The sequence below is a fragment of the Triticum aestivum genome, chromosome 2D (genome assembly GCF_018294505.1).
Source record: "Triticum aestivum cultivar Chinese Spring chromosome 2D, IWGSC CS RefSeq v2.1, whole genome shotgun sequence".
Lineage (NCBI taxonomy): Eukaryota > Viridiplantae > Streptophyta > Magnoliopsida > Poales > Poaceae > Triticum > Triticum aestivum.
Genome location: NC_057799.1, coordinates 197879539 through 197951627, shown reverse-complemented (window position 1 = coordinate 197951627; position 72089 = coordinate 197879539). Strand labels below are relative to the sequence as shown.

Sequence of the window (72089 nt, the reverse complement as noted above, 5' to 3'; positions counted from 1 at the left end):
AAACAACCACCATACCTACCTATCATGGCATTTCCGTAGCCATTCCGAGATATATTGCCATGCAACTTTCCACCGTTCCGTTTATTATGACACGCTCCATCATTGTCATATTTCTTTGCATGATCATGTAGTTGACATCGTATTTGTGGCAAAGCCACCTCTTATAATTTTTCATGCATGTCACTCTTGATTCATTGCATATCCCGGCACACCGCCGGAGACATTCACATAGAGTCATATTTTGTTCTAAGTATTGAGTTGTAAATAATAGAAGTGTGATGATCATCATTATTAGAGCATTGCCCCATGTGAGGAAAGGATGATGGATACTATGATTCCCCCACAAGTCGGGATGAGATTCCGGACTAAATAAATAAAAAAGAGGCCAAAGAAAAAAAAAGGCCCAACAAAAAAAGAGAGAAAGAAAAAAAAAGAAAAAATGAGAGAAAAAGAGAGAAGGGACAATGTTACTATCCTTTTTCCACACTTGTGCTTCAAAGTAGCACTGTGATCTTCATGATAGAGAGTCTCCTATGTTGTCACTTTCATATACTAGTGGGAATTTTTCATTATAGAACTTGGCTTGTATATTCCAATGATGGGCTTCCTCAAAATGCCTTAGGTCTTCGTGAGCAAGCAAGTTGGATGCACACCCACTTAGTTTCTTTTATTGAGCTTTCATACATTTATAGCTCAAGTGCATCCGTTGCATGGCAATCCCTACTCCTCTCATTGACATCAATCGATGGGCATCTCCATAGCCTATTGATTAGCCGCGTCAATGTGAGACCTTCTACCTTTTTGTCTTCTCTCATAATCCCCATCATTATACTTTATTCCACCCATAGTGCTATATCCATGGCTTGCGCTCATGTATTGCGTAAGGGTTGAAAAGGCTGAAGCGCGTTAAAAAGTATGAACCAATTGCTCGGCTTGTCATCGAGGTTATGCATGATGAGAACGTTTTGTGTGACGAAATTGAAACATGGCCTAACTATATGATTTTGTAGGGATAAGCTTTCTTTGGCTATGTTATTTTGATAGGACATAGTTGCTTGGTTAGCATGTTTGAAGTATTATTGTTTTTATGTCAACATTAAACTTTTATCTTGAATCTTTCGGATCTAAATATTCATGCCACAATAAAAAGAATTACATTGAAAATTATGCTAAGAAGCATTCCACATCAAAAATTTTGTTTTTATCATTTACCTACTCGAGGACGAGCAGGAATTAAGCTTGGGGATGCTTGATACGTCTCCAACGTATCTATAATTTTTTATTGTTCCATGCTATAATATATTCTGTTTTGGATGTTTAATATACAAAGTTCTCCTCCATTCTCTTGGAGATCTATTCGATGTAATCTTCTTTTGCGGTGTGTTTGTCGAGATCCGATGAATTGTGGGTTTATGATCCAGATTATCTATGAACAATATTTGAATATCCTCTGAATTCTTTTATGTATGATTGGTTACCTTTGCAAGTCTCTTCGAATTATCAGTTTGGTTTGGCCTACTAGATTGATCTTTCTTGCAATGGGAGAAGTGCTTAGCTTTGGGTTCAATCTTCCGGTGCTCGATCCTAGTGACAGTAGGGGAAACGACACGTATTGTATTGTTGCCATCGAGGATAAAAAGATGGGGTTTATATCATATTGCATGAGTTTATCCCTCTACATCATGTCATCTTGCTTAAAGCGTTACTCCGTTCTTATGAACATAATACTCTAGATGCATGCTGGATAGCGGTCGATGTGTGGAGTAATAGTAGTAGATGCAGGCAGGAGTCGGTCTACTTGTCACGGACGTGATGCCTATATACATGATCATACCTACATATTCTCATAACTATGCTCAATTCTATCAATTGCTCGACAGTAATTTGTTTACCCACCGTAATACTTATGCTATCTTGAGAGAAGCCACTAGTGAAACCTATGGCCCCCGGGTCTATTTTACATCATATTAATCTACCGTTATTTCTATCTTTGTTTACTTTGCAATCTTTACTTTTAATCTTTATCATAAAAATACCAAAAATATTATCTTATCATCTCTATCAGATCTCACTTTTGCAAGTGGCCGTGAAGGGATTGACAACCCCTTTATCGCGTTGGTTGCAAGGTTCTTATTTGTTTGTCTAGGTGTGAGGGACTTGAGCGTGGCCTCCTACTAGATTGATACCTTGGTTCTCAAAAACTGAGGGAAATACTTATGCTACTTTGCTACATCAAGAACCAAGCACATCAAGATACGCTTCAATTCCATCCATGATCAAGTCAAGGAGGGAGACATAGAGATTTGCAAAATACATACGGATCTGAATGTTGCAAACCCGTTGACTAAGCTTCTCTCACGAGCAAAACATGATCAGTACCAAGACTCCATGGGTGTTAGAATCATTACAATGTAATCTAGATTATTGACTCTAGTGCAAGTGGGAGACTGAAGGAAATATGCCCTAGAGGCAATAATAAAGTTGTTATTTATATTTCCTTACATCATGATAAATGTTTATTATTCATGCTAGAATTGTATTAACCGGAAACTTAGTACATGTGTGAATACATAGACAAACAGAGTGTCACTAGTATGCCTCTACTTGACTAGCTCATTAATAAAAGATGGTTAAGTTTCCTAGCCATAGACATGAGTTGTCATTTGATGAACGGGATCACATCATTAGAGAATGATGTGATTGACTTGACCCATCCGTTAGCTTAGCACTATGATCATTTAGTTTATTGCTATTGCTTTCTTCATAACTTATACATGTTCCTATGACTATGAGATTATGCAACTCCCGAATACCGGAGGAACACTTAGTGTGCTATCAAACGTCACAACGTAACTGGGTGATTATAAAGATGCTCTACATGTGTCTCCGATGGTGTTTGTTGAGTTGGCATAGATCGAGATTAGGATTTGTCACTCCGATTGTCAGAGAGGTATCTCTGGGCCATCTCGGTAATGCACATCACTATAAGCCTTGCAAGCAATGTGACTAATGAGTTAGTTACGGGATGATGCATTACGGAACGAGTAAAGAGACTTGCCGGTAACGAGATTGAACTAGGTATGATGATAGCGACGATCGAATCTCGGGCAAGTAACATACCGATGACAAAGGGAACAACGTATGTTGTTATGCGGTTTGACCGCTAAAGATCTTCGTAGAATATGTAGAACCAATATGAGCATCCAGGTTCCGCTATTGGTTATTGACCAGAGATGAGTCTCGGTCATGTCTACATAGTTATCGAACCCGTAGGGTCCACACGTTTAATGTTCGATGATGATCGGTATTATGAGTTTAGGTGTTTTGATGTACCGAAGGTAGTTCGGAGTCCCAGATGTGATCACGGACATGACGAGGAGTCTCGAAATGGTCGAGACATGAAGATTCATATATTGGAAGGTTATGTTTGGACACCGGAATGGTTTCGAATGAGTTCGGGCATTTACCGGAGTACCGGGGGGTTACCGGAACCCCCCGGGGGCTTAATGGGCCTACATGGGCTTTAGTGGAAGAGAGAGGAGGCAGCCAAGGGGTTCCCCCCAAGCCCAATCCGAATTGGGAGGGGGGCCGGCCCCCCCTTTCCTTCTTCTCCTCTTCCCCTTCCTTCCCCCTCCTAGTTGGACTAGGAAAGGGGGGAAACCTACTCCTAGTAGGAGTAGGAATCCCCCCCCTTGGGGCGCGCCCTAGGAGGCCGGCTGGCCCCCTCCTCCACTCCTTTATATACGGGGGAGGGGGCACCCCATAGACACACAAGTTGATTCTTAGCCGTGTCTAGTGCCCCCCTCCACATATTTCCACCTTGGTCATATTGTCGTAGTGCTTAGGCGAAGCCCTACGTCGGTAACTTCATCATCACCGTCAACATGCCGTCGTGCTGACGAAACTCTCCCTCGACCTCAGCTGGATCTAGAAGTTCGAGGGACGTCACCGAGCTGAACGTGTGCAGATCGCGGAGGTGCCGTGTGTTCGGTACTTGATCGGTTGGATCGCAAAGACGTTCGACTACATCAACCGCGTTATTAAACACTTCCGCTTTCGGCCTACGAGGGTACGTGGACACACTCTCCCCGCTCGTTGCTATGCTTCTCCTAGATAGATCTTGCGTGATCGTAGGAATTTTTTGAAATACTACGTTCCCCAACATAAAGTACACACATACCTTGCGCCTCATCGAACCGCTTGTTAACGCGGTCCATCTCATCATCAACCAGCTTCAATTCATGATTGAGTTCGGAAACTTCAGCGGCCTGGGCGGTTGCCGCCAACAGGGAAGCCTGTCATACAAATAGAAAGTACGTCACCTCTTTTGAATACTATGTGATCCTCTGTTCGGCTTTTCTCAAAACCAAACAGAGTTTCAGGGGCTACTATCTACATACAGGTATATTTCCTTCATATGGAAAGCGTCTAGAGCATTACGTCGCATACCTCGAAGCCTATTAGTAGGCTGGTGAAGGCTTCGTTCAGCCTGCTCTTGGCGGACTCAACCTTCTCAACCACCACACCCATCAGGGTGCGGTGCTCCTCCATGATGGAAGCACGTTGTAGTGCTTCCACCAGAGCATTCGGCGCCTCCAGATTAGTGGAGGTCGCCGTCGGAGCTGATGCTCCCCCCTCCTTCAAAGGGGGCTGCTTGCCCGATTCCGGAGCCACATGGGTCTTCGGAATGATGTCCGGCTGGGGGCCGGACTGGTCAGGGCCCCCGTCGTCAGTCACCATGGGGATCGCACCCCCCGTGTCTTCGGCAGCCGAGGTATTACCCTCGGGCGCCGTTTCGGCTGCCTCGCCCACCCCTCCGCGGCCTAGAGAGGTCCTTCGGGACAACACCTTGGTGTCATTCGTGATGATTGGCGGAGAGGCTCGCGGAGGCGTCTCGCTCTCTGCCATCTCGGGCGGCAGAGAACTCCCCTCAGATAGTGAAGGGTTGGGGAGGTCACGAGCAGGGATGAAAGGTGATACGTCTCCAATGTATCTATAATTTTTGATTGTTCCATGCTATAATATATTCTGTTTTGGACATTATTGGGCTTTATTATACACTTCTATATTATTTTTGGGACTAACCTATTAACCGGAGGCCCAGCCCAGAATTGCTATTTTTTACCTATTTCAGAGTTTCGCAGAAAAAGAATATCTAACGGAGTCCAAACGGAATGAAACCTTCGGGAACGTGATTTTCGAAACGAACGTGATCCAGAGGACTTGGACCCTACGTCAAGACATCAACTAGGAGGCCACGAGGTAGGGGGCGGGCCTACCCCGCCTGGGCGCGCCCTCCACCCTCGTGGGCCCCATGTTGCTCCACCGACGTACTTCTTCCTCCTATATATACCTACGTACCCCCAAACTACCAAACACGGAGCCAAAAACCTAATTCCACCACCGCAACCTTCTGTAACCGTGAGATCCCATCTTGGGGCCTGTTCCGGAGCTCCGCCGGAGGGGGCATCGGTCACGGAGGGCTTCTACATCAACACCATAGCCTCTCCGATGATGTGTGAGTAGTTTACCTCAAACCTTCGGGCCCATAGTTATTAGCTAGATGGCTTCTTCTCTCTTTTTGGATCTCAATACAATGTTCCCCCCTCTCTCGTGGAGATCTATTCGATGTAATCTTCTTTTGTGGTGTTTTTGGTGAGACCGATGAATTGTGGGTTTATGATCAAGTTTATCTATGAACAGTATTTGAATCTTCTCTGAATTCTTTTATGTATGATTGGTTATCTTTGCAAGTCTCTTCGAATTATCAGTTTGGTTTGGCCTACTAGATTGATCTTTCTTGCAATGGGAGAAGTGCTTAGCTTTGGGTTCAATCTTGCGGTGTCCTTTCCCAGTGACAGTAGGGGCAGCAAGGCACGTATTGTATTGTTGCCATCGAGGTTAACAAGATGGGGTTTATATCACATTGCATGAATTTATCCCTCTACATCATGTCATCTTGCTTAAAGCATTACTCTGTTCTTATGAACTTAATACTCTAGATGCATGATGGATAGCGGTCGATGTGTGGAGTAATAGTAGTAGATGCAGGCAGCAGTCGGTCTACTTGTCTCGGACGTGATGCCTATATACATGATCATACCTAGATATTCTCATAACTATGCTCAATTCTGTCAATTGCTCAACAATAATTTGTTCACCCACCGTAATACTTATGCTCTTGAGAGAAGCCACTAGTGAAACCTATGGCCCCCGAGTCTATTTTTCATCATATTAATCTCCCATCAACAAGCTATTTCCGTTGCCTTTTATTTTGCTTCTATTTTACTTTGCATCTTTATCATAAAAATACCAAAAATATTATCTTATCATATCTATCAGATCTCGCTCTCGTAAGTGACCGTGAAGGGATTGACAACCCCTTATCGCGTTGGTTGCGAGGATTTATTTGTTTGTGTAGGTGCGAGGGACTCGTGCGTGGCCTCCTACTGGATTGATACCTTGGTTCTCAAAACTGAGGGAAATACTTACACTACTTTGCTGCATCACCCTTTCATCTTCAAGGGAAAACCAATGCAGTGCTCAAGAGGTAGCAAGAAGGATTTCTGGCGCCGTTGCCGGGGAGGTCTACGCAAAAGTCAACATACCAAGTACCCATCACAAACCCTTATCTCCCGCATTACATTATTTGCCATTTGCCTCTCGTTTTCCTCTCCCCCACTTCACCCTTGCCGTTTTATTCGCCCTATCTTTTCCATTCGCCTCTTTTTCGTTTGCTTGTCGTTATGGCTTGCCCCCTATCTTCTCCGTTATCTCCCGAGAATGAAGTTCTTAATTTTAAACAAAGGGAAGGAGAAATTTTAAAAGATGCTTGGTATAGGATTTGCAATGCTCAAAATAGATCTACCAGGAAGCAATCCACTTCCGTTCTTCTCCGCAATTTTTACGTAGGCACTACTCCTTGGTACAGATATATCCTTGATACCATTACTGGAGGGAATTTCTTGGGTAGCCATACTTTTGATTCTTATAATGCTATGATAGATTTGTTTGGCTCACCCCCTCTTATGATTAATGGAACTATGTTAACTTTGGAGCATGTAATGCAAAGACTTGAAATAATTGAAAATAAAGTTGCTACCGTAGAGCTAATTGAAAATTTGGATAAAAAGATCCACAACCGAATCACTCAATATGGATCTAAAGTAGGAGTCACGTTGAAAAATATTAAGGAGAAGGAACCCATAGTTAATGAGAAAATAAATCAGGATTCCACTAGAATCGATAAACTTGAGAATATCATTACCAACTTGGGAACCGCTTTTTCCTCCATAAAGAATACTCCAAGTCCTTCAACTAAAATTTCCAAGCTTATGTATGTTCCTAAAAATAAGGGTGAATCCTCTAGTAAGGAAACTGCGGATCTCAAATCTATAAGTATTCATCCCAATCTTTTTGCTATCATTAAGGAACCAATTGTTAAAATGAATTTTTCGATCTTGTGCCTAAAAGTTTGATAATTAATAAAAATAAAGAAACTTTTCTGGATGATAGATGCCTCATTGAAGAATTGCCTACCAAAGATGGCAATACCTAGATCTATCCTTGATATTATGCCTAGCTAAGGGCGTTAAACGATAACGCTTGTTGGGAGGCAACCCAATTTTATTTTTAGTTTTTTGCTTTTTGCTTCTGTTTAGGAATAAATCTTTGATCTAGCCTCTGGTTAAATGTCTTCTTATGTTTTAATTAGTGTTTGTGCCAAGTTAAACCTATAGGATCTTCTTGGATGATAGTTATTTGATCTTGCTGAAAATTCCAGAAACTTTCTGTTCACGAAAATAATTGTTAAACATCACCAGAACGTGATAAAATATTGATTCAAATTGCTGCTGATCAATAAACAAATTTTCTAGGTCTTCCTATTTTAGCTGAATTTTTGGAGTTCCAGAAGTTTGCGTTAGTTACAGATTACTACAGACTGTTCTGTTTTTGACAGATTCTGTTTTTCGTGTGTTGTTTGCTTATTTTGATGAATCTATGGCTAGTAAAATAGTTTATAAACCATAGAGAAGTTGGAATACAGTAGGTTTGGCACCAATATAAATAAATAATTAGTTCATTACAGTACCTTGAAGTGGTGCTTTGTTTTCTTTCGCTAACGGAGCTCACGAGATTTTCTGTTAAGTTTTGTGTTCTGAAGTTTTCAAGTTTTGGGTGAAAGATTTGATGGATTATGGAACAAGGAGTGGCAAGAGCCTAAGCTTGAGGATTACCATGGCACCCCAAGATAATCTAAGGACACCTAAAAGACAAAGCTTGGGGATGCCCCGGAAGGCATCCCCTCTTTCGTCTACTTCCATCGGTAACTTTACTTGGAGCTATATTTTTATTCACCACATGATATGTGTTTTGCTTGGAGCGTCTTGTATTATTTGAGTCTTTATTTGTTAGTTTACCACAATCATCCTTGATGTACACACCTTTTTAGAGAGACACACATGATTCGGAAATTATTAGAATACTCTATGTGCTTCACTTATATCTTTTGAGTTATATAGTTTTTGCTCTTGTACTTCACTTATATCTTTTAGAGCACGGTGGTAACTTTTGTTTTATAGAAACTATTATTCTCTCATGCTTCACTTAGATTATTTTGAGAGTCTTAAATAGCATGGTAATTTGCTTAAATAATCCTAATATGCTAGGTATTCAAGACTAGTAAAAACTTTCTTATGAGTGTGTTGAATACTAAGAAAAGTTTGATGCTTGATGATTGTTTTGAGACATGGAGGTAGTGATATCAAAGTTGTGCTAGTTGAGTAGTTGGGAATTTGAAAAATACTTGTGTTGAAGTTTGCAAGTCCCGTAGCATGCACGTATGGTAAACATTATGTAACAAATTTCAAACATGAGGTGTTCTTTGATTGTCCTCCTTATGAGTGGCGGTCGGGGACGAGCGATGGTCTTTTCCTACAATTCTATCCCCCTAGGAGCATGCGCGTAGTGCTTGGTTTTTGATGACTTATAGATTTTTGCAATAAGTATGTGAGTTCTTTATGACTAATGTTGAGTCCATGGATTATACGCACTCTCACCTTTCCATCATTGCTAGCCTCTTCGGTACCGTGCATTGCCCTTTCTCACATTGAGAGTTGGTGCAAACTTCACCGGTGCATCCAAACCCCGTGATATGATACACTCTTTCACACATAAACCTCCTTATATCTTCCTCAAAACAGCCACCATACCTACCTATTATGGCGTTTCCATAGCCATTCCGAGATATATTGCCATGCAACTTTCCACCGTTCCGTTTATCATGACACGTTCATCATTGTCATATTGCTTTGCATGACCATGTAGTTGACATAGTATTTGTGGCAAAGCCATCGTTCATAATTCTTTCATACATGTCACTCTTGGTTCATTGCATATCCCGGTACACCGCCGGAGGCATTCATATAGAGTCATACTTTGTTCTAGTATCGAGTTGTAATCATTGAGTTGTAAATAAATAGAAGTGTGATGATCATCATTTTCTAGAGCATTGTCCCAAGTGAGGTAAAAAAGAGAAAGGCCATAAAAAAGAGAGAAGGCCATAAAAAAAGAGAGAAGGCCCAAAAAAGGAGAGAAAAAGAGAGAAGGGACAATGTTACTATCCTTTTTACCACACTTGTGCTTCAAAGTAGCACCATAATCTTCATGATAGAGAGTCTCTTGTTTTGTCACTTTCATATACTAGTGGGAACTTTTTCATTATAGAACTTGGCTTGTATATTCCAACGATGGGCTTCCTCAAATGCCCTAGGTCTTCGTGAGCAAGCAAGTTGGATGCACACCCACTTAGTTTCTTTTGTTGAGCTTTCATATATTTATAGCTCTAGTGCATCAGTTGCATGGCAATCCCTACTCCTTGCAATAACATCAATTGATGGGCATCTCCATAGCTCATTGATTAGCCTCGTTGATGTGAGACTTTCTCCTTTTTTGTCTTCTCCACATAACCCCCATCATTATATTCTTTTCCACCCATAGTGCTATATCCATGGCTCACGCTCATGTATTGCGTGAAGGTTGAAAAAGTCTGAGATTACTAAATTATGAAAATTTTCTTGGCTTGTCATCGGGGTTGTGCATTATGAGAGCATTCTTGTGTGACGAAAATGGAGCATGACTAAACTATATGATTTTGTAGGGATGAACTTTCTTTGGCCATGTTATTTTGAGAGGACATAATTGCTTAGTTAGTATGCTTGAAGTATTTTTATTTTTTATGTCAATATTGAACTTTTATCTTGAATCTTTCGGATCTGAATATTCATACCACAATTAAGAAGAATTACATTGAAATTATGCCAAGTAGCATTCCACATCAAAAATTCTGTTTTTATCATTTACCTACTCGAGGACGAGCAGGAATTAAGCTTTGGGATGCTTGATATGTCTCCAACGTATGTATAATTTTTGATTGTTCCATGCTATAATATATTCTGTTTTGGACATTATTGGGCTTTATTATACACTTTTATATTATTTTTGGGACTAACCAATTAACCGGAGGCCCAGCCCAGAATTGCTGTTTTTTGCCTATTTCAGAGTTTCGCAGAAAAAGAATATCAAACGGAGTTCAAACGGAATGAAACCTTCGGGAACGTGATTTTCGGAACGAACGTGATCCAGAGGACTTGGACCCTACGTCAAGACATCAACCAGGAGGCCACGAGGTAGGGGAGCACGCCTACCCCCCTGGGCGCGCCCTCCACCCTCGTGGGACCCCTGTTGCTCCACCGACGTACTTCTTCCTCCTATATATACCTATGTACCCCCAAACTACCAGACACGGAGCCAAAAACCTAATTCCACCACCGCAACCTTCTGTACCCGTGAGATCCCATCTCGGGGCCTGTTCCGGAGCTCCGCCGGAGGGGGCATCGATCACGGAGGGCTTCTACATCAACACCATAGCCTCTCCGATGATGTGTGAGTAGTTTACCTCAGACCTTCGGGCCCATAGTTATTAGCTAGATGGCTTCTTCTCTCTTTTTGGATCTCAATACAATGTTCTCCCCCTCTCTCGTGAAGATCTATTCGATGTAATCTTCTTTTGCGGTGTGTTTGTTGAGACCGATGAATTGTGGGTTTATGATCAAGTTTATCTATGAACAATATTTGAATCTTCTCTGAATTATTTTATGTATGATTGGTTATCTTTGCAAGTCTCTTCGAATTATCAGTTTTGTTTGGCCTACTAGATTGATCTTTCTTGCAATGGGAGAAGTGCTTAGCTTTGGGTTCAATCTTGCGGTGTCCTTTCCCAGTGACAGTAGGGGCAGCAAGGCACGTATTGTATTGTTGCCATCGAGGATAACAAGATGGGGTTTATATCATATTGCATGAATTTATCCCTCTACATCATGTCATCTTTCTTAAAGCGTTACTCTGTTCTTATGAACTTAATACTCTAGATGCATGCTGGATAGCGGTCGATGTGTGGAGTAATAGTAGTAGATACAGGTAGCAGTCGGTCTACTTGTCTCGGACGTGATGCCTATATACATGATCATACCTAGATATTCTCATAACTATGCTCAATTCTGTCAATTGCTCAATAGTAATTTGTTCACCCACCGTAATACTTATGCTCTTGAGAGAAGCCACTAGTGAAACCTATGGCCCCCGAGTCTATTTTCCATCATATTAATCTCCCATCAACAAGTTATTTCCGTTGCCTTTTATTTTGCTTCTATTTTACTTTGCATCTTTATCATAAAAATACCAAAAATATTATCTTATCATATCTATCAGATCTCACTCTCGTAAGTGACCGTGAAGGGATTGACAACCCCTTATCGCGTTGGTTGCGAGGATTTATTTGTTTGTGTAGGTGCGAGGGACTCGTGTGTGGCCTCCTACTGGATTGATACCTTGGTTCTCAAAACTGAGGGAAATACTTACGCTACTTTTCTGCATCACCCTTTCCTCTTCAAGGGAAAACCAACGCAGTGCTCAAGAGGTAGCAAAAGGCATACGGTGTAATATGTTATACTATAAAAACATAAAGGAGCAAAGACATACAATAAATCCTTTGTTACTTACGATTCGGCCAGGGGCATCACCGTGGGGAGTCTCTCGGGGATGGGTTCGGTTCTGAATCTGAACCATCCGAGAGGGCTATCTTCCCCCTCTTGGGCGCCTCCTCCTCCGGGTCTCTAGATGCTGCCCTCTTCTTCTTCCTCCCCTTAAGAGGGGAGTCGATTTCCGCCTCCTCCTCCTCCTCGTCTTCATCTTCCTCGTGGGAGGAGGGGATTTCGGTCTCTCCGGACACTGCGTCCGAAGGACCCTTGCGGCGGAGGTCGCCCTTGGCCTCCTTGCCCTTCTTCTTCTTGGCCTTCTTCTTTGGCGCCTGATAGGGCGCCGAGACCAGCATCTTCGTCAACTGGGGTTTGGCTGGATCTTCAGGCAGCGGTGCCGGACACTTGATCCGCTCCGCCTTTGCTATCCAGCCCTGTACGAAGGACGAAAAACTCATTATGCTTAAAGAATTTTTTGACCAAATATATATTCGGGAAAATCATAATTACCGGAGTGGCCGGATTCTTGCTATCGAGACCGATGTCTTCGGTCTTCTTCGGCCACGCTTTTTGGGCCTTGAACAGCAGCTTCCATATATCTTCGTGCGTCGTGCCAAAGAAGTGCTTCAGGGTCCGTGGGTCTTCCGGATTGAACTTCCACATCTGAGAGGGCCGGAGTTGGCAGGGAAGGATCCGGCGGAAGAGCATCACCTGAATCATGTTAGTGAGACTGGTGTTTTGCCTATCATGTTGATGATGTGGCACGCAGTATAAATTGCCTCAATCCAGAAGTGACGAGGCGTCTTGTACTCATCAAGCATAGTGTGAGCCATTTCAACAAGAGTTCTGTTTTTGCGCTCCACGATGCCATTTTGCCGAGGAGTGTAAGGAGCAGATAACTCATGAGTAATACCAAGTTCATCAAGATAGTCATCAAGACCAGAATTCTTGAACTCAGTTCCATTGTCACTTCTGATGTGCTTGATCTTCACACCAAAGTTGGTTGAAGCCCTCGAGGAAAATCGTTTGAAGACTTCCTGCACTTCATGTTTGTAAGTAACAATGTGTACCCATGTGTAACGAGAGTAATCATCAACAATAACAAGCCCATAGAGAGATGTGTCATTTGTGACAGCTGAGTAATGGTTTGGACCAAAGAGGTCCATGTGAAGCAATTCAAATGGTCGAGTAGTGGTCATGATAGTCTTCGCTGGATGCTTAGCCTTGGTCATCTTTCCAGCTTCACAAGCTCCACATAGGTGATCCTTGAGGAATTTGACATTCTCAATGCCAATGACATGCTTCTTCTTCGCAAGCGTGTGCAAATTCCTCATGCTTGCATGACCAAGTCGTCGATGCCATAGCCATCCTTCTGAAACTTTTGCAAGTAGGCACACGGCTGGTTGCGGTCCTGTAGAGAAATCAACAATATACAAGTCTCCTCTCCTAAAGCGTTCGAAGACTTTGGAATTGTCAGCTTCCATAACCACAACACAACAATACTTGCCAAAGAAAACTACCATATCAAGATCACAAAGCATTGAGACAGACATGAGGTTGTATCCTAAGGACTCGACAAGCATGACTTTGTCCATGTGTCGATCCTTTGTGATCGCAACCTTACCTAGACCCAATACCTGACTTTTGCCTTTATCAGCGAAGATGATATGCTTCAGATGCGATGGTGATAAGGGAGCATCAATCAATAGATTCTTGTCACCAGTCATGTGATTTGTACATCCACTATCGAGGACCCACTCAGTGGCTTTGGGTTGATCATCCTGCAGATGAATTAGTGCAGCTTACGAACTTCATATACTTCATCAGTGAAGAATATGACATCAATTCATCAGATCAATTTCATCAAGCAATAACAGATAAAGCAGTATGAGGACGTTAGAAATGAAAGTTCATTTCTTCATATTAGCCTGCGTCCTTTCAGGCACACTTCAGGTCTCCAGCAAATTCTTCAGACGTTCACGCACGTCTGGAGACCTGACCCTGCATAAGAGATTAGTTCTTTTTCTTCACCACCCACATCTGAAGGGGTGGCAAAGAGTTCATCACTCTGCGAGCTCCATATGAGAAAGGTGGCATAGAAGCCAATCTGTTTCGTTTCACATAAGAGAAGTTAGGGTAAGCATATGAATAAGCAGAGAAATTCTTCGAGGACTTATGAACATAATGATTAGAAGAATAATGCTCATATTCATAGCCCTTGGCTCTTCCCTACGAAACAGAGTTGTTAGCACAATGATGTTCATATGAGGACTTTGATCCTTTTGAGGAATTTGATCCATGTGAGGAATTTGGTCCGTATGAGGACTTGGATCCATATGAAGAATTTGGTCCATATGAAGAATTTGATCTGGGGTTCCTATTCCTCACAGGTGGTGTCATGAGGACATTCACCTGAAGACTTTCAAGGCACTTTTTGGGAACCCAGATTTTCTTCATAGGGGAACCGTTCCTGCAGTTAGTGCCAACATATCTAGCAAATACTTCACCATTCTGATTTTTGAACAGTTTATAGTTGGAGTCAAATGACTCATCAGAAGAATGAGAAGATTCACATGTAAAGCCAGATAAATTAGATGGATCAACTGGAGGTCCCTTTGCAGCAACCCATGAGGTTTTGGGGTACTGCTCAGGCTTCCAATATGTACCATCGGCATAGAGTTTCCTCTCAAAGGCAATACCCTCTTTTCTAGGGTTCCTGTTGAGGATCTGCTTTTTAAGCACATCACAAAGAGTCTGATGCCCTTTGAGGCTTTTGTACATGCCTGTCATGTACAATTCCTTCAGCCCTGCATCGTTAGTGATACTAGCAATGTCCTCAAATGAGGAATTAGTGATAGCAAAGACAGTTGAAGAATTTGTAGCATTAGAGGCATTTGAACATTCAGGTGAAGAATTAGCAGATTCACGTTCAATGCATTTCAAACATGGAGGAACAAATTCTTCCTGAGCAGCGCTGATTTGTTGAGCAAGTAATGAATCGCGCTCCTTCTGAAGATCTTCATAACTCACTCTTAGCTTCTCAAGATCTTGCTTTCTTTGAAGAAATTCATAAGAAAGCTTCTCATGATCAGATAAGAGAGTGTTATGATGACCTTGAAGGTTGTCATACCTAGTCTGAAGTCTTTGAAGATTTTCAGTCAAGGTTTTAGTGCGATCCATTTCTTCACCCAACATATCATCACTCTTGTCTAGCATGTTTTGAACCTTTTCAAGTGCCCTTTGTTGTTTCACAGCAATCTTAGCAAGTTTAGAATAGCTAGGCTTAAGGTTTTCATCAGATTCATTTTCACTTGATTCAGATGAGGCATATTTGAGTACCTTGGCACCCTTTGCCATGAAGCAATAGGTGGGAGCGTAGTCATCATTGCCTTCATCAGCCTTGTTGGTGACGTCATTTTCTTCAGAGTTGAAGATAGACTTGCTGACGAATGCAGTAGCGAGGGCTAGGCTTGCCACACCGGATTCGGAATCCTCAGATGCCTCCTCTTCCTCATTTTCTTCAGATTCAGCCTCAGAGTCCATTTCCTTGCCAATGAATGCCCGAGCCTTCTTGGAGCTAAGATGAAGACTTTGAGGATTTTGATGATGAAGATTTTCAGGATTTCTTCTTTTTCTTCGTATCATCAGAACTGTAATCCTTGCATTTCTTCTTCTTTGATTCCTTTTCCCACTGAGGACAATCTTGAATGTAGTGTCCTGGTTTCTTGCATTTGTGACAAAGCCTCTTCTTGTAGTCACTGGATGAGGAATCATTGCTCCTTGAGGGTCTTCCAAAGCGACCACGTCTTGAGAGCTTCTGGAATTTCTTCACAAGCAGTGCTAGATCATGGCTCAGTTCTTCAGGATCACCAAGACTGCTTTCAGAGTCTTCATCTTCAGACTCAGAAACTGCCTTGGCCTTCAGTGCACGTGATCTGCCATAGCTCGAACCATAGAGATCTCTCTTTTCAGCAAGCTGTAACTCATGAGTGTTTAGCCTTTCGAGGATATCAGCGGGATCAAGTGACTTGTAATCAGCACGCTCTTGTATCATCAAGGCCAGAGTATCAAATGAGGAATCAAGTGATCTCAGCAGTTTCTTCACCACCTCGTGGTCGGTGATGTCAGTGGCACCAAGTGCTTGAAGCTCATTTGAGATGTCAGTGAGGCGATCGAAGGTTTGTTGAACATTCTCATTGTCGAGTCTTTTGAAGCGGTTGAAGAGATTGCGAAGAACATCAACTCGAGAGTCACGCTGTGTTGAGACTCCTTCATTTACTTTGGACAGCCTATCCCAGATAAGCTTAGCAGTTTCCAAAGCACTCACTCTTCCATATTGTCCTTTGCTCAGATGGCCACATATGATATTCTTCGCTTGAGAATTGAGTTGCTTGAATCTCTTCACATCGGCAGCGTTCAGTGAGGGTGAGACAGAGGGAACACCTTTTTCCACAATATACCAGAGATCGTTATCAATTGCCTCAAGATGCATTCGCATCTTATTCTTCCAGTAGGGGTAGTCCGTCCCATCGAAGGTAGGACACCCAGCAGAGACCTTGATCATACCTGCGGTCGACATAACTAAAACTCCAGGCGGTTAAACCAAAATCACACAGAACAAGGGAGTACCTTGCTCTGATACCAATTAAAAGTGCGTTATATCGACTAGAGGGGGGTGAATAGGCAATTTTTATAAATTCTTCACTGAGGAATTTGTGTGTGAGGAAATTCCTTAGCGAAGAACTACTTGCAGCGGAATAAGTACTCAAAATTATGCATGGCAGAGCACAAGCATAGTCATCATGATGAAATGAAAACAAGCACAGAGTACAGAAAGCGTAAACACATGATAACACAGGATGAAGACAAACAGACTGAGGAAATTGAACTGAGGAAATTGAGAAAGTCTTTAGTCAAAGTCTTCAAACACAGATATGAACAATTGCACAACACAGGGATGAGGAAATGAAAGAGTTGAGGAAATGGAACCAGTTGGCTTGGTGAAGACAATGATTTGGTAGACCAGTTCCAACTGCTGTCTCAGTTGTACGTCTGGTTGGAGCGGCTAGGTATTTAAACCTGAGGTCACCCAGTCCCGGACACACAGTCCTCACCGTATTCTCCTTGAACTAAGGTCACACAGACCTCGTCAAATCACTCGTGGTAAGTCTTCAGGTGACTTCCAAACCTTCACAAACTCGGTCACTCGGCGATCCACAATTTCCTCTTGGATGCTCTAGACCATGATGCCTAACCGTCTGGAAGAAGCACAGTCTTCAAAGGTAACAAACGTCGGATCCATGCAGGATCAATCTCTTCAGTGATGCTCAATCAGTTTGGGTTTGTAGGTCTATGGGTTTGGGTTTTTCCTCACTTGATGATTTTCGCTCAAAGTCCTCGGAGGATGGGACGCTCTCAAATGACAAGTGCCAGTTTCTCTCGGAGCAGCCAACCAGCTAGTGGTTGTAGGGGGCGGCTATTTATAGCCTAGGGAGCATCCCGCATGATAAGACATAAATGCCCTTCAATGATATGACCGTTAGGTGGGTAGATATTTTGGGACAGCTGGCGCATAGCCCAACAACGGTCAGAAATTTGAGTATCAAATTCCTCAGGGCTATCATGTTCCTCACTGTGTAGGCAATCCGCACTGGCGAATTCCTAACTCCTCAGTAAGAACAAATTCCTCAGAGACCAGAAGAACTTCGTCTCTGTCACTGAAGAATATGACTGAACTGTATGAGATTTCCAATGGCTTCACTCGAAGGGATTGGTAGGTGTAGGATTTTGAGTTGAGCATCACATGGAAATTTTTCCTTAGTATTTCCTCGACCCCCTTTAACAGTACGGTGTTTCCTATGACTCAAGAAAGAGAAAATGAAACTACGAAAACAAAAGTCTTCACGCTTCATGTTCCTCAAAAGAATACCAAGTCTTCAAGGTCACACCAATTTCTTCACTTTCAAAGTCTTCAGAAATCCAAAGTCTTCAGTCGAAGAACTTCATTTTTAGGGGTCGACTTTCTCTGTAATTGTCAAACTCCTCATAGACTTATAGATCTGTGTACACTCACAAACGCATTAGTCCCTTAACCTATAAGTCTTCAATACACCAAAATCACTAAGGGGCACTAGATGCACTTACAATTAGCTCTCCAAAGTAGTACCTTACATAGGAATTACAAGGTGGATTTGTTCTTGCGAAAGGGGAAATTATAGAGGAGGAAGAAGATAGGATAGCCACCACCGCCAGTCATTGCCTTCTGATCCTACGCGGATGGTCTTCTCTCTGTCGGGTGGGAAAATATGTAGCCGCTAGCTGGTCACCCACTCCTTGCCTTGCATTCGCACATTTGGCTTTCGTGTATGGGCTGGACGTGCACCACCCTCTTGGTCGCTTGTGGGTGGGGTCGCCTAAATAGTAGCCCTTACACTTAGATTTTAAAGCTCCGTGGACGGTTGTGTGCTAATTGTGTCGGGTGGATGGTTGTGTGCATTTTGGAAGTAACATGATTTAAGGCAGCCGAATCTAGCCGGTGCGGCTCCGCTCCCATCGCCCGCCTGCCTTCCTCGGACGACGATCACCAGGTCCTACGTGAGGTCATGCCCCGACCGTAAAACTCTGCGCAGACGGCTGCCCGCCGCCGTAAGAATGCGAAGGACAATGGCATATGTGGGGTGTGCCCATGCTGTCCGTGAACCCGGACGCATTCTCCGACGTATATGGGGCTAAACTGGACAACTATGGTTAGATGCTCCTGGCCCTATATATTTGGATGAAAAGAATACAAGAGTTGTGAAAAGGACAACACGGCGTCTTGGTTGCCATTTCCCGACGAGGGTTGGAGTATTAGTGGGGAGATGTCATATTGGCAAGGAGACATGCATGCTTATGCATTGGTGGCTGTCGGCTCTAGTGCGACAGTGACAGAAAATAGCAAAGCGACATGTTTTTGTTTTTTTTTTGAAAGATCCGGTTTGGCCGGCTTCATTGATTTAGGAGAAAGCAGTGGGAAATACATGGAGGATCAAGTGATCATGGTTGCAAAAAGGAGATGAAAAAATTGGAAAGGGAAACTAGAGCTCACAAGGAGCGATCGTGGAGATGCTATCTCGCAGGATAGACCCCGAACGGGGGCTCTAGGCAGGCTGCACCGGCAGCGCGCCACTGGTCGCAATCCAGCCTGATGGCGCGGGCGACGTCATTGCGGCATGGTAGCTTCCCCCTAAAGACGCAGGCGTTTCTCTCCTTCCATAAATTCCAGGCAATCAAGATTAGCATCGTTCTGAAGCCCTTTCGCGCCCCCACTGGCGTGCGACGTATCATTTGCAGGCAGTGCTACATGGAAGAGTGGAGCGGCGATTTGGCGGCGGCCATTTCCTCGCAGCCAGCTCCGACGGAGAAGGTTGCGCAAATTTGGCGGGAGAACGGGCACTCCCAGAAGAGATGGACCGCAGACTCCAGGTACCGGAGGCACAGGCTGCAGAAATATCCGTTTGGCCAACCTCGCCTTTGCAGCCGATCGTTGCACCAGATCCTGTTCCTGAACATGAGCCAAGAAAACACCTTGGCAGATCCCGGCACCCAGCTTTTTCAGATCACTTTGTCATCAGTCGTGCTCGGCCTGGACTGAAAGAGCATGCGGTACACCGCCTTTGCCGAATAGCGATCACCGCCGCCCGCTGTCCACTGAATCCGATCTGAAACGAGACTGTCAAGGATCAGTCCAGCTTGTTGAATTTGCCTCCAGAGTTGTAGATACTCGACGACGATAAGCGATGTGTTGCCATGATGAAGGTCTCTGATCCATTGGTCATTGGCGAGCGCGGCGGCCACCGTGCGATTCTTGCACCTGGAGTGGTTGTAGAGGCTCGGGAAGGCGGCAGCCAGAGGGGCCGCACCCAACCAATGGCTCGTCCAAAAGCACGCCTGCTGGCCGTTTCCGACCAGGACTTGCGTGGACTTCTGGAATGCCGTGATGTCCATCTTGTTGCAGGGAAGAGGAAAGGCCGCCCATGGCCGATGTGGGCGTTGCCATGCCAGCCAGAGCCATCGTTGCCGCAGCGCAGAGGTGAAGAGCTGCAGGTCGAGGATCCCGAGCCCTCCCTTCTCCGTCGGCGAGCAGACAGAGCTCCACGCCACCTTGCACTTGCCACCGGTCAGCTCTTCGTCCTGCGCCCACAGAAAGCGTCGCTTCGCTTTGTCGATCTCCTTCAAAACCTTCTTCGGCACCTTTAGAACAGAAAGGGTGTAGGTGGGTAAGGCGGAGAGCACTGCGCGCACCAGGACGCCCAGGCCGGCCAACGACATCAACTTCCCCTTCCATCCCGCGAGGCAATGAGGAATTGGAAGTGCACGATCCGCAATCGCTTAGGGGAGATAGGCAGCCCCAGTTAGGTTGTGGGGAAGCTAGCGATGGCGCCACCGAAGCCATGCAGCACTTCCTCCAGCGTCTGGGCGTCACAGTTCATGGGGATGACCGAGGACTTGGCCTGGTTGAGTTTGAGACTAGTGGCTTCTCCGAAGGAGTGCAGCAGCTCCAGCAGGCAGTCCCCGCCCTGGCAGCGGCGCGATCATATTCTGTCTGGTGGCTGATTCAAGCAGGCGGTACAGGGGGTCGATTGCCAGGATGAATAACAGCGGCGAAAGCGGGTCACCCTGCCGTAGCCCACACGCGTGGAGGAAGCTTGGCCCCTGCATGCCATTGAGCAAGCATGAGGAGGACGAAGAGGATAGCAGCAAGGAGATCCAGTTCCTCCAGCGCTGCGAGAAGCCCATTTGCTGCAGCAGTTCAATCAAATACGCCCAAGAGACGGAGTCGAAGGCTCGGGCGAAGTCCAATTTGAAAAGCAGAGCCTGCTTCTTCTCTCTGTGCAACATTCTGACGTAGCCCTGAACATACTGAAAACTGTCGTGTATGCACTTTCCTCTCTAAAATGCCGTTTGAGCCGGCGAGATCACTCCGTCCAGGGCAGCCGAGATTCTTAAAGCGAGCACCTTTGAGATCAGCTTCGCGACGGAATGGATGAGGCTGATGGGCCTGTAATGGCCAATCTCCGAGGCCTCGTTGCGCTTTGGCAGCAGGGCGATCAGCGCGGTGTTGATGTCGCTGAAGTTTCTTCCGGCCATGTGATAGAACTTTTGAAAAACGGCCATGATCTCGTCCTTGATGATATGCCAGCAGGAGCGAAAGAATTTGCCGGTAAAACCATCTGGGCCTGGTGCCTTTTCTGCCGACGATGCAATGATCGATGCCCATACCTCAGCCATAGTGAATGGGCCGTCCAGTTCGGGCGCGGTCACCACCGGGACGTGGAGCTGCTCCCAGTTCAGAGTGCAGCTGCGCCTCTCACCCTGGCCTAAGGAGGCAGAGAAGTGGTTGTAGATGGCCTGCTCCTTCTCCTTGTGATCTACAAGCACTCTGTTGTTGACGTTGAGTGCATGGATGAAATTTTTCCGTCTGCGCGACCTCATCTTTGCTTGGAACAGCTTGGTGCTAGCATCCCCAGCTTTGAGCCAACTAATTCTTGAGGCCTAGCGCTTCCTAGCTCTTTCAATGGCTGCCAGACCGAGCACCTTCAACTTCAGGTTTTTCCGTAGGTTAAATTCAGCGTCTGATAGTGATCTACTCTCTTGCGCTTTGTCCAGCTGAAAGACCACCTCATTGGCGATCTGCAGCTGATGCTTGCTCTTGCCAAACATGTCCCTACTCCAAATCTTCAAATCGTCCGCCACTCTCGCCATACGCCTCTTGATCCTGATGAACGGACAGTCATGTTGAACTGGGCGTTGCCACGCACGCATCACAGTCTCATTGAAATGAGGGAATTTGGGCCAAAAATTCTCGAATCTGAAGCGCGCCTGCCTGAAGGAGGTAGCCGCCCTTGCGAGGGTTAACGGGCAGTGATCAGAGAAGGACGTCGAAGCCGCCGTGAGGATGTAATCCTGGTGTAGCAGACCCCACCAATCGTTGCAAAAGAACTTGTCAATGCTGCAGAGCGTGGGATCTTGCCTTTCATTGCTCCATGTGTATTTTCTGTTCTTGCATTTCAGCTCCTTCAGCCCGGCCCAGTCAAGAGTGCGCCTGAATTTACCCATCATTCTTCTGTTCAAATTGTTGTTGTTTTTGTCGCTTGCCTGGTAGATCATGTTGAAATCCCCGTTGATCATCCAGGCCTCGCCAGCCGGCGGGGCAGCAGCCGCAAGGTCTCAGAGGAAGTCGTCCTTTTGAGCGTCGTCCGTCGGCCCGTAAACGATGGTGAGCCAGAACGGCTCACCCGCGAGGAGGGGTTTTACCCTGACAGTAATGGAGAAGCGACCTAAGAAATGCGAGACTACGTTGACGACTAACTTATCCCAGAAGAACACAGCGCCTCCCCTCGTCCCATGTGCCGACAGAACTCCGCAGCCCTCCAGAGCGCCACCTCCGATCTCAGACGCTATGCCAGGCGACCAGGTCTCAATCTTGGTCTCCTGCAAGGCAAGGATCGCTACTCGATTTGCCTTCACTACGTCGCTGATCGCCGTTCGTTTTGCCGGGCAGTTCAAGCCACGCACGTTCCAAGACATGAAGATCAAGCTATTGTCACTCATGGAGACACAGATCCTTACTCCGTCGACTAATTATACTAATGGAAGAAGCACAATACACCTTACAACAAGCCTGGGGGCGACGACGGCCACCAGTAGGCCCAAAGCCCCGTCGTCGTCGAGCACACCATCTACCCGAAGCACTACACATGGAAACCAAACCTAACTCTAGCCGGTAGAAGACCAGCCGTCGACGGAGACTAAACCTAAGAACAGCTAACATGATCAACCTTCAATGGACTCTTCCACGCCGGCGATTCCAGCCATGCCGGCGGCGATCTTGAGGGCACCTTGGTCCAGCCCGGTGAGCTTTGCAATGGCTGCAATGTCGCCATCAGACAGGGGCTCCTGGAAATGCTTCATGAGCAGGGCCGCCGCCTTCGGCGTCATCTTGTCTTTGGGGCCAAGCGCACCCAGCTCTTGCACCAGACAGAGAACTGCGCGTTGGGGCACCGGCGTTGGGTTTGCCGCCGCGGCCTGGCAGGCACTGCGGTGCGAAGGAGTCGACACAGCCCTCGACTTGGGCGGCGCAGAGGGGCGAGGACGCGACACCGGCTGGTTGGCGATGATCGGCGGGGGGACGGGAGCGAAGAGGGCAGCGGCCACCTGCGCCGCTCCACTACCCTCTTCGATCTGCATGACGCCAACCCGCTTCGCGACCACGGCGAGCTCAAAGCCAGCAGTCGCCGCCACCGGGGTGTTGATGCAGGGCAGCAGGCAGGGGAGCATCTCCGGGCTGTCGGGGTCCTGGTGCGCGGGCAGCTGGAGAGGAGGCGATCGCCCGCCGTCTTCGAAGGCCAGCGGGGTCTGAAGCGCGTCGATCATGGCATTCTCCATCTCCAGCTGCATGCAGTCCGTGCGCGGGGGCGGGGAGAGCGCACGGCCTGAGTCGGAGAAACTGAAGAAACGGGCCACCGGGTCTTCTGCAGCATCAACTAGAGGAGGAGGAGGCGAGCGGTGGGGTCGCGCGCAGCGTCCCTCGAGCCCGACGCCGACTGGCCATGATCCTGCCCCCCATGGCGCTTGCCCATCGGCGTGCGACTGCGGTGGCGGTGGGCGCCCTCGACGACGTCCGCACCACTGCCCTTGGCGTGGCACCCGCGGCCGAGCAGGCGGTCCCTCTAGGAGCGACCCGAGCCACCGCTGTTGTCGTCGTCTTCGTTGTCACGCCTTGATGCCCCCAGGATGGGGCCGGCACAGCCAGCGGCAGGGGCACGCTGGATCGAGCGACGGCATGGGCCCTGGCCGTCCTCCACGCGGGACACCCACATGCCCAGCTCGATGCGCGGCATGGGGCAGTCGGAGGAGGAGGAGGAGGAGGAGGGGAGCCCGCTCTGCCCCGAGTGTGACGAGCGCGGTGAGTGCGGGGTCCAGTCCTCCACCAAGTCGACGTGCACCAGGAGGTCGTAGCGGTGCACGCCTGGTGGCGGAGAGACACGGCGATCCAGCGGGGCGAAGCCGATCACCTCATCGACATGGCCGGCTCCGCGCTTGAGCACCCAGAGCGCTCGCCGCGTGAGGATGTGAGCAACATCCCAGACCCAGAGCCAGCAGGCGAAATGCTTGGTGTGCCCCCGCTCCAGCGTGCGCGAGTCCAGGCGATCGATGCGGCCGAAGTCGCCAAAGGCCTCCTCGGCCCCCTGCAGGGACCAGAACTGCATGGGCAGGTCCTCGACGACGACGCGCACATGCAGGTTCATCTTGAGGATCGCCGCGTGATCGTCTTCATGCCATGCCCTGACGAAGTACTTGCCGCCGTCGATCTTGAGCACCCCGCGCCGCACCGCATCGTCTCGGTGCGCCGGGAGGTCGAAGTGGACGAGGAAGGCCTCCGGGTGGTGCGCGGTGATGCGGAGCAGGTGGGCCGGAGTGCTGAGTTGCTCGAGGATGGCCTTGCCGACCGCCATCGGGTTGGTGGAGTGGCGGCGGTCCGCCGCGGTGAGCGTGACGGCGTGCTGGCGCAGGATGAACTCGTCGCACTCGAGGGCCGGTGTCGCCATGATCACCTTGTTGCTGAAGCGTGGCCGCCGCGCGGGGTCGCAGTGGATCAGGCGATCCATCGGCGTCGGCACCGGGGCCGACGGGAAGCGCAGGCGGTCTCGCACGGGGATCCGAGGAGGCTGCGGCCCTAGCCTGGCGCGAGCGGAGCCTCCTGGACCGCCGTTCTTCGGATTTTGGGGACACTCCTTGCCAAAGTGCCCGGCACGCTTGCAGATGATGCAGCGCAGCGGGTCTCTGCAGTCGACGCGGCGGTGGAGCTTGCTAAGGCAGCGGAAACACTTGCCTCTGAACTGGCTTAAGAAGGCCTCGCGGCTGCCAACCGCATTGAGGCCCCGGTGCCGGTCCGAGCGCTGCGACGGGCGGCGCTGCGCATGACCCAGCGGGGGGGGGGGGAGCCAGCCTTCCGGTTCTTCCTCGAGGTGACCTCTGTCCACCCCTCACCATCCCCCTCTGCTTGGCTCGAAAGGGAATGGTTGACCAGAGGGGAAGGGAAAGCCACAATGGATTTGAGGCGCGCACCCTCCAGCGCGGGGGGGGGGGGGGGGGGGGGACCTGCGCAGATCCGCCGGTCCGTGGCGCGCCCCCGCCCATGGCCGGCCGTCTCGTTGCAGGAAACGCGGCGTCGAGGCCGGATCTGACGCAGCCGCCGTGGACGCAACGGATCCAAGGGTGGATGGCCGTGAAGGACCGCCGGGCCGAGGGGGGCCGCCCGGGGAGGGGGAGCGGCGACGCGGGGGGGGGGGGGGGGGCTCCGCGAGCTGCAGGCGGAGGAGCGGGCCATACGGCCGGGTTTGGTGGCCGCCGGGGCCGGAGCGGCCAGCGGCGGGAGCGGGAGCGTGGCTAACCTAGCGGAGCTACTCCTTCCTCCTCGAACGCGTCCCTCGAACAGACATGTTTTTGTATGGTTTTTGTGTTTGGAATATGGGCGGGAACAAGGCTACATCAAATTTATAGGCAAGCAGATGAAAACTACATATACCCTTTTCGTCTTCTACCGAGAGGGTATTTCAGCGTTTTGAAGCTCGTTGGCAATGCAAGATTCTTTCTGCTTTGAAATCTCCGATGCATAATTCTTAATTCGGCTAACCAGGTTCAGGTTGAAGTAACATGCTCATCCTCTCCTATATATATACTCCGAAGTTTCGTGTGCAGTTCCAGGTTCAGGTTGAGGTATCATCTTAACACCGATCACTCCCAATGGATTATTTGGCCGTAGTCGTGGCACTGGTTGTCACCGCCTCGTCCATTGCCATCCACCTCCTCACCAGAGCCAAGAAAGCACAGCCGGCCAACCTGCCGCCGGGCTCCCTCGGCCTGCCGGTGATCGGCCAGAGCCTCGGCCTCCTCCGCGCCATGCGCGGCGACGGCGGCAGCCGGTGGATCCAGGACAGGATCGACAGGTACGGGCCCGTGTCGAAGCTGTCGCTGTTCGGCACACCGACGGTGCTCCTGGCTAGTCCGGCGGCCAACAAGTTCATGTTCTTCAGCAGCGCGCTCTCCACGCGGCAGCCCCGGTCCGTGCAGCGCATACTCGGAGAGAACAGCATCCTGGACCTCCACGGCGCCGACCACCGGCGCGTCCGCGGCGCTCTTCTTGAGTTCCTCAGGCCGGACATGCTCAAGATGTACGTGGGCAGGATCGACGGCGAGGTGCGGCGCCACCTCGAGGAGAACTGGGCCGGCCGCACCACCGTGACGGTGCTGCCGCTGATGAAGCGGCTGACGTTCGACATCATCTCCGCGCTGCTCTTCGGCCTCGAGAGGAGCGGCGTGCGGGACGCCCTGGCCGGCGACTTTGTGCGCATGATCGAGGGCATGTGGGCCATCCCGGCGAACCTGCCGTTCACGGCCTTCAGCCGGAGCCTCAAGGCTAGCGGCAGAGCCCGCCGGGCGCTGGAGGGGATCACGCGGGAGAAGAAGGCGAAGCAGCTGGAGCACGGCAAGGCGGCGTCGCGGAACAACGACCTCATCACCTGCCTGCTCAGCCTGAGGGACGGCCATGGCGAGCGGCTGCTGACCGACGAGGAGATCGTGGACAACGCCATGGTTGCCCTCATCGCGGGCCACGACACGTCGTCCATCCTTATGACGTTCATGGTCCGCCACCTCGCCAACGATGACGCCACCCTCGCCGCCATGGTCGAAGGCAAGTGACCAGTGAGCAAAAACCATTAGTATTACCGAAAAAGGCTTTCGCTTCGCTTTATATATAAAAAAATCACCAACAACCCAGTACAACACACGCCATCAAAACACACGCACACATCCAAGGCAGGAAGGCGCTGAGCGCAACAACACCATCCCTAGCACTACAAGAGCCACCGGGGGCCTCAACCATGAACACGTCAACGTAAGGAGAAGAAGCTACATACGACGCACCGTGGGCTTCAAGGCGGTGCCTACAAGAAGGTTACGACACCGAAGTGCCGCCACTGCCCGACCCAAGGATCAGAGTTTCCTCCGGAGCAACACGACGGGTAGCGAGAGTCGCGGCGACGCCTTCAAGAAGGGTACGAGCTTCGCCGTCACCGGTCAATCCGAAGATAGAACAGGTTTTCACCCCGACCAATATTCACCGCCACCGAACGCCACACCCTGGCTACCACGCCGCCCACACGGCCATGGCCACCAGGCAGCACCAAGTCACGGGCTTTGCCCAGGAGCACCGCGACACCACCACCAGGGCCGCCGCCCCAGCATCCAGGACCTTGACGCCACCTCACCCGCCACCCACCGCTACCCCAACCAAAGAGACGAATGGAAAGGAACCGCCTTTCTCACTCCTGAGCAGTCCCCAGCGTCGAGACCCGATAGACCGGCCAAAACTGGCCACCATCGACCCGTCCTGCTGCCGGGCGCGAGACGAGCTCGGTCCTGCTGTCCGGCGCGAGACGAGTCAGGTCCTGCTGCCGGGCGTGAGACGAGTCCGATCCTGCTGCCGGGCGCGAAACGAGTCAGGTCCTGCTGTCGGGCGCGAGACGAGTCAGGTCCTGCTGTCGGGCGTGAGACGAGTCCGGTCCTGCTGCCGGGCGCGAGACAAGCTCGGTCTTGCCGCCGGGCGCGAGACGGGCGATGGGCGCCGCTGGGAGAGGGCCAACCCTTCGATGAAGGTAGCGCCCGAACGACGGGGAGAGGATCGAAGGTCGCCAAGACCGCTCACCGACAAGCAGACGCCGAAGAAGTCCAGCCGCCGCCGTGAAACGACCCAGACCACCGCCATGGGCCACCACCACGCCGTGGCAGCCCACATCCACGTCGGGACCCCGAGGGGCAGCCCCGAACCATCGCCACCACCCTCGCCGCCAACAGCCGCCGCACGCAAGGTCGGCCGAAGCCCACACCGCCGCCAGCGCCACCACCAGCACGAACCACCACCTCCATCACTGCGCCGCCACTCCACCTATCACCGCAGAGATGGCCGACCGCGGCCCAAGCTGCCCACAGAGACCCAGCCCGCGCCGCCCGCCAGATGTGGCAGCCGCTGCATCCGCCGCCGCCAGCGCAAGGACGGGCACGCCACCACCGGCGCCGCCGACCAAGCCCCTGCGCCAGATCGAGCGGATCTGGGCAGAGCCTCGCCCGCGCGCCGCCTCCCGAGCCGGAGCACCGCAGCCGCTGCGCTTCACCAGGACGCGTTGCCGACGCGCCGCCTCCGACCGCCGCACCACGCGCCCGCCGCCGCGCCGCCACCAGGAGCCGCCGTCCTGCGCCGGCCACTCCGAGCAGAGGAGAAGAAGGGGCCCCGCCGCCGCCGCGCCACCCGGGCTTTGCCGGTCAGCACCAGCCGGCGGCGGCGGGGGAGGAGGGGGAGAGGTGGGGACGAGGGGACCGGCGGCTAGGGTTTTCCCCCGGCGCTCGCAGGAGCGTCGCGGGAGAGGAGGAGGGGGCCTCCTGTGAGAACCATTAGTATTCCACAAAGTATCGGCATGTACGACAATCGGCAACAAGTGCCAACACTGCCACTGTCATGATGTGTGTGTTCCGTGACACAGAGCATGAAGAGATTGCCAGGAACAAAGGCGATGGGGAGGCTCTCACCTGGGAAGACCTGACGAAGATGAAGTTCACGTGGCGAGTCGCGCAGGAGACGCTCCGCATCGTCCCTCCAGTGTTCGGCAACTTCAGAAGGGCGCTCGAGGACGTCGAGTTCGACGGCTACTCCATCCCAAAAGGATGGCAGGTCACTTGCTAACTTTTGCCTCCTAGCACAATTCGTAGAAAGCATCAGCAACTTGGCTATAAACCTGATGTAAATATAAACCTCAGGTGTTCTGGACGGCAAACGTGACGCACATGGACGCGAGCATCTTCCAGGAGCCGACCAAGTTCGACCCGTCCCGGTTCGAGAACCAAACGGCGTCGGCAGCGCCACCGTGCTCCTTTGTCGCCTTTGGCGGCGGCCCGAGGATATGCCCCGGGATAGAGTTTTCCAGGATCGAGACGCTGGTGACGATGCACCACCTCGTGAGGCAGTTCAAGTGGAAGCTCTGCTGCAAGGAGAACACCTTCGTGAGGGACCCCATGCCGTCGCCGCTGCGCGGCCTGCCCATCGAAATCGAGCGCAGAACCGCTCCTTGATCATGACCAAACCTCGCAGCAATATCCGTATCATGGTCGGTCGGTCCCATTACAGCATTGCATTAGAGACTAGAGAGATGAGTGAAAATGTAGCTGGAGACAGGCCAAGAGGCCGATATATACATACATATATGTGCCACACAATTGCAGAGTTACTATGTTTCAGGATATAATCCAATATTTGTCTCCCAAGAATAAAATAGGCAACAACAGATATGATTTGCTTCACAGTTACTATTTGGGCATTTGGCATTCGTAAAGGCAACATGCACACCAGAAGACTGGAGATACGAGATCCAGCAGGCTCACTCGGCACTCACTGGGAAGTAAACCTCATTGCCTCCGTTTGATATCTTGTACACGTAGAATATCAGTACAAGTGCACTGCAAAACAATACACAAAGAGAGCATGTAACGGTGACGACGAGAAATGTTCTAAGGCCAGGGACCAAAAGGCAAGACAGATGTCTAGCAACGGAATAAATCAGACCTTATGGTTTGCTCCCGGTCCAGACAAAGAAGTGCATTTAAAAAGTACCCCCTAAAAAGAATGAATTCACATACGTACATGTGGGAATACTATGCGCACTCGCAATTTATTTGGGAAAATTATGTCCATTGGCATCCTTTTACAAAGAGAAAAAATACTGCATATATGTGCTATATTAGAGCAACTCTAACAGGACACGGATTAGGAGCTCTCGGGTGCCATGCACCCTATATGAATAGTAAAATGATAAAAAATGCTAGGTAAAAATCTGAAATTTTGGGGCATCAAATCTGATCGACTATTCTACTCCCGCATGAAGTTTCATGAAAAAATGACATCTATGGTATTCTTAGCAACAAAAAATATATTATATAAAAAAACTGTTTGAATGAATCGTAGGTCAGATTGTATTTTCTTCACTAAGAATACCATGGATGCCATTTCAGTCGCGAAACTTCGTACATGAGTAGAATGAACGACCAGGTTTGATACCCCGAAATTTCAGATTTTTTTATTTTTCCTAGTATTTTTTTTTATTTTACTATTCATATAGGGTGCATAGCACCCGAGAGCTCCTATGCATTTTCAAACTCTAAAAGTGCTATATCAGGCCGATCAGCATAATAACCGCCGATACGGCGATTTTGGCTGAAAAGGCCACTCTAGCAAAGCCGCCATATGCCCCTCGGCCTGCATAATTTATGGAGCTGGCTCAAAATCGAGCCGAGCCTCCATATTTGGAGGCTGGGGGGCATTGATATGAAGCGTCCTCCATCCCGCAACCGGTCACACGGGAGGGTAGTTTCATCTCGACCTCTTCCTCCTGCGCACAGCTCGATCAATGGCATTGTCGTCTGTACGGCTGCCACTTCCGCCCCTGCCAATGCTGCAGGGGCTTTTACACGGAGACGAGGGCTACTTAATGGCCGCCGCCGCGTTTCACGCCCGTTTCCCATCCGGACGGGGCAAACCCGCCGTAGTTTTCTGTCGGGGCACGCCCATTCATGGGTATATAAACCCCCATTACCATCCTTCGCCGACACCACCACTCACCCTATCTTCCCCCATGCCCGTCGCCACCCACTCCCCCCATTGGCCCCCTTCGCCGACCACCCCCCTCTGTTTCCCCTTCTCTGTCCCTGTGCCACTCAACCCCATCGAGCATGTCAGTGCAGGCGCACCCTCCTTGTGTACCTTTCCCCGGCGAGGCTGAAGGGTGTGGGACTACTCCGAGTAGTTCAACGAGGACGCGCGTCGTAACACTGAATCAACCATTGGCGCCCCCGCCTACCCACCGCCCTCGCCTACTTTGGCCACATGTCGATGGCCGCCTGGGCAGAAAGGAACCCACCGCTCACGCCGGCCTTCAAGAATGTGGCCTTACTCCGCATTAAGGACACACGTGCGTTCGTCAGCTGTGTGGCTGCGGAAGTCGCGGCGGCCGAAACCTCCCCCACATGCGAGGTCACTTCCAAGAGGAGGAAGAGCCCGTAGTTTTATGGTTGTTCAAATACTAGTTGTAATCCTCCTTGAAATCCATCTTGTAAATCCTAGTTCAAATCTAGCACAAAAGAACTTCCACTGTTGAGGTGGGGAAGGAAGGAACATATCAATATGAAGCTAATTTCAAAAGTTTGTTGTTTTATAGTTTTGGCATTGCTAGTGAATTCGGAAAATTGCCACAGTTCCTCTCCAAAACCGAGCATTGTAACAGTGAAACTAGTTTGCACCGAATTTCCTAAAAGAGCACAGTAATTGGCACTTACCGCTACTTTTAGCTAAATGCTAGTCGTATTAGGTTTTCTAAGGAACTTTTACATGTTTTTTTTCTCTCTGCTCTGCCCCGTCAAATTCTATAACTCCTCTCATCCCCACTTAAATTCTCCTAATCTCCTGCAAACACCATGGAGAAGCCAAACCACCTCAAAAATCTTGTGCCTGTGAAGGAAGATAAGTCCCTTCTGGAGAAGGTGGTAAAGTCTAGCGCAAAAATGTCAATAAGATCCATTAGGATGATGGTGTTGAAGCCTCCCACATCAATGGCAAGAAGTCCAGTTCGGATGGTGATACTGACACGTTTGGTTTGAAGGATAAAGAACCAAATTTGTTGTCAGTAAATTCAGATATAAATAAGCAAAACTTGACTTTTGCTAGAAACCAAGAGCAATTTAAAAATTTAGGGATCATTTTCTTAACATTTTCAAAGCGACAAGATTGATCCCTTTGTTGGGATGAAAGGTCACACCTTTCGAAGTGCATTTCCTCTTCAAATCGGTCATATAAACGTTGTAATCGGAAGTCAATTTCTTGCCACTCATGCATGAGGCTTCAGCACCATCCTCCAAATTGATCTTCTTGTCGTTGCTGCTGCGGGCTTCAGCACTTCCTCCAAAATGGACTTCTTCTACTTCACAGGTATACCAAAGTTGTTGAGGTGGTTTGGCTTCTCCATGGTATGTGCAGGAGATTAGGACAACTAAAGTTGGGATGAGATGAGTGATCGACTCTGGATGAGGAAGACGAGGGGAATGGGATGGAATAAATAATGGCTAGGACTGGTTATTGGGCCTTAATTACTATGTTGGAAATGTGAAATCTTCCATTGACCAAGTGAAATTAAGAAAGGGTAAACAGAGAAAAAAGATGTAGAAGTTCCTAAAAACCATTTCGATCGAAGCAAGTACAAATTAGGCTACATATGTTCAGGTACAAAGAAACCAAAACATCCTGTATGTTGATTTGGTGTTCCAATCACCTGGCACAATAAATAGTACTGTACCATCTAGACTATTTACATAAGAACATGCATGAGAAAAGAGCGAGTTTTGTACGAACCTGATGGAAGCAATTATTCCAGCTGGCACTACCTTTCTTGTTTTCATGTATCTTATTCCCATAACTATTGTTAATGCTGCAGCACAAACTGTTCAACAATAAACCTGATAAGATAATGTTTTACTAATGAAAGAAAACAGAAGTCTACAGCATTCACTAGTGAAACATCGTCAACTGGAACTACAGCATGGTCGTTGAACAGGGGCTAAATTCCAGAACCAAGCTCTCAAACATGACATTCCCAAAACAATTGTTGCAAATAATATTAAGTAAGTTTTCTTTTTTCTTTGTGTGGATTGACACACTGCAGATGATCCAACAAGAAGGCCAACTGGAACATCACAAGAATTGCCATTGAACATCCATGTAACAACATAGGCAAGTGTAAGCACTAGCAAAAGAAACATTATATGACAACAAGTTTATTTTGAATTTGAGTTTTGCTAATGGCCATCTGCTCCACAGTTGTATTGCTGCAGGACACTGAAATAACACATACAGTTCTAGGAATTTAAAAAGACCACATGGTGCAGCAGCAATCCACTTTCCCAAAATACTCTGCTAAATATTAAGTGAAATCATTTTCACTCTTGGACTATTGGTTTAGCAAGAAAGCTCAAGCAGATCCCAGTTTTAAATTAATAAAGACCAAGCGGCTAACGGTACAAATGATCAATGATGGGGATACTACCTTAAAAATAAAACTCACAAATGAGAGAAAAATAACACCCAAACACTGAAGAGAACCACAACTACAAGCATATGACAAGATATATAAAATAAAGGGGGTTATCTGAGGCTTGAATTCTTCATTATCCGATGATTGGCAAACCGAACACATTGGTGACAAATTGGGTCCAATACATTGCGAACATATTGGTGGATAATCTAAGCATTTTAGTTGTTGATGTAGATTAGAGGAAGTCCAGCTTAAAGAATTCTACCACCCCTAGTCCCTGTCGTCTGTTTTTTTTCGAAAAGGGGGGTTCGCCCCAGCCTCTGCATCTGAACGATGCATACGGCCAATATTATTAATAAGCAAAAGGTCCAACAAAAGACTCCAAGTCTCGAAAAGAAATACAAAAAAGGCTCACGAAGAGCTAAGCAATAATAGAAAAGCCACAACCGGCTGGCATAAAAAGGTATGAGCACTACATGCTTATCCTATTACATGACCGCCATCCAAACCGGTTGAAAATATCCCGTGCTACCATCTCCCATTGGGTAGACCCAGTAACCAAACGCTCCCCGGCCTCCGTCGGAGTGAGTAGGGACCACATACGGATCAATGCAGTGGCTCTGAAGATAACCTGCAAAAAATGAATGTCTGTTGTTCTGTTAAAGACCAGATCATTTCTGCAGTTCCAGACTGCCCATAATAAAGCACATACTCCCACACGAATGTGTCTCGCTGTATCGGTATCTATCCCATCAAGCCACATCCCAAATAACGTGTTGATAGAATTCGGTGGAGTAATGTTAAAGGTTATGTGAACCGACCGCCACATAATTTTTGCCAGAGGACAATCCAGAAAGAGGTGTTTGATTGATTCATTTTGGTTGCAAAAGCTACATCTTGTAGATCCTGTCCAATTGCATTTTGCCAAATTATCCTTTGTTAAAATAACTGTTTATGCACAAACCACATAAACACTTTAATTTTCAAAGGAACTTTAACTTTCCAAACATTTTTCGATCTAGGAATCACGCTAGAGTTAATAACATCCAAATACATGGATTTAACCGAGAACTCTCCATTCTTAGTTAGTTTCCAGCACAATTGATCAGGTTGTTGAGACAACTGAATATCCATCAATCTTCTCACAAGATTGAGCCAGGCTTCCCAACGGTTTCCCACTAGCGTCCTCCAAAATTGAATATTGAGCGGAGTGGACTGTAGAACTGTTGCAACGTAAGCGTCTTTACGCTGAACAATGTTATACAAAGAAGGATATTGGAGTGCGAGGGGCGTCTTCCCCAGCCATGTATCCTCCCAGAACCTCGTAGCAGTACTGTTTCCAACTATGAACCTTGTCCTATTGAGAAAGAGTGGTTTAACTCTCATCAGTCCTTTCCAAAAAGGCGAATCAGTCGGCCTCACTGTCACCTGGGATAGGGTTCTAGAGTGAAGGTATTTGTTTCGCAAGATCTGAGCCCATGTGGCTTCCGTCTCGACAGAAAGCTTAAACAGCCACTTGCTAAGGAGACATCTGTTCTTCACTTCCAGATTCTCAATACCTAGACCCCCTTGGTCTTTCGGCCTACAAATGATATCCCATTTAGCAAGTCTGTATTTTTGCTTCAGTTCATCACTCTGCCAGAAGAAGCATGATCGATAAAAGTCTAGCCTCTTCCGGACCCCAACCGGTACCTCAAAAAAGGAGAGAAGAAACATGGGCATACTCGTGAGGACCGAATAATAAGAATTTATCGTCCTCCGTATGACATCAGCTTGCCTTTCCAGCAACTCAATTTCTTCTCAAAACGGTCCTCAATGCACTTCCATTCTCTGTTGGTCAGCTTACGATGGTGAATTGGTATACCTAAATACGTGAAAGGTAAAGCCCCTAATTCACACCCGAACAATTGTTTGTACGCATCTTGGTCATCATTAGCTCCCCCGAAACAAAACAGTTCGCTCTTATGGAAATTAATCTTTAACCCGGTCAATTGTTCGAATAAGGATAACATGAGCTTCATGTTTCGCGCTTTTGACAAATCATGCTCCATGAAGATGATAGCATCATCGGCATACTGAAGAATGGATACACCTCCGTCAACTAAGTGCCGGACGAGGCCACCTACCTGATCCGCGTCCTTAGCCCTTCCTATAAGAATTGTCAACATATCGACCACTATGTTGAATAGAATAGGTGACATCGGATCTCCTTGCCTTAGCCATTTGTGTGTTTGGAAGTAGTGACCTATATCATCATTCACTTTAATCCCAACACTCCCTTTTTGCGTAAAAGAGTCTACCTGATGTCTCTAGGCCTGATCAAAACCTTTCATATGCAATGCCTATTGAAGGAAGGGCCATTTGACCTTATCATATGCTTTCTCAAAGTCCACTTTGAAAACAACTCCGTCTAGTTTTTTCGTGTGGATTTCATGGAGCGTTTCATGCAGGACGACAACCCCTTCTAGGATGTTTCTGTCCGGCATGAAAGCGGTTTGGGACGGCTGCACCACAGAGTGCGCAATTTGCGTAAGCCTATTAGTCCCAACCTTGGTGAAAATTTTGAAACTTACATTAAGAAGACAGATAGGCCTGAACTGCTCAATACGAACGGCCTCTGTTTTCTTACGAAGTAGAGTTATCGTTCCAAAATTAAGTTGAAACAACTGAAGCTGTCCAGAGAATAGATCATGGAATGTGTAATAAATAAATTAAGTTCTTAACTGACAACGGATGCACCTCCTAGGACACTGCATTTGAAACATTTCATCTTCTACATTTTAACCTCCATGCCAACGTTAGTCCATGATGCATCCCTGCCCTACGCGCATAGCCGATTTTTCAGCACAAAGATGAAATAATGACCAAAGCTCCCAGTGTTACTCGCCCACCTCTGACTAGCATCAGCTAAGAGCATCTCCAGCCGTTGGCCCCCCAAGCGGCAATTTTACGCGCCCCCTGGGGGCGAGCCGGCGCTAAAATCGGCACGGGGGCGAGCAGGTTCGCAGCCGCTCGCCCCAGACGCTTTTTTTATTTCAAAAATATGAATTCGGCAAAGTTCGGCTAAAATTCGGCAAACTTGACATTAATATTCAACATGTTCGGCGTTTTACATAAATTATTTTAAAAAATAGGCATCTACGGGGCGAAGAAATCGATCAGCGAGGCGAAGTCGCCGACGTCGCCGCCGTCCTCGTCATCGTCGTCGGACTTCTCCTTCTTGATGGCGCGGCCGCCCCTGCTGGACCCCTGCCCGACGTCTCCATGGCGGACCGGCGGTGGCGGCGCGTCGTCGTCGTCGTCGCTGTCGTCGAGGACGACGATGCCCCCCTCGTCCCGGCCACGGCGACGAGCTGCGAACTGCGCTAAGGCGGCGCACTAGCGCTCCCTCTCCGTCTGCAGCCAGTCGTCGTGCGCCCATTTGAGGGCCGCTTCGTCGTCGAGCGCCTCCTCCTTGACGGCGGGGAGTCCCGGCTCCATCTTGATGGTGGCGAGCCCCGGCTCCGTCTTCGGCTCGACGAAACGCGGAGGAGCCGAGGAGGAGGCACACCGGCCGCCCTCGTTGATGACGATGCCGACGTTGTGGGTGCGCCGGCCGAGTGGTGTCTCCGCGGCGGGCTCTGCCTTGATGCCGAGGAGCGCTGGCGAGCTGGAAGAGTGGGAAGAGGAGCGGGAGGAGGATGAAGAGTGGGAGGAGGAGGAGCCGCCGAACCTCCTGGGCACCCACGGCTCGGCGCTCCGGCGAGGGGCCGGCACGGCCGCCGCCGCGGCGGGGTACGCCAGCGACGGGTTGTTGCCGCCCTCGAGGTGCGTTATCACCTCGTGCAGGGTTTGGCCGGGGACGCCCCACCAGAGGCGACGCCCGTCACTGTTCTTCACGCTGCCGACCACCGGCGCCCCGTTCGTGGACGCCAGCCGCTGCGCCTGCCGCCGCTGGAAGTAGTCCGCCCACGCGGCGTTGTTGTCGGCGGCATACTGGGGCAGGGCGCGCTGCTCCTCCGACAAGGACGACTGCACGCGGTCGACCTCGGCGGCGAAGAAGCCAGGGCACGCGTCGACGTCGGGCACGGGGGGATGAGGACGCTGTTGGAAATATGCCCTAGAGGCAATAATAAATGGTTATTATTATATTTCTTTGTTCATGGTAATTGTCTATTATTCATGCTATAATTGTATTGTCCGGAAATCGTAATACATGTGTGAATACATAGACCACAACGTGTCCCTAGTAAGCCTCTAGTTGACTAGCTCGTTGATCAACAGATAGTCATGGTTTCCTGACTATGGACATTGGATGTCGTTGATAACGGGATCACATCATTAGGAGAATGATGTGATGGACAAGACCCAATCCTAAGCATAGCATAAAAGATCGTGTAGTTTCGTTTGCTAGAGCTTTTCCAATGTCAAGTATCTTTTCCTTAGACCATGAGATCGTGCAACTCCCGGATACCGTAGGAGTGCTTTGGGTGTGCCAAACGTCACAACGTAACTGGGTGACTATAAAGGTGCATTACGGGTATCTCCGAAAGTGTCTGTTGGGTTGGCATGGATCGAGACTGGGATTTGTCACTCCGTGTGACGGAGAGGTATCTCTGGGCCCACTCGGTAATGCATCATCATAATGAGCTCAATGTGACTAAGGCGTTAGTCACGGGATCATGCATTGCGGTACGAGTAAAGAGACTTGCCGGTAACGAGATTGAACAAGGTATTGGGATACCGACGATCGAATCTCGGGCAAGTAACATACCGATTGACAAAGGGAGTTGCATACGGATTGATTGAATCCTCGACACCGTGGTTCATCCGATGAGATCATCGTGGAACATGTGGGAGCCAACATGGGTATCCAGATCCCGTTGTTGGTTATTGACCGGAGAGGCGTCTCGGTCATGTCTGCATGTCTCCCGAACCCGTAGGGTCTACACACTTAAGGTCCGGTGACGCTAGGGTTGTAGAGATATATGTATGCAGAAACCCGAAAGTTGTTCGGAGTCCCGGATGAGATCCCGGACGTCACGAGAGGTTCCGGAATGGTCCGGAGGTGAAGAATTATATATAGGAAGTCAAGTTTCGGCCACCGGGAAAGTTTCGGGGGTTACCGGTATTGTACTGGGACCACCGGAAGGGTCCCTGGGGTCCACTGGATGGGGCCACCTGTCCCGGAGGGCCCCATGGGCTGAAAGTGGAAGGGAACCAGCCCTTAGTGGGCTGGGGCGCCCCCCTTGGGCCTCCCCCCATGCGCCTAGGGTTGGGAACCCTAGGGGGGGAGCTTCCCCCTTGCCTTGGGGGGCAAGGCACCCCGTTCCACCCCTTGGCCGCCGCCCCCTCAACCCTAGATGGGTTTTGGCCGGCCCCCCCTCCCAAGGGGGCCTATATAAAGGGGGGAGGGAGGGCAGCAACCTACAGCCTTGGGCGCCTCCCTCCTCCCCTGCAACACCCCTCTCTCTCTCGCAGAAGCTCGGCGAAGCCCTGCCGGAGACCCGCTACATCCACCACCACGCCGTCGTGCTGCTGGATCTCCATCAACCTCTCCTCCCCCCTTGCTGGATCAAGGAGGAGACGTCGCTGCACCATACGTGTGTTGAACGCGGAGGTGCCGTCCGTTCGGCACTCGGTCATCGGTGATTTGGATCACGGCGAGTACGACTCCGTCATCCACGTTCATTGGAACGCTTCCGCTCGCGATCTACAAGGGTATGTAGATGCACTCCTTTCCCCTCGTTGCTAGTAGACTCCATAGATGCATCTTGGTGAGCGTAGGAAAATTTTAAAATTATGCTACGATTCCCAACAGTGGCATCATGAGCCAGGCCTATGCGTAGTTACTATGCACGAGTAGAACACAAAGCAGTTGTGGGCGTTGAGTTTGCCAATTCTTCTTGCCGCTACTAGTCTTTTCTTGTTTCGGCGGCATTGTAGGATGAAGCGGCCCGGACCGACCTTACACGTACACTTACGTGAGACAGGTTCCACCGACTGACATGCACTAGTTGCATAAGGTGGCTAGCGGGTGTCTGTCTCTCCTAGTTGCATAAAGGGTCCTTATGAAGGGTAAATAGAAATTGGCAAATCACGTTGTGGTCTTCCGTAGGTAAGAAACGTTCTTGCTAGAAACTTACAAACCACGTAAAAACTTGCAACAACAATTAGAGGACGTCTAACTTGTTTTTGCAGCAAGTGCTATGTGATGTGATATGGCCAGAAGATGTGATGAATGATATATGTGATGTATGAGATTGATCATATTCTTGTAATAGGAATCACGACTTGCATGTCGATGAGTATGACAACCGGCAGAAGCCATAGGAGTTGTCTTTATTATTTTATATGACCTGCGTGTCATTGAATAACGCCATGTAAATTACTTTGCTTTATTGCTAAACGCGTTAGCCATAGAAGTAGAAGTAATCGTTGGCGTGACGACTTCATGAAGACACAATGATGGAGATCATGATGATGGAGATCATGGTGTCATGCCGGTGACGAAGATGATCATGGTGCCCCAAAGATGGAGATCAAAGGAGCACAATGATATTGGCCATATCATGTCACTATTTGATTGCATGTGATGTTTATCATGTTTTTGCATCTTATTTGCTTAGAACGACGGTAGTAAGTAAGATGATCCCTTATAATAATTTTAAGAAAGTGTTCACCCTAACTGTGCACCGTTGCGAAGGTTCGTTGTTTCGAAGCACCACGTGATGATCGGGTGTGATAGATTCTAACGTTCGAATACAACGGGTGTTGACGAGCCTAGCATGTACAGACATGGCCTCGGAACACACGCAATACACTTAGGTTGACTTGACGAGCCTAGCATGTACAGACATGGCCTCGGAACACGGAGGACCGAAAGGTCGAGCATGAGTCGTATAGAAGATACGATCAACATGGAGATGTTCACCGATCTTGACTAGTCCGTCTCACGTGATGATCGGACACGGCCTAGTTAAACTCGGATCATGTTTCACTTAGATGACTAGAGGGATGTCTATCTGAGTGGGAGTTCATTAAATAATTTGATTAGATGAACTCAATTATCATGAACTTAGTCTAAAATCTTTACACTATGTCTTGTAGATCAAATGGCCAACGTTGTCCTCAATTTCAACGCGTTCCTAGAGAAAACCAAGCTGAAAGATGATGGCAGCAACTATACGGACTGGGTCCGGAACCTGAGGCTCATCCTCATAGTAGCCAAGAAAGATTATGTCTTAGAAGCACCGCTAGGTGATGCACCAATCCCACAGAACCAAGACGTTATGAACGCTTGGCAATCACGTGCTGATGATTACTCCCTCGTTCAGTGCGGCATGCTTTACAGCTTAGAGCCGGGTCTCCAAAAGCGTTTTGAGAAACATGGAGCATATGAGATGTTCGAGGAGCTGAAACTGGTTTTTCAAGCTCATGCCCGGGTCGAGAGATATGATGTCTCCGACAAGTTCTTCAGCTGTAAAATGGAGGAGAACAGTTCTGTTAGTGAGCACATACTCAGAATGTCTGGGTTGCACAACCGCTTGTCTCAGCTGGGAGTTAATCTCCCGGATGACGCGGTCATTGACAGAATCCTCCAGTCGCTTCCACCAAGCTACAAGAGCTTTGTGATGAACTACAATATGCAGGGGATGGAAAAGACCATTCCCGAGGTATATTCAATGCTGAAATCAGCGGAAGGGGAGATCAGAAAAGAACATCAAGTGTTGATGGTGAATAAAACCACTAAGTTCAAGAAGGGCAAGGGTAAGAAGAACTTCAAGAAGGACGGCAAGGGAGTTGCCGCGCCCGGTAAACCAGTTACTGGGAAGAAGTCAAAGAATGGACCCAAGCCCGGGACTGAGTGCTTTTATTGCAAGGGAAGTGGTCACTGGAAGCGGAACTGCCCCAAATATTTAGCGGACAAGAAGAAGGCCGGCAACACCCAAGGTATATGTGATATACAAGTAATTGATGTGTACCTTACCAGTACTCGTAGTAGCTCCTGGGTATTTGATACCGGTGCGGTTGCTCATATTTGTAACTCAAAGCAGGAACTACGGAATAAACGGAGACTGGCAAAGGACGAGGTGACGATGCGCGTCGGGAATGGTTCCAAGGTCGATGTGATCGCCGTCGGCACGCTACCTCTGCATCTACCCACGGGATTAGTTTTAAACCTCAATAATTGTTATTTAGTGCCAGCTTTGAGCATGAACATTGTGTCTGGATCTCGTTTAATTCGAGATGGCTACTCATTTAAATCCGAGAATAATGGTTGTTCTATTTATTTGAGAGATATGTTTTATGGTCATGCCCCGCTGGTCAATGGTTTATTTTTGATGAATCTCGAACGTGATGTTACACATGTTCATAGTGTGAATACCAAAAGATGTAAAGTTGATAACGATAGTCCCACATACTTGTGGCACTGCCGCCTTGGTCACATTGGTGTCAAGCGCATGAAGAAGCTCCATGCAGATGGACTTTTGGAGTCTCTTGATTACGAATCATTTGACACGTGCGAACCATGCCTCATGGGTAAGATGACCAAGACTCCGTTCTCCGGAACAATGGAGCGAGCAACCAACTTATTGGAAATCATACATACCGATGTGTGTGGTCCAATGAGTGTTGAGGCTCGCGGAGGATATCGTTATGTTCTCACTCTCACTGATGATTTAAGTAGATATGGATATGTCTACCTGATGAAACACAAGTCTGAAACCTTTGAAAAGTTCAAAGAATTTCAGAGTGAGGTTGAGAATCAACGTGACAGGAGAATAAAATTCCTACGATCAGATCGTGGTGGAGAATATTTAAGTCACGAGTTTGGTGCACACTTAAGGAAATGTGGAATAGTTTCACAACTCACGCCGCCTGGAACACCTCAGAGAAATGGTGTGTCCGAACGTCGTAATCGCACTCTATTGGATATGGTGCGATCTATGATGTCTCTTACCGATTTACCGCTCTCATTTTGGGGCTATGCTTTAGAGACTGCCGCATTCACTTTAAATAGGGCTCCGTCGAAATCCGTTGAGACGACACCGTATGAATTATGGTTTGGGAAGAAACCTAAGCTGTCGTTTCTAAAAGTTTGGGGATGCGATGCTTATGTCAAGAAACTTCAACCTGAAAAGCTCGAACCCAAATCGGAAAAATGCGTCTTCATAGGATACCCTAAGGAAACTATTGGGTATACCTTCTACCTCAGATCCGAAGGCAAGATCTTCGTTGCCAAGAACGGGTCCTTTCTAGAGAAGGAGTTTCTCTCGAAAGAATTGAGTGGGAGGAAAGTGGAACTTGATGAGGTGATAGTCACCCCTTCCGAACCGGAAAGTAGCGCAGCGCGGGAAAATGTTCCTGTGGTGCCTACACCGACTGGGGAGGAAGTTAATGATGATGATCATGAAGCTTCGGATCAAGTTACTGAACTTCGTAGGTCCACAAGGACACGTTCCGCACCAGAGTGGTACGGCAACCCTGTCCTGGAAATCATGTTGTTAGACAACGGTGAACCTTCGAACTATGAAGAAGCGATGGCGGGCCCGGATTCCGACAAATGGCTAGAAGCCATGAAATCCGAGATAGAATCCATGTATGAAAACAAAGTATGGACTTTGACTGACTTGCCCGATGAGCGGCGAGCCATAGAAAACAAATGGATCTTTAAGAAGAAGACGGACGCGGATGGTAATGTGACCATCTACAAAGCTCGACTTGTCGCTAAGGGTTATCGACAAGTTCAAGGGGTTGACTACGATGAGACTTTCTCACCCGTAGCGAAGCTGAAGTCCGTCCGAATCATGTTAGCAATTGCCGCATACTATGATTATGAGATATGGCAGATGGACGTCAAAACGGCATTCCTTAACGGCTTCCTTAAGGAAGAGTTGTATATGATGCAGCCGGAAGGTTTTGTCGATCCTAAGAATGCTAACAAAGTATGCAAGCTCCAGCGCTCAATCTATGGGCTGGTGCAAGCATCTCGGAGTTGGAACATTCGCTTTGATGAGATGATCAAAGCGTTTGGGTTTACACAGACTTATGGAGAAGCCTGTGTTTACAAGAAAGTGAGTGGGAGCTCTGTAGCATTTCTCATATTATATGTGGATGACATACTATTGATGGGAAATGATATAGAATTCTTGGAAAGTATAAAGGCCTATTTGAATAAGTGTTTTTCAATGAAGGACCTTGGAGAAGCTGCTTATATATTAGGCATCAAGATCTATAGAGATAGATCAAGACGCCTCATTGGTCTTTCACAGAGTACATACCTTGACAAGATATTGAAGAAGTTCAATATGGATCAGTCCAAGAAGGGGTTCTTGCCTGTATTGCAAGGTGTGCAATTGAGCACGGCTCAATGCCCGACCACGGCAGAAGATATAGAAAAGATGAGTGTCATCCCCTATGCCTCGGCCATAGGGTCTATTATGTATGCCATGCTGTGTACCAGACCTGATGTAAACCTTGCCGTAAGTTTGGTAGGAAGGTACCAAAGTAATCCCGGCAAGGAACACTGGACAGCGGTCAAGAATATCCTGAAGTACCTGAAGAGGACTAAGGATATGTTTCTCGTTTATGGAGGTGACGAAGAGCTCGTCGTAAAGGGTTACGTCGACGCTAGCTTCGACACAGATCTGGATGACTCGAAGTCACAGACCGGATACGTGTATATTTTGAATGGAGGAGCAGTAAGCTGGTGCAGTTGCAAGCAAAGCGTCGTGGCGGGATCTACATGTGAAGCGGAGTACATGGCAGCCTCGGAGGCAGCACAGGAAGCAGTCTGGATGAAGGAGTTCATTACCGACCTAGGGGTGATTCCCAATGCGTCGGGCCCGATGACTCTCTTCTGTGACAACACTGGAGCTATTGCCCTTGCGAAGGAGCCCAGGTTTCACAGGAAGACCAGGCATATCAAGCGTCGCTTCAACTCCATTCGTGAAAGTGTTCAAAATGGAGACATAGATATTTGTAAAGTACATACGGACCTGAATGTAGCAGATCCGTTGACTAAACCTCTCCCTAGGGCAAAACATGATCAACACCAGGACGCAATGGGTGTTCGATTCATCACAATGTAACTAGATTATTGACTCTAGTGCAAGTGGGAGACTGTTGGAAATATGCCCTAGAGGCAATAATAAATGGTTATTATTATATTTCTTTGTTCATGGTAATTGTCTATTATTCATGCTATAATTGTATTGTCCGGAAATCGTAATACATGTGTGAATACATAGACCACAACGTGTCCCTAGTAAGCCTCTAGTTGACTAGCTCGTTGATCAACAGATAGTCATGGTTTCCTGACTATGGACATTGGATGTCATTGATAACGGGATCACATCATTAGGAGAATGATGTGATGGACAAGACCCAATCCTAAGCATAGCATAAAAGATCGTGTAGTTTCGTTTGCTAGAGCTTTTCCAATGTCAAGTATCTTTTCCTTAGACCATGAGATCGTGCAACTCCCGGATACCGTAGGAGTGCTTTGGGTGTGCCAAACGTCACAACGTAACTGGGTGACTATAAAGGTGCATTACGGGTATCTCCGAAAGTGTCTGTTGGGTTGGCACGGATCGAGACTGGGATTTGTCACTCCGTGTGACGGAGAGGTATCTCTGGGCCCACTCGGTAATGCATCATCATAATGAGCTCAATGTGACTAAGGCGTTAGTCACGGGATCATGCATTGCGGTACGAGTAAAGAGACTTGCCGGTAACGAGATTGAACAAGGTATTGGGATACCGACGATCGAATCTCGGGCAAGTAACATACCGATTGACAAAGGGAATTGCATACGGATTGATTGAATCCTCGACACCGTGGTTCATCCGATGAGATCATCGTGGAACATGTGGGAGCCAACATGGGTATCCAGATCCCGCTGTTGGTTATTGACCGGAGAGGCGTCTCGGTCATGTCTGCATGTCTCCCGAACCCGTAGGGTCTACACACTTAAGGTCCGGTGACGCTAGGGTTGTAGAGATATATGTATGCGGAAACCCGAAAGTTGTTCGGAGTCCCGGATGAGATCCCGGACGTCACGAGAGGTTCCGGAATGGTCCGGAGGTGAAGAATTATATATAGGAAGTCAAGTTTCGGCCACCGGGAAAGTTTCGGGGGTTACCGGTATTGTACCGGGACCACCGGAAGGGTCCCGGGGGTCCACCGGGTGGGGCCACCTGTCCCGGAGGGCCCCGTGGGCTGAAAGTGGAAGGGAACCAGCCCTTAGTGGGCTGGGGCGCCCCCCTTGGGCCTCCCCCCATGCGCCTAGGGTTGGGAACCCTAGGGGGGAGCTTCCCCCTTGCCTTGGGGGGCAAGGCACCCCTTCCACCCCTTGGCCGCCGCCCCCCAACCCTAGATGGGTTTTGGCCGCCCCCCCTCCCAAGGGGGCCTATATAAAGGGGGGAGGGAGGGCAGCAACCTACAGCCTTGGGCGCCTCCCTCCTCCCCTGCAACACCCTCTCTCTCTCTCGCAGAAGCTCGGCGAAGCCCTGCCGGAGACCCGCTACATCCACCACCACGCCGTCGTGCTGCTGGATCTCCATCAACCTCTCCTCCCCCCTTGCTGGATCAAGAAGGAGGAGACGTCGCTGCACCGTACGTGTGTTGAACGCGGAGGTGCCGTCCGTTCGGCACTCGGTCATCGGTGATTTGGATCACGGCGAGTACGACTCCGTCATCCACGTTCATTGGAACGCTTCCGCTCGCGATCTACAAGGGTATGTAGATGCACTCCTTTTCCCCTCGTTGCTAGTAGACTCCATAGATGCATCTTGGTGAGCGTAGGAAAATTTTAAAATTATGCTACGATTCCCAACAGACGCCGCCGTTGCTGAGCTTCCACCCCGTCGGCCCGGCGCGCATGTCCGGCGGCGCCGGGATGTTCGCCTCGAAGAGCAGCCACGATTCGCATTCTTGGAGAGAGCGGCGGCCGAAGCCGTTGGCTGCCGCGGCGTCGCCGGGGAAGCGTTCCGCCATGGAGAGAAGGAGGGGAAGGGGAGGGAAGGGGAGAGCGGCAGTGCTCCGCGGCGGAAGGGAGGGGCGGCGGCTGGTTTGGGCTCGGCGGACTGGGTGGCGAGCGGCGAGGGAAGCCTCTGGTTTTATAGCCCCAGGCGCCGTGTGAACGCGTGCCGGAAGGGGAGGCGTCGCCGCGCCAGGCAGCCCGTGACGCGCCGCCCGTGAGGAATCAATGGCAAGGCTGACCGGCGGCAGCCTTGCCATTGATTCCCCCGCGGGAAATCGAGGCGTTCTGGGGAAGACGAGGCGCGTGTCGCTAACTTGGCAGGCCCGCCGCGTTTTCGCGCCAAAACCGCTCGCCCCGGCGCCCCCGAGCGCCCCCAGCGCGCCAGGTTTGGCCTGGGGCCGCCGGCGCCAATTTCGGCCCAAGCCGGCGAAAAATGGGTTCCTGGGCGTGACTGGACCGATTTTTGGGCGCCGGCGCGGCAAAAACGCCTGGAAAGGGCCTGTTGGGGCCGCGGCTGGAGATGCTCTAAGCCTACAGTGAGACGACGAAAATGAAGGGGATGGATGCCAGCAGTAATTGTAGCAGTAACGGACCGGTGTGCGGACGGTGGCGAAGAGGGAGCTAGAGTGGCCACCCGTGAAGGCCCAGATGCTGAGAGCGCCGGCGAGGAGGGGCGCGCCTCCGAATCCTGCTGCAGCGGCCAACGAAGCCACGCTCCCCCGCTTGACGTAGCCAGCGACGCCGCCGCCGAGTACTACCAGGCCGTAAGGGATGGTGACGTAGAAGTCATCCATGCCGCTCCCGGATCCTCCCTTCCTGCTCCCCACCGGCGGCTGTGGTAAATCTCGCCTGATCGCCTTGACTCTCCCCTGCGGCGACTTCTCTGATTCTCACCCCCTGCTCCTCTTCGGGCGTGTTCATCAACTCTCCACAGCGTATGAGACCTCTTGTTGAACGCCCACCGGCGTCAAACAGGGAAAACCCTCCTCCTCCTCCTTCTTTCTTTTATTTTTTTTCTTTTGAAATTTATTCTAATTTTTTTAAATCACAATCATAAAAACAGTCATGAATTCAAAAACTTTCGAAAAAATAAACATCTTTCTACTTTTAAAATCCGGATTTGTAAAAAATTTCCAGCGTATACACATATGTTCATTGTATTATAAAATTTACTGTATATTAGAAAAATGTTAGTGTATACTTAAAAAACTGTCCAACATATATTACAAAAAAAATTAGTGTCTATTCAAAAAAATAGAGTGTATTAAAAGATGTTCAATATATGTTATTTGTATTCAAAAAATGTCCATCGTATATGAAAGAATTGTTCACCCTGTATAAAAATTCACCATGTATTTAAAAAAGAAAAGTAAATGCCATACCGTAAAGAAAATACCAAAGAAAACAAAAAAATAGAAATAAAATACCAAATAAAACAAAAAAATTAGAAAGAAAATACCAAAGAAAAAAAATTATAAAGAAAATCCAGATAGAACCAGAAAGAAGAAAAACAAACAAAGAAGTAACCAGAATCGAAGGAAAAAAGACTGCGGCGAACGAACGCACAACACGCGGGACAAACTGGGCCGGCCCACCTCGCTCGCAGGTGGCAAAAAGGATTTGCCGCGGCCCATCCCTCTTTTCCTTCTATTATTCTCTACTTTTCTTTTCTTTTCTTTTCTTGTTCAATCTTCTTCCTGGTTCGATGTTTTTATAAAAAAATCGTGACTATTTCTTAAAAATCGATGAACTTCTTATCAAATTCGATGATCCTTTTTCAAAATTGATGAATTTTTATTCAATTCGATGAACGTTTCTTTGAGTTTGATGAACTTTTTCTTCAAATTTGATGAACTTTTATGAAAACTTGATATGAAATTTTTCAAAATTGATGAACTTTTCTTCAAATTCGATGAACTTTTTTCAAGTTTGATGAACTTTTCTTCAAATTTGATGAACTGTTTTGAAAACTTGATATGAACTTTTTTCAAAATGGATGAACTTTTCTTCAAATTTGAATGAACTTTTTTCAAACCCGGTGAACTTTTTTAAAAATCGATGAACTTTTCTTCAAGTTTGATGAACTTTTTTCAAGTTTGATGAACTTTTTTTCAAAATTGATGAACTTTTTTCAAACCCGGTGAACGTTTTTAAAAATTGATGAACTTTTTTCAAACTCGGTGAACTTTTTTATAAATTGATGAGCTTTTCTTCAAATTTGATGAACTTTTTTCAACATCGATGAAGCTTTTTTTTAAGTATGTGAATTGTTCTTAAAAAATGATGAGCGTTTTTAAATTCACGATTTTTTCTAATAAATCAAACTTTAAGTGATCTAATGGTGGGAACTGTGCAATAAATAGCGCAGCCGAACTTGTTCTTATAAGGTTGGTGCTCTATATCAATCAAAAACGTGCAGTTGGTGTAGTGGTTAGCGAACCTGGCAGGCAGGTTTTCGAATCCTAGGGCAGGCAGGTTTTCTTGCCGTTTTTCTTTTTACTATAGGCTCGCTGAACAGTACGTTCACGGGCCGGCCCAACAGGGCGCTGCGTGGGCGCAGGGACCTGTTCCGGCGCATAAGGCGCCGAACAGGAGCTCTCGCCGGTTATTGCTGTTTCTGCAAACCGGCGCCTGCAGCAGCCTTAGCTGGGCTCGGCCCATTCCATTTTTTCCATCATAAAGAAAATTATATACACGCGTGGCGTTTCGACCCTACGAACTCACGATCACTGCCATGATGCGCTAACCACCACACCATATAGCGTTAGCTGCATAGCTACAGCTTCTTCATCTTTTTCTTCTTACATCTTTTCCATTTTCTATTTCTTTTTTCATCTTCTTTTCCTTTTTTTCTTTTTTCGTCTTTCTTTTTCATTCCGAATGTTTTTTGTTCTGTTTTTTATTTTTTATTCCGAATGGTTTTTGTCCTTTTTTTAATTTGAATGAACATATTTTTCAGAATCGATGAACATTTAAAAAAAATCAATGAACTCTTTTCAAAATTGATGAACTTTTTTTCCAGGATCGATGGACTTTTTTTCAAAATCGATGGACTCTTTTTGAAAATCGATAAACTTCTTTTCAAAACAGATGAACTCTTCTCAAAATTGATGAACTCTTTTTCAAATCGATGAACTTTTTTTCAAAATCGATGAACTCTTTTCAAAATCGATGAACTCTTTTTCAAAACCGATGAACTCTTTTCAAAATTGATGAACTCTTTTTCAAATAGATGAAATTTTTTTCAAAATCGATGAACTCTTTTCAAAATCGATGAACTCTCTTTCAAATCGATGAACTTTTTTTCAAAATCGATCAACTCTTTTCAAAATCGATGATCTCTTTTTCAAAATCGATTATTTAAACAAAACGATGAACTTTTCTAGAAATCGATGATCTTTTCTCCAAATTTACTTTTTTTCAAATAGATTTATTCCAGTTATACGTTCACGTTTTACTAACGTAAACATTAACTTCGGCGGGTTTCTTCCTGTAAACAAAAGAGCTAGCATGGTTTGGTGGGTATCCCGTTAAGTTGTAATTGTCGTGGTGCTGGGATCGAATCACATTGATCCCAAATTCACGATCTAGAAAAAAAAAATCACGCTTTCCTTACTGAGCCGGTTGGCAGCGCTGATTAGGTGCACCCCACCCGATATTCGTTGGCATTTCCTATTCGGCGCTACAGGCCCCCGATACAGCATATTTTGCAAACGGGCAGACAGCTTCTCCTCTGGGCCGGCCCATCTTTCCATTTTTCTGTTTTTAACGCCTGAGCATCCGGTGTGTTTAAAACCGGGAGCTCCTATAGGCCGCTCGCTGCGGCGAAATGCCGGCGCTTCGCACAGTAGGGCCTAGCGTTGGCCGGCCCATTTACAGTCGCACGCGGCGGCACGTCCCCGAGATGAAAAATCGTAAAAAAGAAAATAGCACTAGCGCTGTAACTCGAACACGCGACTTCGCACTAATAGGCCTGCCGTGCAAACCAGTGCGATGTAGACGTTCTTATGTTCAATTAGCAGCGCGAAAATTAAAGACTACAGTCCATTTATTGGGTCGAACCGATGACCTCCTACAACTGATTTTTTCAAAATAATGAATATTTTCTTCAAAAAAACATTTTCCGAATTTTCGTACAAATTTTGTAAAACAGGAACATTTTGATTATGTGAAACTAATTTGAAAAAGGGAACATTTCTTGAATTTGTGAACAAAAAATAAAATTGTTTACATTTTTAAAACTTCTAGAACATTTTTTGAATTTGTGAACAAAATTCAGAAACATGAACTATTATTGAATTCGTGAACAAATTAGGAAAGCTGGAACTTTTTTTCAATTCCCAAACTTTTTTGAATCTTGAGAACAAATTTTGAAATGGTGAACAATTTTAAAATATCCTGAACAAATTTGGAAGCGCGAACAATTTTTTAAAGCACAAACATTTTTTGAACCTTGAGAACACATTCTGAAACGGAGAGAAATTTTGAAAAATTCCGAACAAATTTGGAAGTGCGAACAATTTTTTAAAGCATGAAATTTTTTTGAATCTTGAGAACATATTTTGAAACGGAGAGAAATTCTGAAAAATCCCGAACAAATTTGGGAGCGCGAACATTTTTTTGAATATGTGAACAAAAAATTGAAATCCAGTACATTTTCAGAATTTCAGAAGTTTTGTACTTTTTTGTGTAACGAGAACAGTTTTTGAATTTCGAGAACATTTTTTAAAAAACTGAACATTTTTTGGAAACACGAACAAAATTTAAATTTTTGATTTTTTAAAGAAAGAGAAGTAAAGAAAGAATAAAATAAATCATAAACATTTTGTAAAACTGCGAACATATTCTGAAAAAGAAAAATAAACTTGAAAAAGAAAGTGAAACAAAAAACAAAAAATGAAAAAGAAACAGAAACGAAAAAAAAGAAATAAAAAAACAATAGAAAGCGGAAAAGAACCTGAAAAAAATGATACAGGAAAAAACCCGGTTCAGGGAACCTTCTAGAAGGTTCCCGAAACCGGTTTGGATGCATTATGTGTGGGCCGGCCCATTTCTGTCGCTCGCGGCGCTGCCCCTGTGCGATCGGTCGACAGTTCGCCGTAGCGAGCGGCGAATAGGATTTTCCTTTAAAACCGCCGACCTCCTAGTCCTTCGTGCGAACAGTAACCAACCCACCATCCTAACGTGATGTGCTTAGTTATATCTTCTTCTTTCATTTACTATTTTTATTTTTTTCTTGTCCTTTTTTCTTTTTTACATGGAAAGGTTTAGTTCGGTTTTCACTTCTTTTTCTTTTTCTTTTTGCTACATTCAATGATTTTTTTCAAAATTGAATGAACTTTTTTCAAAACCGAACGAACTTTTTTCAAAATCAATTACCTTTATTCCAAAATTGATTAACCTTTTCTTAGAATTGAATAGCTTTTTTCAAAATGATGATTTTTTTTCAAAATCGATGACTTTTTTCATTTTCGTGGACTTTTTTTAACCCATGAATTATTATTTTTTGAATGATTTTCTTAATTCTTGGTTTGTCTAAAAATATATGCTTGTTTTTTTTCAAAAATTCAATAGTCAACTGCTCAACGGTTGTCCGGTCAACCGTGACGAGAGTGTTGGGAAATGTAGTAGAAAACATACAAAAATTGCTCTACGATCACAATCCCAAGAACACTTTGAAGATGCATTAGAGGTTTAGATCGGCTCGTTATCAACTACGAGTTGCAGCAGAAGAAGAGTTTGTGTAGATCATTGATGAAGTCCCTCGAACCTAAGACCGAAATCACGACCTCTCTACGGATTACACACGTTTGGGCTTTACAATCCGGCAGCGCTTTGTCATCCAGGGCTTTGTTGTCGCTGGAGATTTAGAGGGAGAAGAAGAGAACCACATAGGGCTTCTCGATCTATTATGATGATTAGAGAGAATTAGGTCTATCTCTAATCTAGACTAACTCTAAATTAGAACTAGAACTAGAAAACTGAGTAGGCTCCAAAAACTTGTGTTTCATAAGGGCCAAATCTCTCTAGTATTAGGTGTAGGGAGAGGAGAGGGGCACCACAAGGGAAGAAGGACTCCTCCTGCTTGTGCCGGCCTTGGAGGAGGAGGAGTCCTCCCACTCCAATTCGGCCCCCTTTTGACCTCCCAAAAGACTAAGGGACGCCCCACTTGTTATTGGGCCCTAAGGGCAGTCAGTATGTCCGAACGCCAGATTGGCCACGTAGACATCGGTGGGCAAATTTTCTTGTTGTGAACAGTGTGGCCATTAGACAAATGCCCAAATCTACTACCAAGTGGCCTAACTAACACAGGTCTGAACATGATATACTATCTGTCGTGGTATTGTCACGGCAGATGTCCTCGTGAAAGGACTAAGTCTGGAGGCCATCGCAACTAGGAGGTTGCTTGAGAGGGGTTGATCGGGAAATAAAGGACACGGGTTTACCCAGATTCGGCCCCTCGCAGTGGAGGTAAAGACCTACTTCCTGCTTGATTGATATTGCTAGAAATCTTGATTACAAGGATGCGGATTCGCTAACCTAGCTTTAGATGATTGTAACTTAGTCTTTCCCCCCAGGGGCTCCCCTTTATATAATAGGTTGAGTCCCTGGGTTTACAACAGAGTCTGGGTCATACTACGACCCGTATCCTATTCTACTCATCTCCCAAGTAAGGAGTCCTCATCTTCGGGCCTTCGTCAAGCCGGCCCATCAACTATCGCCACGAGCCGGCCTTTACTTAATCTGTTGGGCCTTCCGCCGCGTGGTGATCCGTCAGGTTGAAGTGACCCATGAGCCAGTGCGCTCTGGGTCAGGTCATTCCTCCTGCCAGGTCATAGTGCAAAGAAATATCCCCAACATTAGCCCCCAATTTAGCTTGCATTTATCCATGCTAAATTATATACCTGAAAAACAAAATAAGAAACGAGGGAAAGAAGAATACCAAAGATCAACCTGGGTCTATATGGTTAAGCCGGGAAAACTATTCTTGTGATTCGTGCTTCTTCCTTTCCAGATACTTTCACCTGGTCAAGTGGTTTAGCCGGCTTACAGAGACTCCACACTTAGCATCATTCCGTTCGATTCCATATCGTGACATCACTTGTCCTTCTTATCAAATTCAGCAGATGACGTCATAACGGATCTTTTAAGTGGATATGTGTCGTCTTGTCGGGTGCAAGAATCGAGGAGCCCCTTTAGCAAAAAAATGAGCATCTTGGGGCTTCGCGCCTGCGGTTTCGGGTTCTCGCCCCTTATAAAAAATGCAACAAACCCCTCGATCCTCTTTTACTACTTCTTCCTCTAACCCTCGTCTTCTTCCTCTTTGAAAGGATCGATATAGTTGACTAGAGGGGGGGTGAATAGGCAACTAACAATCTTTAGATTTTCTTTACCAATTTAAACTTTGCATCAAAGTAGGTTGTCTAGATATGCAACTAGGTGAGCAACCTATATGATGCAACAACAACAAGCACACGATCAAGCAAGGGATACAACACACTATAAGCTTGCACAAGTAAAGGTAAGAGATAACCAAGAGTGGAGCCGGTGGAGACGAGGATGTGTTACCGAAGTTCCTTCCCTTTGAGAGAAAGTACGTCTCCATTGGACGGTGTAGAGGCACAATGCTCCACAAGAAGCCACCAGGGCCACCGTATTCTCCTCACGCCCTCACACAATGCAAGATGCCGTGATTCCACTATTGGTGCCCTGGGAGGCGGTGACCGAACCTTTACAAACAAGGTTGGGGCAATCTCCACAACTTAATTGGAGGCTCCCAACAACACCACGAAACTTCACCACAATGGAATATGGCTCCGCGGTGACCTCAACCGTCTAGGGTGCTCAAATACCCAAGAGTAACAAGATCCGCAAGGGATTGGTGAGGGGAATCAAATTTCTCTTGGTGGAAGTGTAGATCGGGGCCTTCTCAACCAATCCCTAGAAAATCAACAAGTTTGATTGGCTAGGGAGAGAGATCGGGCGAAAATGGCGCTTTGAGCAACAATGGAGCTTGGGAAGGGAAGAGGTGGTCAACTTGGGGAAGAAGACCCCCCTTATATAGTGAGAGGAAAAATCCAGCCGTTACCCACCTACTCAGCCCGAGACATGCGGTACTACCGCACGTACCCATGGTACTACCGCATAGGCATGCGGTACTACCACTCGCGCGGCAGGAGCCAGGTGAGGCCCTGTTGCACAAGGCAACGAGCGGTAGAACCGCCGGAGCGGTACTACCGCGCGCCCTTACGGGGTACTAATGCAAGGCAGGGCTCATTCTGGGTTGGGAAGGCACGGACTAATAATATTACATCCGTGGCTACTTCCGCTGAGTTTCGGTCAGTGCAAAAATCCGACACGGTACTACAGCTCACAGGGAGCGGTACTACCGCGTAGGGCGCAGAAGTAAAAAATTACTTCCGCTCATGCCACCGTTCTGGGCCAGAGGCCACGGTACTACCGCATGCTAGGCGCGGTACTACCGCTGCCATGGGCGGTACTACCGTGGGCAGCTGCGGTACTACTGCTCCCTTGAGCAGTACTACCGCTCTCCACAGAACAGTAGCACTAGGAAGCCTTCGTCTTCGCAATGACAAGGAAAACAATCGGTGCTCCAATGAAGCAAGGAAAGGTGGCGCAAAGGAATAGATGTGTACGTGTTGATTCCACCCTAACCTTTCCGAAGCGGACCCCCTCTTAATAGTATGGCTTTCCTACGACTCAAATCCACCGAAAAGAAACATAGAGAAACGCCGTCTTCAATAGGCTCCGAGGGGCGTCGAATTGTCTTCTGCCTAGACATGAGATATCTGAAATGCTCAATGCACACGATTAGTCCGCAAATGCATTGTCATGAATCACCAAAACCACTTAGGGAGAAATATGCCCTTACAATCTCCCCCTTTTTGGTGGGTTGATGACAACACGGGATTTGCACATAGGGATATAAAATGAAACATAAGCAAACCCAACATCTATAAAATATAGACATGCTCCCCCTAGATGTGTGCACTCTATAGAAATGCTTTGGACTGCACGGCACACATACTAGGATCAACACTCCCCCTATATTTTATAAACAAGGCAATCCTTGCAACAATATGAATGACACTAAGCATGGAGGCAAGGTATAGAAATGAGCATGAAGTAAAGGGCACAGGACATAATAAGCTCGCAATATACTAAACATACTAGACAATTGGATAAGACAATAAGATAAGCTGAGAACATATGTCTTACACCATATGATAGTCTCCTGGACTCACAAGAACACAACCACAAACCGACAAGCCAAAGCAAACGAAGGTTCAAAAAAGCAAAAGCAAAGCGAAACAAGACACGAAACAAGACTCGCAAACCATACACTCTCTCCCCCTTAGGCATCGAGACACCAAAAAAAGGCATAGAGGACACCTACGACACAGGTGGTGGCAGAGCTCCAAGGCATCACCAGTCATCATCAGCCTTAGGAGACTCCTTCGCAGAACGGGATGTAGATGGAAATCCAGTCTCCTCCTCTGACTCATTCCACTGGCAATGTTGTCTGGTCCACTGTTCCTCGTCTGTGATCCGCTCCTCAGAGCCACTCTGGACCTCAAGGCCAACCTGCCTCATAATGGCCTTGTCACGACGACGAGCCATCTTGGCGTTCACATGAGCCCAGTACTTTCCCTTGGCCTGCATGCAGAACAGAGCCTTCATCTTGGCCTTGAGCTTCTTAGCCCAAGTGGGCTCAGTAGAGAGATGAGTATATCCCTTAAAACTGTCCTTAGCCGCTTCCTCCTCCTCAAACACATCCTCATCCATATCCATCCTAGCAGCCTCAGCCTCAGCCTGGGTGGTGGTGTTAGCCCACTTGCTCTTGATGCGTAGCTTGATAGGCTCATGGCGAATCCAGTTGGGAGCGACAAACTCTTCATTTGGGAAGAGTCGCTCCCAAGTCTTCGAGATCAACAGAAACAGGTAAGGTCCATAGATGGGCACCTTACGGTTGAACACCACAAACTGCAGCTCACACCACATGATATGTGAGACATCAAGTGGTTGCGTCTGTTGAAGACGCGCCTCCTCGCAGATGAGCATCATGTCCACTAGATAAGCATGCACCTTATCCTTGTCGCCTATGCGAGGAAAAAGTGTGTTGCGGAAGATCCGGTGCATGATGTCAAGGAATGGATTCAGTACCCAAGTCTTCTTGTCATTGGCTAGCTTCTTCTCAACAAGGTAGGGTTGAAGCTTGTTCTTGTTGGCCGACTCGGGGTTGCCATGTGGGCGGACACCAACGGGCGCATTGAGCCCCTCATCACGAACGTGTAGCATCGCCATGAACTCTTTCCACTTAGCAGACATCCTCTTCCCATTGGTCATCCACGTCATGGTCCGCTCCTCATCCGTATGGAAGTGAACCGACGCAAAAAACTGAGCCACAATCTTTGGGTCAAAGTCCATGTGGAACGTGAGCAAGTCCCCAATGCCAAACTGCTCCACCAGATCCAGAGTCTCACCAAAATATGCCCGGTTGCTGTCCTTCCTCATATGAACCATGTAAATCCAGTGCACGTCCACGTAGATGTTCTACTTGGCCTTGATCACATCCAGGAAGATAAGATTATGTTGCTTGGTCCAAAATAAGTCATTGTCCCTTGTGACCTCCCTAGGGTTGACGTAAGGGTTGAGCTTCCTTCGCACCAGAAACTCTGCTTGAGGTATCTCATCCATGCCAAGAGTTGGCTCCTTGGTCTTGGTAGTTGTCGACTTGGTTCTGCGTTGGGGGCACTGGAGCCCTCTGGAGCCTCTTGGTTGCGGAGGCGCTTCGAGCTTGTGTCACGGCTGGATTCGAGCGCCGGACATTGGAACCGGAGCCACCACCTATGACACACAACACAAACACAAGAAAACCGAGAAGGATTATTGCACAGACGAGGGCCAAAACCAAATGAAACAAGTAAACATGAGATTTGGAAGGACAAAACAGCGTAATTGTCAACTTTACGGTAGTACCGGACCAGAGTACGGATGTAAAAAATTACAGCCGCTCGAGCCGCGGTAGTACTGTGCCAGGGTGGCACGGTAGTATCGCGCCTGGAATGGAAGTAATTCTTTTACTTCCGCGCCTCGGGCGGTAGTACCGCTCCAGCGGAGCGGTAGTACCGCACAAGGACGGTTCTCGGGTGAGCGAGCAGTAGTACCGCTCCAGGAGGAGCGGTAGTACCGCACGGGTTCAAATCCCTCAAGAACTGCATCTTCGGGTCTAGAAATATCCGCAAAAATAGATCGGTACTACCGTTGATCAAAACTACACTGTTGTATCACACCAAATGGCATATCTACTGCACTAGCACTCTCCTACAATATCCTCTTGCAAAGATTTAGCCGAAAATCACACGAACTACACATGCATCTCCCCAAGATCTAGAAGCACAAGAACAGAACAAAAAGAGAGGGACTAGGGGAGATACCGGGGTCCATGGCAAGAGGGCGAGGTGGGGAACGATCCCACCGGTCGGAATGCGAGGAGAGCGGCCGGAGACGGAGATCCGGCGAGGTCCTCCGGCGCCGTTCTTGGGCAGGAGAGAGAGAGACGGAGTGGTAAAAAGAGATGAATGGGCTGCCCCGCTCTTAACCCCCACCCACTCGCGACGGCGCGGTAGTACCGCGGGTCCTCGCGGTAGTACCGCCCGGGCAGAAGTACCGCTCGCAGGGCGGTAGTACCGCTCTTCCAGCGGCAGTAAAAAATTACTGCTGCGATGGACGCGGTAGTACCGTGCCTGGGATGTAGCTGTGCACGCACAGGGCAACCCATCTCCTGCGGTAGTACCATGGCTTGTGTTGGGGAACGCAATATTTCAATTTTTTTGCCTATGATCACGCAAGATCTATCTAGGAGATGCATAGCAACGAGCGGGGAGAGTGTGTCCACGTACCCTCGTAGACCGAAAGCGGAAGCGTTTAGTAACGCGGTTGATGTAGTCGAACATCTTTGCGATCCAACCGATCCAAGTACCGAATGTACGGCACCTCCGCGATCAGCACACGTTCAACTCGGTGATGTCCGTCGAACTCTCGATCCAGTTGAGGCCGAGGGAGAGTTCCATCAGCACGACGGCATGGCGACGGTGTTGATGAAGTTACCGGCACAGGGCTTCGCCTAAGCACTACGACGATATGACTGAGGTGTGTAACTGGGGAGGGGGGCACCGCACACGACTCAGAGAAGACTTGGTGTGTCTTTGGGGTGCCCCCCTCCCATGTATATAAAGGTGGGAGGAGGAGGAGGCCGGCCCTAGAGGGGCCGCGCCAAAGGGGGAGTCCTACTTGGACTCCTAGTCCAAGTAGGATTCGCCCCCTCCTTCCTTCCACCGGAGAGGGAAAAGGGGAAGGGAGAGAGACGGAGAAGGAAAGAGGGCGCACCCCCTCACTAGTCTAATTCGGACTCCCTATAGGGAGGAGGCACGGCTGCCCCTTGTGAGCTGCCTCCCCTCTTCCCTATGGCCCATGTAGGCCCAATCTTCCCCCGGGGGGTTCCGGTAACCTCCCGGTACTCTGAATAAATGCCCGAATCACTCAGAACCATTCCGATGTCCGAATGCAACCTTCGAATATATGAATCTTTACCTCTCGACCATTTCGAGACTCCTCGTCATGTCCGTGATCTCATCCGGGACTCCGAACAAACTTCGGTTCATCAAAACACGAAACTCATAATACAAATCGTCATCGAACGTTAAGCGTGCGGACCCTACGGGTTCGAGAACTATGTAGACATGACCGAGACACATCTCCAGTCAATAACCAATAGCGGAACCTGGATGCTCATATTGGCTCCTACATATTCTACGAAGATCTTTATCGGTCAAACCGCATAAAAACATACGTTGTTCCCTTTGTCATCGGTATGTTACTTGCCCGAGATTCGATCGTCGGTATCATCATACCTAGTTCAATCTCGTCACCGGCAAGTCTCTTTACTCGTTCTGTAATGCATCATCCCGTGACTAACTCATTAGTCACATTGCTTGCAAGGCTCATAGTGATGTGCATTACCAAGAGGGCCCAGAGATACCTCTCCGATACACGGAGTGACAAATCCTAATCTCGATCTATGCCAACTCAACAAACACCATCGGAGACACCTGTAGAGCATCTTTATAATCACCAAGTTACGTTGTGACGTTTGATAGCACACAAGGTGTTCCTCCGGTATTCGGGAGTTGCATAATCTCATAGTCTGAGGAACATGTATAAGTCATGAAGAAAGCAATAGCAGAAAAACTAAACGATCATTATGCTAAGCTAATGGATGGGTCTTGTCCATCACATCATTCTCTAATGATGTGATCCCGTTCATCAAATGACTACACATGTTTATGGCTAGGAAACTTAACCATCTTTGATTAACGAGCTAGTCAAGTAGAGGCGTACTAGGGACACTTTGTTTGTCTATGTATCCACACATGTACTAAGTTTCCGGTTAATACAATTCTAGCATGAATAATAAACATTTATCATGATATATGGAAATATAAATAACAACTTTATTATTACCTCTAGGGCATATTTCCTTCAGTCTCCCACTTGCACTAGAGTCAATAATCTAGTTCACATCGTCATGTGATTTAACACCAATAGTTCACATCTTTATGTGATTAGTTCACATCTTTATGTGATTAGTTCACATCTCCATGTGACTGACACCCAAAGGGTTTACTAGAGTCAATAATCTAGTTCACATCGCTATGTGATTAACACCCAAAGAGTACTAAGGTGTGTTCATGTTTTGCTTGTGAGAGAAGTTTAGTGAACGGGTCTGCCACATTCAGAGCTGTATGTATTTTGCAAATTTTCTACATCTACAATGCTCTGTACGGAGCTACTCTGGCTAATTGCTCCCACTTTCAATATGTATCCAGATTGAGACTTGGAGTCATCCGGATTAGTGTCAAAGCTTGCATCGACGTAACCCTTTAAGACGAACTTTTTGTCACCTCCATAACCAAGAAACATGTCCTTATTCCACTAAGGATAATTTTGACCGCTGTCCAGTGATCCACTCCTAGATCACTATTGTACCCTCTTGCCAAACTCATGGTGAGGTACACAATAGGTCTGGTACACAACATAGCATACTTTATAGAACCTATGACTGAGGTATAGGGAATGACTTTTCATTCTCTTTCTATTTTCTGCCATGGTCGGGTTTTGAGTCTTTACTCAACTTCACACCTTGCAACACAGGCAAGAACTCCTTCTTTGACTGTTCCATTTTGAACTACTTCAAAATCTTGTCCAGGTATGTACTTATTGAAAAAACTTATCAAGCGCCTTGATCTATCTCTATAGATCTTGATGCTCAATATGTAAGTAGCTTCCCTAAGGTCTTTCATTGAAAAATTCTTATTCAAGTATCCTTTTATGCTATCAAAAAATTATGTATTATTTCTAATCAATAATATGTCATCCACATATAATATCAGAAATGCTACAGAGCTCCCTCTCACTTTCTTGTAAATACATGCTTCTTCAAAAGTCTGTATAAACGTATGCTTTGATCACACTATCAAAGCGTACATTCCAACTCCAAGATGCTTGCACCAGTCCATAAATGGGTCACTGGAGCTTACACACTTTGTTAGCACCTTTCGGATTGACCAAACCTTCTGGTTGCATCATATACAACTCTTCTTTAAGAAATCCATTAAGGAATAAAATTTTGACATCCATTTGCCAAATTTCATAAAATGCGGCGATAGCTAACATGATTCGGACAGACTTTTAAGCATAAATACGAGTGAGAAACTCTCATCGTAGTCAACACCTTAAACTTGTCGAAAACCTTTTGCGACAATTCGAGTTTTGTAGATAGTAACACTACTATATATATCAGTGTCCGTCTTCCTCTTGAAGATCCATTTAATCTCAAGGCTCGCCGATCATCGGGCAAGTCAATCAAAGTCCATACTTTGTTCTCATACGTGGATCCCATCTCAAATTTCATGGCCTTAAGCCATTTCGTGGAATCTGGGCTCATCATCACTTCCTCATAGTTCGTAGGTTCGTCATGGTCAAGTAACATGACCTCCAGAACAGGATTACCGTACCACTCTGGTGCGGACTATACTCTGGTTGACCTACGAGGTTCGGTAGTAACTTGATCTGAAGTTTCATCATCATCATCATTAGCTTCCTTATTAATGGGTGTAGGAATCACTGGAACTGATTTCTGTGATGAACTACTTTCCAATTTGGGAGAAGGTACAACTACCTCATCAATTTCTACTTTCCTCCCACTCACTTCTTTTGAGAGAAACTCCTTCTCTAGAAAGGTCAGTTCTTAGCAACAAAGATCTTGCCTTCGGATCTGTGATAGAAGGTGTACCCAACAGTTTCTTTTGGGTATCCTATGAAGACACACTTCTCCGATTTGGGTTCGAGCTTATCAGGTTGAAGCTTTTTCACATAAGCATCGCAGCCCCAACTTTTAAGAAACGACAACTTAGGGTTCTTGCTAAACCACAGTTCATATGCTGTTGTCTCAACGGATTTAGATGGTGCCCTATTTAACGTGAATGCAACTGTCTCTAATGCATAACCCCAAAACTGTCGGATTTCGGGTTCCGGCAAAACCCTTGAGGTTAGAACACTGGGGTGCGCACGAAGATCTCTCCCTACCTAATCACGCCCTCATCCTCACCGCGATCTCAAAGCTTGGCGCGTCGAACCCGCAGAAAGAGAGACACAAGAGTTTATACTGGTTCGGGCCACCGATGTGGTGTAATACCCTACTCCAGTGTGGTGTGGTGGATTGCCTCTTGGGCTGAGGATGAACAATTACAAGGGAAGAACAGCCTCCTAAGGAGAGGTGCTCTTGTGCTTGGTGAACTTGTGTGGTTGAGGGTGATCTGGATGATCCCTCGATCAGTTGCCCCTGTCTATGGTGGTGGCTAGTCCTATTTATAGAGGCCCTGGTCTTCTTCCCAAATATTGAGCGAGAAGGGATCCAACAACAGCGAAATTCGAAGGGAGACAACTAGTACAAGTTATCCTGACTAAAGGTGGTCTTCGCCTGCCAAAGGCTCTGGTGGTGACGCCGTCTTGGGCTCCACGGCGACCTCCGTCCTGTCGTCCTGCTGGTCTTGGTCTCGTTGCACCGATATGGAAACCTTTGCCTGATGCCTCGGGACTCCTCGCCTGCGCTTGCCCCTTTAGCACCAAAGAGGAAACGAGGACACTGCGCTCGCTGGCGTCCGCCTGGCTCTAGTCGTCATGGCTTGCGTCATAGGAACCTCGCGAGGTGTCCCTTGCCTTGATCTCTCCGCCCCTCGCGAGCCAGCCTGGTGAGGCAGCCCCCGAGGAGGTCTTGTGTTGTCCGCCTCGCGAGGCTTGGCCCCTCGTGAGGGTCTTGAGTGTTTGCTGGTGAAGATGGGCTGTATAGGGCCGCTGGTAGAGCCACGCTGTGGGCCGCAGGCAGGCAAGTCTGGGGACCCCCGTTCCCAGGACGCCGACAGTAGCCCCCGGGCCAAAGGCGCGCTCGAACTTGGCTTCGGGGCGAAGCCAAAGGGCAAGTGCAGAGCGCCGCGGGCCCCAACAGCCTGCGGCCTGATACGTCCATTTTGCATCATGCTTTTATATTGATATTTATTGCATTATGGGCTGTTATTACACATTATGTCACAATACTTATGCCTATTCTATCTTATTTTACAAGGTTTACATGAAGAGGGAGAATGCCGGCAGCTGGAATTCTGGGCTGGAAAAGGAGCAAATATTAGAGACCTATTCTGCACAGCTCCAAAAGTCCTGAAACTTCACGAAAGTCATTTTTGGAATTAATAGAAAATACTGAGTGAAGAAACTACCAGAGGGGGGCCACACCCTGGCCACGAGGGTGAGAGGCGCGACCTACCCCCCTGGGCACGCCCCCCTGCCTCGTGGGCCCCCTGGTAGGCCTCCGGTGCCCATCTTCTGCTATATGAAGTCTTTCGTCCGAGGAAAAATCATAAGCAAGCTTTCGGGAAGAAACTCCGCCGCCACGAGGCGGAAGCTTGGCGGAACCAATCTAGGGCTCCGGCAGAGCTGTTCTGCCGGGGAAACTTCCCTCTGGGAGGGGGAAATCATCGCCATCGTTATCACCAACGATCCTCTCATCGGAGGAGGGTCAATCTTCATCAACATCTTCACCAGCACCATCTCCTCTCAAACCCTAGTTCATATCTTGTATCCAATCTTTGTCCCAAAGCCTCAGATTGGTACCTGTGGGTTGCTAGTAGTGTTGATTACTCCTTGTAGTTGATGCTAGTTGGTTTACTTGGTGGAAGATCATATGTTCAGATCCATTATGCATATTAATATCCCTCTGATTATGAACATGAATATGATTTGTGAGTAATTACGTTTGTTCCTGAGGACATGGGAGAAGTCTTGCTATAAGTAGTCATGTGAATTTGGTATTCGTTCGATATTTTGATGAGATGTATGTTGTCTTTCCTCTAGTGGTGTTATGTGAATGTCGACTACATGACACTTCACCATTATTTGGGCCTAGAGGAAGGCATTGGGAAGTAATAAGTAGATGATGGGTTGCTAGAGTGACAGAAGCTTAAACCCTAGTTTATGAGTTGCTTCGTAAGGGGCTGATTTGGATCCATATGTTTCATGCTATGGTTAGGTTTACCTTAATACTTCTTCTGTAGTTGCGGATGCTTGCAATAGGAGTTAATCATAAGTGGGATGCTTGTCGAAGTAAGGAAAGCACCCAAGCACCGGTCCACCCACATATCAAATTATGAAAGTACCGAACGCGAATCATATGAGCGTGATGAAAACTAGCTTGACGATAATTCCCATGTGTCCTCGGGGGCGCCTTTCTCTATATAAGAGTTTGTCCAGGCTTGTCCTTTGCTACAAAAAGGATTGGGCCATCTTGCTGCACTTTATTTACACTTGTTACTTGTTACCCGTTACAAATTACCTTATCACAAAACTATCTGTTACCCATAATTTCAGTGCTTGCAGAGAATACCTTGCTGAAAACCGCTTATCATTTCTTTCTGCTCCTCGTTGGGTTCGACACTCTTACTTATCGAAAGGTCTACGATAGATCCCCTATACTTGCGGGTCATCAAGATTCTTTTCTGGCGCCGTTGTCGGGGAGTGAAGCGCCTTTGGTATGTGGAATTTGGTAAGGAAAAATTTATATAGTGTGATGAAATTTACTGTCACTTGATACTATGGAAAGTAATCCTCTGAGGGGCTTGTTCGGGGTATCTTCACCCTGACCAGTAGAGCAAAGAGTTGCTCGTCAACCTACTGAAAATGTTTACTTTGAAATTCCTTCGGGTAGGATCGAGAAACTGCTAGCTAATCCTTTTGCAGGAGATGGAACATTACATCCCGATTTACACTTAATTTATGTGGATGAAGTTTGTGGATTATTTAAGCTTGCAGGTATGACCGATGATGTTATCAAGAAGAAGGTCTTCCCTTTATCTTTGAAGGGAGAGGCATTGACATGGTATAGGCTATGTGATGATATGGGATCATGGGACTACAAACAATTGAAATTGGAATTTCATCAAAAGTTTTATCCTATGCATCTTGTTCATCGTGATCGTAATTATATATATAATTTTTGGCCTCGCGAAGGAGAAAGCATCGCTCAAGCTTGGGGGAGGCTTAAGTCAATGTTATATTCATGCCCCAATCATGAGCTCTCAAGAGAAATGATTATTCAGAATTTTTATGCTCGGCTTTCTCGTCATAATCAATCCATGCTCGTACCTCTTGTACTGGCTCTTTTATGATGAAGAATATAGAATTCAAATGGGATTTATTGGAAAGAATAAAACGCAACTCTGAAGATTGGGATCTCGACGAAGGTATGGAGTCAGGTATAACACCTAAGTTTGATTGTGTTAAATCTTTTATGGATACCGATGCTTTCCATGAATTTAGCACTAAATATGGACTTGACTCTGAGATAGTAGCTTCTTTCTGTGAATCCTTTGCTACTCATGTTTATCTCCCAAAGGAGAAGTGGTTTAAATATAATCCTCCCATTGAAGTAAAAGTAGTTGCACCTATTAAAGTTGAAGAAAAGATTATCACTTATAATGATCCTGTTGTTCCTACTGCTTATGTTGAGAAACCACCTTTCCCTGTTAGAATAAAGGATCATGCTAAAGTTTCAACTGTAGTCAACAAAAGTAATATTAGAACACACAAACCCCCTGAGCAAGTTAAAGTTGAACCTAATATTGCTATGGTTAAAGATCTCTTGGCTGATAATATCGATGGGCATGTTATTTACTTCTGTAATGAGACTGCTAGAATTGCTAAATCTGGTGCTAAAGATAAACATAGACCTGTTGTAGGCATGCCCGTTATTTCTGTTAAAATAGGAGATCATTGTTATCGTGGCTTGTGTGATATGGGTTCTAGTGCTAGTGCAATACCTCATACCTTATACAAAGAAATTATGCATGATATTGCACCTGCTGAGATAGAAGATATCGATGTTACCATTAAGCTTGCCAATAGAGATACTATTTCATCGATTGGGATTGTTAGAGATGTTGAAGTCTTGTGTGGGAAGGTTAAATATTCTGCTGTTTTTCTTGTTCTCGGTACCCCACAAGATAGCTTTTGTCCCATTATATTTGGTAGACCCTTCTGGAACACTGTTAATGCTAAGATAGACTGCGAAAAGGATGTTGTTACTATTGGTTTGGGTGATATGTCTCATGAGCTTAATTTTGCTAAATTTTGTAGACAACCCCGTGATGAGGAATTGCCTAGTAAAGATGAAATTATTGGTCTTGCTTCTATTGCCGTGCCTCCTAATGATCCTTTAGAACAATATTTGCCTGACCATGAAAATGATATGTTTATGAATGAAAGAAGGGAAATAGACGAAGTATTCTTTAAACAGGGACCTATTCTGAAACACAACTTGCCTGTTGAAATCCTAGGGGATCCTCCTCCACCCAAGGGTGATCCCGTGTTTGAGCTTAAACCATTGCCTGATACTCTTAAATATGCTTATCTTGATGAAAAGAAGATATATCCTGTTATTATTAGTGCTAACCTTTCAGAGCAAGAAGAAGAGAAATTATTGAAAACTCTAAAGAAGCACTGTGCTGCGATTGTATATACTCTGGATGATCTTAAGGGCATTAGTCCCACTCTATGTCAACATAAAATAAATTTGGAGAAAGACGCCAAACCAGTTATTGATCACCAACGACGACTAAATCCTAAGATGAAAGAAGTGGTAAGAAAGGAAATATTAAATATCCTTGAGGCAAGTATAATTTATCCCGTTGCTGATAGCCAGTGGGTAAGTCCTGTCGATTGTGTCCCTAAGAAGGGCGGTATTACTATCGTTCCTAATGATAAAGATGAATTGATCCCGCAAAGAATTATTACAGGTTATAGGATGGTAATTGATTTTCGCAAATTAAATAAAGCTACTAAAAAAGATCATTACCCTTTGCATTTCATTGATCAAATGCTAGAAAGATTATCCAAACATACACATTTTTTCTTTCTAGATGGTTACTTTGGTTTCTCTCAAATACCTGTGTCAGCTGATGATCAAGCAAAGACCACTTTTACTTGCCCTTTCGGTACTTTTGCTTATAGACGTATGCCTTTTAGTTTATGTAATGCACCTGCTACCTTTCAAAGATGCATGATGGCTATATTCTCTGACTTTTGTTAAAAGATTTGTGAGGTTTTCATGGATGATTTCTCCGTTTATGGATCCTCTTTTGATGATTGCTTGAGCAACCTTGATCAAGTTTTGCAGAGATGTGAAGAAACTAACCTTGTCTTGAATTGGGAGAAGTGCCATTTTATGGTTAATGAAGGCATTGTCTTGGGTCACAAAATTTCTGAAAGAGGTATTGAAGTTGATAAAGCTAAAGTTGATGCTATTGAAAAGATGTCGTGTCCTAAGGACATCAAAGGTATAAGAAGTTTTTTAGGTCATGCCGGGTTTTATAGGAGGTTCATTAAAGACTTCTCAAAAATTTCTCGGCCTCTGAGTAACCTATTACAAAAAGATATCCCTTTTGTCTTTGATGATGATTGTGTAGAAGCATTTGAAATACTTAAGAAAGCATTAATCTCTGCACCTATTGTTCAGCCACCTGATTGGAATTTACCTTTTGAAATTATGTGTGATGCTAGTGATTATGCTGTAGGTGTTGTTCTAGGGCAAAGAGTTGATAAGAAATTAAATGTTATTCAATATGCTAGTAAAACTCTAGACAATGCCCAGAGAAATTATGCTACTACTGAAAAATAATTTTTAGCGGTTGTATTTGCTTGTGATAAGTTCAGACCTTATATTGTTGATTCTAAAGTAACTATTCACACTGATAACGCTGCTATTAAATATCTTATGGAAAAGAAAGATGCTAAACCTAGACTTATTAGATGGGTTCTCCTTCTACAAGAATTTGATCTACATATTATTGATAGAAAGGGAGCTGAGAACCCCGTTGCACACAACTTGTCTAGGTTAGAGAATGTTCTTGATGACCCACTACCTATTGATGATAGCTTTCCTGATGAACAATTAAATGTCATAAATGCTTCTCGGACTGCTCCATGGTATGCTGATTATGCTAATTACATTGTTGCTAAATTTATACCACCTAGTTTCACATACCAGCAAAAGAAAAAGTTTTTCTATGATTTGAGGCATTACTTCTGGGATGACCCACATCTTTATAAAGAAAGAGTAGATGGTGTTATTAGACGTTGTATACCTGAGCATGAACAGGAACAGATCCTACGCAAGTGTCACTCCGAAGCTTATGGAGGACACCACGCTGGAGATAGAACTCCACATAAGGTATTGCAATCCGGTTTTTATTGGCCTACTCTCTTCAAGGATGCTCGTAAGTTTGTCCTATCTTGTGATGAATGTCAAAGAATTGGTAATATTAGTAGACATCAAGAAATGCCTATGAATTATTCACTCGTTATTGAACCATTTGATGTTTGGGGCTTTGATTACATGGGACCGTTTCCTTCCTCTAATGGGTATACACATATTTTAGTTGTTGTTGATTACGTTACTAAGTGGGTATAAGCTATTCCAACTAGTAGTGCTGATCATAACACCTGTATTAAGATGCTTAAAGAAGGTATTTTTCCGAGGTTTGGAGTCCCTAGATATTTAATGACTGATGGTGGTTCACATTTTATTCATGGTGCTTTCGTAAAATGCTTGCTAAGTATGATGTCAATCATAGAATTGCATCTCCTTATCACCCACAGTCTAGTGGTCAAGTAGAATTGAGTAATAGAGAGCTCAAATTAATTTTGCAAAAGACTGTTAATAGATCTAGAAATAATTGGTCCAAGAAACTTGATGATGCATTATGGGCCTATAGAACTGCATATAAAAATCCTATGGGTATGTCTCCGTATAAAATGGTTTATGGAAAAGCATGTCACTTACCTCTCAAACTAGAACATAAGGCATATTGGGCCATTAAAGAGCTCAATTATGATTTCAAGCTTGCCGGTGAGAAGAGGTTATTTGACATTAGCTCACTTGATGAATGGAGAACCCAAGCTTATGAGAATGCCAAACTATTTAAAGAAAAAGTTAAAAGATGGCATGACAAAAGGATACAAAAGCATGAGTTTAATGTAGGTGATTATGTCTTGCTATACAACTCTCATTTAAGATTTTTTGCAGGAAAACTTCTCTCTAAATGGGAAGGCCCTTACGTATTGAGGAGGTCTATCGTTCCGGTGCCATAAAAATCAACAACTTCGAAGGCACAAATCCGTAGGTGGTGAACGGTCAAAGAATCAAACATTATATCTCAGGTAATCCGATAAATGTTGAAACCAATGTTATTGAAACCGTAACCCCGGAGGAATACATAAGAGACACTTTCCCGAACGTTTCAGACTCCGAAAAGGAATAGGTATGTGGTACGGTAAGTAAACCGACTCCAAAACAGTTCTAATGGCAATTTTTCTCCGTTCTGGAATATTTAAGAAAATAGGAAAATAAGAAGTAGTCCGGGAAGGACACGGGGCTTCCACGAGGGTGGGAGGCGCGCCCTACCCCCCTGGGCATGCCCCCCTGCCTCATGGGCACCCCGTGCGCTCTCCGGACTCCGTTTTCTTGCACGATACTTCTTTTGGTCGGTAAAAATTCATTATATAATCTCGTGAAGGTTTTGACCACCGTATCACGCAAATATCCTCTGTTCTTGTTTCGAGCTGTTTCCTGTCAGGGTTTGCAAGGCCAGGCATCATGTCGTCCCCCTCCTCCAACAATGGTGACAACGATGCTTGGTTAATGAAGATAGAGCTGAAGAGGGAAGAACCCATGGAGATCAACAAGGATGAAGGGATCAAGAAGGCCACGGAGGACCAAGCCCCGACAGTAGAAGAAGATATTCTTCAACTTGATCACAATCTTCTTACCCCAACTGAGATCGAAGCCTTCAAGATGATTGAGTTAGCTCGTATTCAAAACAAGTATCTCACACGTGAAAATATTTTGTTGAAGGAGCATATCATCGCACTCAAGGGCATTATTCGCAAATTGGAGGATCTCCTACGCTCGATGTGCGACTATCCATCATCACCACCATCTTCTTCACCAGCAAAAGAGATATAATCACATGGGTATGGGAACTCCCCTTGGCAACTGCCAAGCTTGGGGGAGGTGCCCCGGTATCGTATCGCCATCACACTCCTATCTTTACCGTTTTTCTTAGTTCGATCCTTTTGGTAATATCTTGATCTAGTAGAATAAAGATTTAGTATGATTTAGTTTTGAGTTTTGCTTTATGATCTTTCTATGTAATCGAGTCCGTGAGCTATATATAATAAAGAGTAGTGTTGAGTCAAGGGCTTGATTATCTTGCTATGATCTTGAGTGAATAAAAGAAAAAGAAAGAATAAAAAGAAATAAAGAGATCATATTGATCTTATGCAGAGTAATGACTTCACATATAAAGAGTATGATGAATAAAAGTTGTTGAGAGTTGACAAACATAGTTTTGGTCATCATTGCAATTAATAGGAAGTAATAAAGAAAGAGAGGTTTCACATATAGATATACTATCTTGGACATATTTTATGATTGTGAGCACTCATTAAAATATGACATGCTAAAGAGTTGATGTTGGACAAGGAAGACACCGTAATGGGTTATGTTTTCTTATATCCAAAATAAAGTATATTGTCATGGATCATCCAACATGTTGAGCTTGCCTTTCCCCCTCATGCTAGCCAAATTCTTTGCACCAAGTAGAGATACTGCTTGTGCTTCCAATACCCTTAAACCCAGTTTTGCCATGAGAGTACACCATATCTACCTATGGATTGAGTAAGATCCTTCAAGTAAGTTGTCATCAGTGCATGCAATAAAAATTGCTCTCTAAATATGTATGATTTATTAGTGTGGAGAAAATAAGCTTTATACGATCTTGTGATGTGGAAGAAATAAAAGCGACGGACTGCATAATAAAGGTCCATATCACAAGTGGCAATATAAAGTGACGTTCTTTTGCATTAAGATTTCGCGCATCCAACCATGAAAGCGCATGACAACCTCTGCTTACCTCTGCGAAGGGCCTATTGTTGGTGTCAAAACCGGCGGATCTCGGGTAGGGGGTCCCGAACTGTGCGTCTAAGGCGGATGGTAACAGGAGGCGGGGGACACAATGTTTACCCAGGTTCGGGCCCTCTCGATGGAGGTAATACCCTACTTCCTGCTTGATTGATCTTGATGATATGATTATTACAAGAGTTGATCTACCACGAGATCGTAGAGGCTAAACCCTAGAAGCTAGCCTATGATTATGATTGTTGTTGTCCTACGGACTAAACCCTCCGGTTTATATAGACACCGGAGGGGGCTAGGGTTACACAAAGTCGGTTACAAGGGAGGAGATCTACATATCCGAATTTCCAAGCTTGCCTTCCACACCAAGGAGAGTTCCACCCGGACACGGGACGAAGTCTTCAATCTTGTATCTTCATAGTCCAACAGTCTGGCCAAAGTATATAGTCCGGCTGTCCGAGGACCCCCTAATCCAGGACTCCCTCAGTAGCCCCTGAACCAGGCTTCAATGATGATGAGTCCGGCGCGCAGATTGTCTTCGGCATTGCAAGGCGGGTTCTTCTCCAAATTCTGAGTACCTGTCGAGTAGTGTCCGGCTTCCCATGAATGTTGCACTCCTTGGCTTCTGCGCCTAATAATGGCTATCCTCCACGTGTCGAGCGAATGCGAGAAGTCGGGGCATTTACCCTAACCATGTGAGTAAATCGTCTATTTAAAGAGACGGGGATCCTCAGATCCAGATCATACCATCCTCCCACAGCGAGTATCCATCGGAGCGCGCCCGGAAAAGTCCATCCCATCATGGCCGGCCATCGCAGCTCCTCCTCTAGCTCCCGTAGCCCTAAGCCAAGCAATTGGAAGAAGTGTTCCGTCCCCCACAGCCAATTAGTAGAGTTACAGACCCAGGGGTTTCTCCCTCTAGTGTATATGGTCCCCGTTCGAGCCGGACTTGCCACTTACAACGGCGGGGAGCAAGCGGAGAGCTTTCCCAACCCATCCATGGGGGAGCGGGTATGCCTTGTCCCTTACTTATTAAGGGGGCTTGGATTTCCAATCCATCCATTCCTCCACGGGCTCCTGGAGTTCTACGGCCTCCAGCTGCATAACTTTACTCCCGCCTCCATATTACACATCGCTGGCTACGTCGCCCTTTGCGAGCTGTTTTTGGGCTGCGAAGCTCATTTCTAGCTATGGAAGAGGCTATTCTTCCTCGTACCCCGTACACAGGAGGGGTCAATATATCAAGTGGGCGGAGCCGAGATATGGCGCATCGCCGGGACCGGATACCTGTCCGGTACTCCGAAGAAGA

At 46.8% G+C, this 72089-nt stretch overlaps 1 protein-coding gene and 2 pseudogenes across 1 annotated transcript; 1 reads left to right on the top strand and 2 right to left on the bottom strand.

Moving 5' to 3' along the window:
- Positions 1 to 23295: 23295 nt before the first annotated feature.
- Positions 23296 to 24286, bottom strand: LOC123055748 (uncharacterized; annotated as a pseudogene).
- Positions 24287 to 25823: 1537 nt separating this feature from the next.
- Positions 25824 to 29204, top strand: LOC123049174 (cytochrome P450 716B1-like). Its single transcript, XM_044472153.1, has 3 exons — positions 25824 to 26772; positions 28619 to 28806; positions 28893 to 29204. The coding sequence occupies exons 1-3, from the start codon at positions 25824 to 25826 to the stop codon at positions 29202 to 29204; spliced, it is 1449 nt and encodes a 482-aa protein (XP_044328088.1).
- Positions 29205 to 29537: 333 nt separating this feature from the next.
- On the bottom strand, positions 29538 to 46970 carry LOC123055747 (protein FATTY ACID EXPORT 6-like; annotated as a pseudogene).
- Positions 46971 to 72089: the final 25119 nt, after the last annotated feature.

Excerpts from the sequence above, each read along its gene's own strand:
- LOC123049174 (XM_044472153.1), top strand. The coding sequence starts at position 25,824 with ATGGATTATTTGGCCGTAGTCGTGGCACTGGTTGTCACCGCCTCGTCC. Across the intron at positions 26,773-28,618 it reads CCTCGCCGCCATGGTCGAAG|AGCATGAAGAGATTGCCAGG; the intron begins GCAAGTGACCAG and ends TCCGTGACACAG. Across the intron at positions 28,807-28,892 it reads CCATCCCAAAAGGATGGCAG|GTGTTCTGGACGGCAAACGT; the intron begins GTCACTTGCTAA and ends TATAAACCTCAG.